This window comes from Papaver somniferum, chromosome 1 (genome assembly GCF_003573695.1).
Source record: "Papaver somniferum cultivar HN1 chromosome 1, ASM357369v1, whole genome shotgun sequence".
Taxonomy (NCBI): Eukaryota; Viridiplantae; Streptophyta; class Magnoliopsida; order Ranunculales; family Papaveraceae; genus Papaver; species Papaver somniferum.
This window is the reverse complement of record NC_039358.1, coordinates 247,007,855-247,079,943: the sequence shown is the minus strand read 5'-3', so window position 1 is coordinate 247,079,943 and position 72,089 is coordinate 247,007,855. Positions and strand designations below refer to the sequence as shown.

The window sequence follows — 72,089 nt, the reverse complement described above, 5'->3', positions numbered from 1 at the left end:
ATGGCATATTTGTCATTAAAAAATTTTGGTTAAGGGGCTTTCTGATTTTGTTATTTAACATCCCTTTTTGTCTTCACTTGGTATGTCTAGAAATTATTGGGTATGCCTAAAATCAGCCTTCTTATTTTTAAAATATACTACTCCCTCCGTTCTTTTTTAATAGGTCAGTTTCCTAATTGGGAAAGTCAAATGTTATTTTAATTTTTGGAACCACTTTTCTCTTAACTTCTTTGGATGACAAGTGTCATGTGGACCACTTCACTTTACTTCTTTTGCTAACAAGTGTCATGTGGACCATTTCATTTTACTTCTTTTATTGACAAGTGTCATGATGATCACTTCCAATGATTAGTTCTCTTAATTTCCTTAAATTTCGCTAAAACCAAAACTGGCCTATTAAAAAAGAACGGAGGGAATATGTATTTGTAATATTCAAGGCCCGTTCGTCCCTACCCCCGAGCCCAAATAACATAACAGGCTTGGGCAGGCCACAGTAATTTATATAGATAAGCCCTTCCCGCCCGGCCCTTTTAGTTTGTTGGGTAAGAGATGCATTTTCCTGCCCAATCCCGTCCCATTTAATAATTAGGCTGGATAAATAGGCCTCTAACTCGATTTTGATTAAACTTGCCTCAACAATTAAAAGATTTCCAACCTCAGTTTTTTTTTTCCAATAAATTTACGCAGTTACCATTATTTTTTTCAGCCTATCTACGAAAATGTCTAAGAGAAAAGAAACTGCGTCCTTTTTAAGGTGTATTTTCGAACTTTCATTAATGGACAGACACCAAATCCGATTTGTTTGTGTTAAATCGAAAAAAAGTCATGTCCAAATGTTGATACAAAGTCACCATGTATAAAGTTCTCCCTCGCTTCCATTGGTCAGCCTAATAAGAGTATGTATATTATATACTCTTTAATCAACATGCAGATCCTGTCTCAGTGGTTTGGATGTCTACTAGGGAGCTGATAGTCTTGGGATCGTACCTCAGTGCTTTCACTAAGAACGGAAACTCGGGCCTGATTATTCGAAAATTATTGACTGCTTAGATGAATTTACACTGACTATTAACTAGCTTAACTTAATGATTCAAATAATCATTAGACTGATCGTCTACTTAGACGAATTTAAGCTAATCATTAGACTAGTTTAATTATAAAGAACAATTTTGGTATCAAGATAAATATTTGGATAAAGAAGCGTGTCTTCCTGACCGGGCAAGAGCTAAAGTCACAAAAGGTGGACACCCTCCAACTAATTTAATTATAAAGGATAATTTTTGTATTAGGATAAATATTCATATAAGGTAATATGTTTTCCCTTTTCCTGGTTGGGCAAGAGCTGAAGTCCCAAATGCTTGACACCCTCCAACTTTCACCCCAATAATTAACAGCAATCCACGGCACACCTTAAATTTTTCCTTGGGTCCCATCCATGGGAAAAACAGGAGGGCCACCGGAGACGAGAGTCACGAGACACGCTGTTTAACCTTGGCCATGAGACGCTGATGAAAAATCAAAATGAAGACTGTTCAACCTTGGTCATCCCCACCCAAGACGAGCACCACACGTTGATGATAAGATAATAATCTATTTATAGGCCGAGTAGCAATCGAAGGAAATCACACTCCAGAGATTCTCCCTCTACATTCACGTTGCTTTACCTTTTGGTTGTGTAAAAGACTGTCGGAGAGTCTTTAACTTACATCGATAAAATGTTTTTTGATACAAAGCAACCAAAGATGAAAGGCGACGGTGGAGCATCCATTTCAATTAGAATTGCTTATTCTATGAAGAAAAAGCTTGAAATTTGTGCACCCCATTCGCGTAGTTCGGGAGGATGCTCTATTCATAGGGTTCCTGAAAGGTTTCACAAAATGAGAGAGCCTAGTGCATACAAGCCTGAGGCTGTCTCTATTGGTCCTTATCACCGTGCAAACCAAAGTTTAAAAGTAACAGAAGATTTGAAGTTGTTGTATGCACACAAATTACTTACCGCAAGAGCTGGAAGAGAAAGTTCTAACTTGTATCCGCGAACAAAGGAGGAAACTCGCACTATTAAGTTGGACTCATCGGGAACACTAGTTGCGACACAAGCGTGGTTTGCAATAGTAGATGAGTGTGTTTCATCTATTACAGAGATGGAAACAAAAATTCGTGACTGCTATTCAGAACCAGTTGACCTCGACAGTAAAGAATTTGTCGAAATGATGATAATCGATGGATTGTTCATAATTAAGATGTTAATAAGGTACTCTATGGGGATTTATAAAATTGCAGATGACCCGTTACTCGACAACGCCTGGCTCTTGATGATGGTCCAACAGGATATGTTCCTTCTTGAAAACCAAATTCCATTGTTTGTCCTTGACCGCTTGGCCAAAATCGTTTTAGAAGAGTTGAGGCATATGTCCCTGACCAAGGTTATTCATACTTTTATTATCACCAGAAACTTTCAGCAGATATTGCCAGCTAAAGGAATGATACTTCCTGAAGATCATCCGGATCCATGTGAACAAGCCAAGCATTTACTAGATTTTCTTAATATACTTATCCAACCTCCTGCTCATATATATTCGGCATCCTCATCATCATCCTCATGGAAAATAGTACAGGTTCTTACGAAGTTAAAAACCAACGCGGTAGTCAAGTTCACAAAGCTAAAACGTACTTTTATTACCGATGAGGAAAGGGAAAATCCTTCAGATACATCAATCGATTTTTTTTTACCAAGTGCCACAGAGCTTAGGCTTGCAGGAGTCAGGTTCAAGAAGGGGTCTGCACAAGGAAGTTTTTTGGATATTAAATTCAGTCGTACAGGCATTCTGGAAATTCCTCCATTACGTATCTTCGACGAAACTGATCCATTGCTTAGAAATCTCATCGCTAGTGAACAATCATGTGGTGGAGATTACTATATAACTTCATATGTTTGCATGATGGATTTTCTTATAAACTCTGCAGATGATGTAAAGCTTCTACGTAAACGAGGAATAATTTCTAATTATTTAGGCTGCGATGAAGACGTCTCTGATATGTTTAACAAGCTTTGCATTGGGATAATACATGGTGGTAATTATTATCAGAATTACATCAGTGACATAAACAACTTTTATAAGAAGCGCCGAAATATTTGGAAAGCAACTTTGAAGCGCGAGTATTTCAAGAGTCCATGGACGATTATCTCGTTCCTCGCAGCATTTCTACTTATTGCACTTACGATCATATCCACTGTATTTACGATCCTTTCATTTCTTATCCCCAAGTCGTGATCAAATGCTCTCTATGTATTAGTAGTTTTGGATGCAAGTACACGTTCAAATGAACGGTTCCTAGCTAGTTTATTGTGGTTGTTGCATGTCTTCGGTTCTATCCTTAGGCTTGTGTATCCGTAGGCGTGTGTTTGTTTACTCCTGACTCATCTGAGTCATCTATACCTGACTGGAATCACCTGACTTGAATCAGATTTGACTCAATATATTTGTTTGAATCAGATCTGACTCAACAGATTCAAAAAAATGTGATTCAGTGTTTTGATCCCATGAGTCAGGGATATTTTGTTACCTGACTTAAACGGATCCGAGTCAAAAATTAGGTCTGAGTTAGAGATCGAGTCAGATCTAACTTAAAATTGAAAACAAACGGTCTGACATCTGACTTACGACGAGTGAGAAATTGACTGGAATTCAGATCGCGAGTCATATGCAAAGGAACATGTTCTTAATGTTTCTTAATGAATCTGATCATCTTGTATGATATTTGAGATTCTTATAATATCAAAACAGGTGTTGTAATAAAAACGATTTAATTCGTGGACGATATCTCAGCGACGAAGGCGTTTGTGGACAGAAAATTTCCTTGGCAAGTGAAGATACACTGGATATGTTCTGTAACAACATTTTTCTAGGATAGTTGAACATTTAATGAGTGAGAAGTACAACAGTCTAGGATATGTCAGCAGGATCATCTCAACAGTCTACAACTAAGGGACAGCTCAACATTTTTCTTGGGTAGTTGACAAGATAAGAAATACCGTAATGTCCTATAATAATAATATATTAAAGTGGGTTTAGCCTAGTTGACTAGTGTTTGGTACATTTTTAAAATACATATTACTATTTGGTTTTAAAAAATATAGTTTGGTCCTAGGATGATGTCATGAATGATGTAATTATTATTTGGTGAAGATAAAAATATCCTTTTGGGACCATATATATAGGAAAAAAATCCTATAAAATATCTTATATTTCAAATTCACTTTCTCTCTCTCTTCTTTAGTTTTAGATATAGTTTATCTCCTTTTCTCTCTTTTTTCCATTTGTTTTCCTGCTAGTGGTGAAGAAGATGAAGATGATGATGAACGATTCTCTCTTCTGTCCATTTTTTTTCTACTAGTGATGAAGAAGATGAACGATGATGATGAATACGACGAAGTTTTGCAGGTTTTTTTTTGATGTTTCTTGTTGTTTTGATGATGAAGACGGTGATGTTAACGATTTTTCTGCTATTTATGATGATGATAAACCTTTATCATCTTCACATGCTTTGGGTAAGTTTCGGATCTACAAAGGAACCTTGAAATCTTTTGATTTCTTCATCTTTTTCTTTTTCTTTATCATCACTTTGATCTTCTGTTCTTGATTTTTGGATATGTTGTTGTTGTCGTTCGTGTTGCTGTTGAAGATAAAGATTAACCCTGTTGTTTCTCGTGTTGAAGATGAAGATGAACTATGTTGTTGTTGTTGTTGAAGATGAAGAATGATGAAGACGACTAAGTTCATCAAACAGAATGGACTCGTGTTTGATGAAGATGAACTTTATTGTAATCTAGGAAATAGAGAAGGAGACATAAAGTAGAGGGGAAGAAGAAAGAGAGAAATTCTTATTAATGTGTACAATAGAATAACATTAGATCCTCTATTTATAGGGATAGACACAAGGGCATCCCTGTAATAAACGGAATTTTCCCTAGATATTCTTAACATAATTACATGTTTATAACACTTCCCCGGATGACATTGTGTCTAAGCTAATTGTCTCGTTAAAACCTTGTCAGGAAATTCCAAAAGGACAAAACCTGATTGAAGGGAAAAGAGTACAATTGAGAAAACTTAGAAAAGATTTGGACACGCAAATGTTGCCTCATTAAAACCTTGACAAGGAAAACTCAATGGGAAAAACCTTGATGAAGAAAAAAGAGTACAACGTGATAGTCCAGTAAAATACCTTCTAATTTGATACTCCCCCTGATAAGTACGTCAGTTAAATCTTGGCTTGGAAAACTTCGAGTCGAGCCAATTTCGATAAACGAATTTCTTGAATGCTGGAGATAGCAATACTTTCGTGAGAAATTTCCTAGTTGATGAGCTCTTCTTTTCTGTTAGTCTTCTAATGGTAGTGTTCTCGAGTCTTCACGCTTCTTTAAATACATTGAGGACTTGCTTCTTGGATTACTAGCTTCTCGAAGATTATTTGTAGAAGTAGCTTATGTAATTAATTCAAAAAATTGCCAATACGCAATTACAGTACCATAGGTGTACGAATTGTGATATCCAAATTCATAGGAGGTGGTTATGTTGATGTGGTCTAATAAAATGACCTAGTTAATGGTGGGAATCCACCAAATAACCAAAATCCATAAAACTCCCCTTGGATGACCACCATGTTGAATTAATTTTCCTCACTGAAATCTTACCAGTAAAACCCAATGGGAAAAATTTTGGACGAAGGAAAAAAAGCACAAATATCAACATTTTGAAAGAAAATTAAACGTCAACAAGATGTTGCCTCGTTGAAACCTTATCGGGAAAACCACATTGGACAAAACCTGAAACGAAGGCAAAAGAGTACAACTTTTGACGTAAATATGGATGCTAACCCAACTATATCGGTTTTATAGAAGACATGCATCAAAATAATAACTCTTGTTTATCTTAAAAAAAAAAGTTTACGCTAGCATAATTCTAACTGCAGATTTAAGAAAAATAATATTTATGCTGCGAAAGCATGGATTTTTGTGTTTTGAATGACTCTTCAAGAGACCTATAACGTTGAAATCATCAACTAATTAATCCGGAGTTTTGGTTTTGCACCAAATTCCTAAAAACACATAAAGGATTGTTAAGCCTTATGTAAGCAAATAAGGTGGTTGCCGAAATATAATTTGAATCCTTCAAGGATTACAAATTTAATATGTTCTCCGACCACATTTCTTGTGTGAATGCGATATGAGTCCTTCAAAGACTACCATGCCAAGTTCATTGTATAAAGAGAACAATTAGTAAATCAATCTTAGGGTCTGAAAATAAATAAGACCATGAATCGTTTTTAAAAACATACAAATTTCTCGTATAACGACGCATTATGACTACACCAACCTTTAGGTAATAGGCTTGGAAATTTTAAAGTTGTTAAGTTTTGGATCCAAAAATGCATCATCCGAGAGATTAATCCATACTAATTTAGATTGCATCAACCAATCATATATGTCGATATTCCTATGCAGAGAGTTTAACAACCGTCATCTTTTATTATTTCAGTAGCTACTGCAAATTAATATTCGACAATGTTAGCTAACTATGATCCCACACAATTCTCAAGTATATGCATATCTTGAAAAATTCACAGAAATACTGGTATCAGCGCCTGTGGGCATTATAATCTCCCCATCTTCCAGTGAGGAGATATGAACTATGAGAATGTGGATCTTGTTTTGATAGACTCTATTGAAGTACTATATGTAGCTTATTCTAAAATGTTACTTTTTGCTATATGTGATTGGATTTTCCTTTCAAGAGGCAAAAGCTTATATAAAAGAAAAATGAGATATTTCACACCTATTGATAGTGACAACTTTTTTCGATTTCATCATGTTAGGAGAGAAATTAATATAACTTTTAAGTTAATTAACATAAGATTTTGATAGTGTATGCCCTCCCCTGATCATGGTTAAAATTTTCTTTTTATCTCGTAAAGTATTATCCAATTAATTCGAGACATATACTCATTATGAAATTTCTTTCGACATAAGGAAAAAAAAAAGTTTTCTTAATAGACATACATGTTTAACATCAACCATGGAGTGCATTTGGAACCCAAAATTAATTGGTAGAAAAGCATATAAAATATGTCAACTCTCCAAAAACAATAAAATTATGGACACTTATGTTAGCAAAATAAATTTATAGAAAGATCGATTAAGTCGCTTGAGGACTAATTATATAGGCTAACAATCCGGGTGCGCATCCTTTGATCTTTAGTGTCCAATTCGAACTACAAGTGGAAAAACTTCAAATTTTGGTGAATAATACAAGGAAGAGAACTAAATATTGCTAAATACCCCTCAGGAATGCAGCAATTCTCCATCTCATTGATGTTTGCAATTGTGAATACGCAATAACCAATCTCATCCTTTTAGGATCCATAAAGAAATCTAATTCCAATTGGTTTAAATGATTCTTTTGAGAAAAATAAAAATTATCGTATTCTTTGTAGATAAAAATCTACTTTTTGGTTGACTTAAAGAAATAGAAATCAATAACCAAAATTGGCTAAAAAAAATAATCTTAGAATGCCAACTTTTACAACTCATTATAGAGAGTTGTTGGAAAAAAACCAACATCAATCGGTTTGTACAATTAAAAAAAAATTGAATCGAAAAATTAAATTATTTTTTTTTGTCATTTTCAATATTGCATAGTCATCTTTGTAGATGATGGATGATTTCTTGCAAAATAAAATAAAATAAATAGAAATCATAAATTACATGATCTTTGTCTAATGGATAAAAGATACCAAACTTAATTGGCCGTAGGTTTTTCAACCATGCACGTGATTAGTTACCGTAAAGGTAATTAACTTGTGATAGCACCAATTTTTGGTGATTACAGTTTCATTAAAGGAATAGGAACTGTAAATCACCTTTCGATAATTTTTTCTTTACGAAAAAATAAGAGAAGAAATAAAACACCAATTTTTTTAACTTTTTTTGGTGATTACGGTTTCATTAGAGAAATAGAAAACAGTAAACCATCTTCCAATGAATTTTTTTTTCTTTCTTATAAAAAGAAATAGAGTAAAAGAAAAAGAAAATATTAAACTTATCCCTTAAATACACATAAAGGAGGGATTATATATATATATATATATGAATGTAACGAAATGAAAATCGAAACAGGGAAATATAGATCAGTTATTATAGCTTACCAATTAGGCAACTTTAGATAATCAAGACTAATATATGAGCCTGTTAATATATGACTATTGCATAGCCACTTAATTACTCCGTAAGTGCTTAGAGCACCGTCTACAGTTGCAGTGAGAGAGCGGTCATGAAAAGCACCTGAAGTATCCAAGCGAGATGAGCTATGTGGTACATGAAAATATAAAAAAATCAAAAACCAAAGTTAGGTTGACTTGTGTATATACTATATATATAGTAACTTTCAATTAACCGACGATTTTAAAAGTACAAGGAATTCGATCCCCTTTTAGCGCTACTATGAGCTATTTCAAAGAGGCACGACCAGTTCTTTTTATCAATCACTATGTTTCAGGCAAGTGAGGTGATTCTTCTTGTCTCTTAGACACGGTATATTTATATACACCAATTTTGGAGGAAACTGCCATGAAAGGAGCTTATTATAAATTAAAGGATATTGAGTTCATGTTATGTCGTGGCCAACTGGTAGATGCCATCCAAAATGCATACAATATACTTGTGCACCATGGCATTGACTATGAATGCCTATAAATAGAAACAGTTAATTATATCTCGATCAAACCAAATCATGGCTAAAGCAATGCACCTAAGTTTGTGTTTTATCATTGGATTTCTCTTCTTGGTTTTGGTTGTTGAAGCGTAAGTTGCCATTCATCTTGTTTTTTCTTTTCTTTTTAATCGATCTTGCTCTATTTAATGGATTTTTGAAACACTAATACGAGCATATGACATACACGTACAGGTACGACCCTGTTGAATTCGCAAGGTGCGATTGGAAGGATACAGTAGTTCCGACCGCGCAAGGATGTCATGAGTGTGATTCTAAATGTATAAACGCAAACTCATTTTTAGTCAGTCACACTGTATGCGACGATCGTTATTTTGAAGGTTTTGTCTACTGCATATGTTGCAAGGGAAGGATATAAACGTATGACTACATGGCTAGCGCTGTAGCAAGCTATAGGGTCGGTATGTTACCGATTATGCATCTTACTTTCTCGTTTCTTCGTAATAATAAGTTCCATGAACACGTTTTTGCTTAATTAATCATCAGTTTGATCATATCTTCCGCTACTGATCAATTGTTGATCTTTTATTCTATTTGTATCGTTGGTTCTTTTATCATCAAAATGTTTGCTTGTATCGCAAAATGTTTGTGTTGTTCGATTTTTAATTATCGAATTAATAATAGCTTTCGCAAGTGGCAACGGGTTAACCCTCCAAGATCGAAAATGCAACTGCAAAAATGCTAAAAAAACACATGATCAACCCTAGAAGTGTAAATTGGGTCGTGCCCCCATGAGAACAGCCCAACACATCATATTAAAATTTGAGCACAGCCTAGCACAACATGAGACTTGCCATAGCATGGCCCAACACGTTAGTTTCGTCGGTTGCGCTGGGCTAGCCTAATTGGCACAGTGGCACGGTACGACACGTTAAGAAAGCACGTCATAATATGCATAAAACACTACAAAATATATCAAATATTGTGTAAATTTCATAAGAGAGTCTTTATTTTAGCCAATTTTTGACATTAATCATTATACTGACTTATTTTTATAACAACACATAGAATAACTAAATATTTAGAAAATGTTTACTTTGAAAAACACAAAATAAATGTGCCTGACCCAGCACCGCATGACACAACAACTCTATCTTTCCGGCACAACAAAGCACAACACGTCATCCAACACAGAACATCACGGCACACCTTAATCCCGACGCAGCACAACACGTCACACAACATGCTAAACACGTGACTTCATGGACTGGGCCGGCACGTCCTACACCTCTGATCAACCCAAAAGTTAATAAGTATCGAGGAACTATAAAAGAAAACAGAATTGAGATAGAGACTTTAACGCGGTTGAGTTACTATCGACCTAGATCCATATATACAAACCCAGAAAGGTGAAACTATATTGATCTCAACAATTAGATGATATTGTGACGATTTTATAATTATATTTGCACACTTATTCATATAAATATCTTTGACTAGGTAAATATTTAGGAAACTATACACATTACGGGGAATGTTCTTAACTTGCAATCTTTAATTATCATCTCTATGAATATACTACACGGACGCCTCGCTTGTCTTCTACTCATGGTAATTAGGACTTTTGGTATATGTGCTGCATTCTAATATTGCTCATCATTTTGGACTTGGAAAAATCAGGTTCCTGTAAATGTGATATCTTTCCGAACGGATTCTACATCCTTGCATTAATGGATAAGGCCTATTGATACTTTTAAGAAGTTAGTTTTCAGCTTAAATTGAAAAGTTAGAAATTGGTTTGGGAACATAATATTAGAATAGTTACCTTTTAAGAAAAGGTTTCCTTAAGAAGCAACTTTTTCGTCTAAATTAATTTTAAAAGTCAGAAGTTAGGTTCTTATAGCATATTTAGGTAACACTTTAGAAATTATTTTTTGACTTCTTGAAGTAAAAAAAATAAGTCAAAAATTCGTTGGGAACATAGTTTCTTAATGGTTTCTATACACGGAAAAAAAAGTTAGGTTCTTGTGAAACAAATTGCTTTTGCTTCTGAAATCTGAGATAATTTCTGATATGTATTTAAACAAGCTATAAATATAATTGCATAACGAATTTTAGAAGCAAAAAATTACATATTTTGTGAAATAATACTTTTAACATTTACTTTAATTTATGGAAGAACTACACAAAGGAGTTTTTAGTCGGCAATTGAGCAACAAGCTGGGCACCAACTCCTTTTTGAATAGCAACACCCAATCTATGAAAATAAAACTACTTAGGCCACTGCCAACATCATTACTAACTAAGCAGTTCTTAAGACGTTTGAAAAAACAAACAAAATCCTCATTAAGCTCTCCTAAAGTAGTGAAAGCCAAAACAACTAATCCAAAACCATGCGAATCACATTTACTCAAGTATTTATTACGCTTGCGCGAAATTGCCTTCAAAATAGCCTGGCCTGGGACGAAGACACGAACTCCGTCGTCATTGAAAGGTGAAACACCTGTAATATCCATACACACGTCTTTGCCGTTTTCCCATTTGAGCACCAGGATATCAGCGGGGCGTAGATCCTTGTTATTCTCTGATACCAAGCCCAAAGAAACTTCTTTGCGCGCAGGAACACTAGCTTTGTAACAAATATCCGCAGTTATATCATGAACCAAGTCATGAAGAAACTTAAGTCCAACATCCTTGGCACAATGAAGCGCATGATCACCAAAAATATCCATAGGCCTATTGCAATAAGAGCAACGCCCGTCTTCGACAAACATAGGAATGCCAAGACAATAACAAACCACTGCTCTGAACTGTCAAGGACCAAGACATTGATCTAAGCCACTGATGGGAACAACCACAATATAATATTGAGCATGCTTAATATGGTTGCATTGCCACAGAATAGAATCTCTTGCAGATAATATAAATTTGACAGAGATTTGCTTCTTAACAGCATCAAAATAAGTGATTGCCAAGGAGTGCATAATAGCGGCGCGGGGGGGGGGGGATTGTCATCGACGCAATAAGGGGAAGGAAAACCACATACCTGAATGAATTTATGAAGAGCCAACTGATAGGCAACACCATTGTCTGTAGAGAATAAGCTACCAAGAATCAACCTTCGCACCGAATTAGTCTGACTCTGAGAGGAAAGATAACAGTATGTGCGAGTATCTGACATGGTTTATATACAAAGGCCAACATCTTTGATGGGAAGGGTATCTAATCTCTGTTTCAAAGGCCCAAAGCCAGCTCCATCTCCCGTAATTAAAATCCTCAAATACTTGAGTAAGTGATCGTCAAAGAGGTCAGAGTCATGTTGAAGGGAAGCAGGATTGGTGGTGCGCATAGCAAAATATATTCTAGATAGCCCGACACAGTTAAGAAGAAGAGACATATCACTTTGAGGGTCTTTGAGTTTTTTGATAGAGGTCATCAGCTGAATAGTATTGTTCATCCTACTCAACACCATATCACTCATGAAATCCAAATCCAAACTCACCGGGCCACCCAAAAGCTTAACTCCTTTGCTAGGCCTACCAATGTCCTTGGGGAAAACACCTTTAGCAACGCTACGTGGATCTAAAATAGGCCAAAATGCGTCAGTTTTCTTGATGTTTAGATGGAGGCCCCTACTCGCTCCTTTGGATTCAATAATACTCAAGGACTTGGCAACTTCCAGGGTGTTACCGATGATAGTACCATCATCAAGGTACCAAGCATGCAAATCGAGCTTACACCGAGAAGTAATGGACTTCACTAGAGGGTGAAGTGTCAAAGCAAAAAAAGGGGACTGAGAGGATCTCCTTGCTGAACACCAAGTGCTGAAGACAGGATGTACTGATCGTAGTAAAGTCTAGCAGGCCTAGCATAACAAAATTCAACCAAACGAGAAATACCTGGAAAATGAAGCCGGGCCTCTCTAATGAGATCAAACCAGCACACCAAATTAAAAGCATTCAAAAAGTCAATAAGCAACATTGACATCTTATCCGAGTGCCCTCTCATCTCTAGCAAACCGTTTATAACATGAATCATGCTTTCTCCTCCTACCCGCACGCCAACCCCAAATTGATGATCCCCTAAGTATGATGACATGGCCTTACCGACGGAGTAAGGCAGCCACCTTATAGACCAAACGACGCCAGATAGTACCAACAACAATAGGCCTAAGCCCACCACCAGGTTTGAGAAGCGGCGTAAGCGGTGAATTAGCAATAAGCTCTCCTAAGACCTTGGGGCACTTGCCTGCCAACCAAAGGTTAACCACCCATGTAAACGAAGCCAGCAAATCAACTGCGGCAGCTGCACCACTCATAGCGTCGACTAGATGTTGTGCACGCAAACCATCACGCCCACAAGAAGTACCTCTAGGGAAACTCTTGATTTCCCCAAAAACAGCCCTTGAATCAACAATTACAGGGTAACAAACGAAGTCCTCCTCCGGATGGAAGTTGGTGGTGATGCTTGATGCTTTGATTGTAGTTCAGTCAACATATCCTCGCTGCGAGGAGCAATCCCGTTCGAAGACAAGACACTAATCGTCGCAGCATAATGCCCAAAATCAATCTTCTTCCGGCAGGCACTTAAGTTTGCAACTTCCGGTTTTTTCTTGTTGTCCTGGTGGGATCGCTGATGGCATGGCTGATGAAGCCATTTAGAGATCAGCGTGTAACAACCCATAGGCTCCTTCAAGGCCAAAAGAGCATGCTGAATGGCAGCGATTTAGAGATGTTTTTTGTTGCTCGATCTTTCTTCTGCTGATCGTTTGGCTCTAAAACGCGTAAGTGTGCAAATGGGGAGACGAAGTAAACGAATCCAACCAACTAAGTCAGACGGTTTACGAAGAATATTGTCCAAGCAGTCCTTCAAGGTACGGGAGAAAACTAACCTGCACTGATATGAAATGTTGTTCATAGAGGAAAACTGCCTTTGGAAAACAGCATTAAGCAAGTCAGTGGACAGAGAAAAAGCCTCATCCTCACAGCTTGCTGTGAAAGCCTCCACTGTTGCTTCAACTGACACAATCGAAAACTGTGAGTCCTCCATGGCTGGCTTGTCCACTCCGTAAACTAGGAAATCTGCAGAGATGTCGTTGAAGGGACCAGCAATAGTATTGCCATGAACACCTTCCAGACCTTTACAAGAGGACCTCCAAGTATGTAGGTTCATGCATTTGCAGCACAACCACATACGCAGTTGTTGGAGCAAAACTTCCCAAGCACAGAAAACCTGCAAATCTTTAGCGATGATGTCTCTTCAACTGGCCTTGTTAAACTCCGAGAAAAAGTGTTTATCCTACAAATGACAGAGAATAGAGCCCCTAACATAACCTCTACCATTCACTCAATCGCGGAAACTGTCAAATTTTTTAAAATGGCAAAGACAATACCCTTTTTGTGAAACCCTAGCTCGAGAAAAAGCCGAAAGAAACAGCAACATGGAACCAATGCAAAGACAAAAGAAAAAAGGAAAAAGAAAGAGAAATCAAAACCAGGAAAAGCCGTGGATGAGACCAATTCATTGTAAAACTCTAGCTTTCAATCACAAGAGCTCTCCGCCGGAGCTCATCGCCAGAAAAATATAATAATAATAATAAATTATTTCTAACTTTTGGAAAACAACACTTCTTCGTGGAAAAGCATACGCACTTCTACTTTGATCGCCAAACAACCCAGAAACAAATTGTTTTTTCTTATAACTTTTGGATTTGAGTTATATAAAAATAAAAACATATTTGCTTCTAATTTGGAAGACACCCTCTTACAATTTTAATTTTTCAACTCATTTGGATCCACGTCAGCGGACAAACAATTGGTTGATAGTGGTCCATTTCTGCCAAGCAAGCGACATGACAGCTAATGGTTGTCGTGCCACTGCAATTGACATGACCTCTCGTGCTCAACCCTCTGGTGAAAATGTACATATCCAAGCCCGTTCTGGCACTGGGGCTAGTGGTCCATTACTGATTCACTGTCTTTCGCCACTATCACCAAAAGAACATAAAATAAAAAGGTGCATAGGAAACGGGATTGACCAGACCAGACCAGACCAGACCTTTAAAAGTCTAAAACCCTAATTGGTAATCAAATTGGATGGATATTCAAATTGTTTCTCTTAATCAGAGGAGCAATTGCTTAATTCGGAATCCCCAAATCTCTGGGTCCTTCTCAAAAGCTTCATCATTTCACTCTCTTCTCTGTTTCTCTGCGAGTAAGTAGTAATCTCTTTATAAAGTTTTGACTGTTAGCTACGAAATTAGTGTGTTTTTCTTGATGTAGTAGTGTTAATTTGTTTTTGATAAACAAGTTAGCTTAATTCAGTGTTCATATTAGGAGAAAAAGTGTAGATATTGACATTTCCATGAGATAGGAACTGATAGAGAAAGAACAATGTCTGAATTTTGAATATGCGTTCAAAGTGTTTGTTAATTTGTCCCACTGGTGGCAAACTTGTTTTTGTCATGTGGGTATTTGTTACATGTCTCACTTTGTTTGTTGACATTGTAGTGCTCAGTTCCTTTCTGAAAAACAGCTTAGCTTAACTCCAGTGTTCATGTTAGGGTAAAGAATGCAGATATTGACATTTACATGAGTTAGTGATTAATCATAGTGATAGAGATAGAACAATGTCTAAATTTTAATTGTGCGTTCAAGATGTTTGTAAATTTGTTTCGCTGGAAAAAGTTGTTTATTATGTGGATATTGACATTTCCATGAGATAGTGAGAGGTATACATAAAACAATGTCTAAATTTTAATAGCGCGTTCCAGGTGTTTGTTAGTTCGTCCCACTAGTGGCGAACTTGTTTTTGTCACGTGGGTATTTGGTGCATGTCTCATTTTGTTTGGTGATGTTGTGAAATGGGAATTTTTATGAACCTCTTAACATAATTAAGTTAACTAGGTTGTTCTTGTTGTGACAGAACCGAAGAATAATACTATAAGGTGTGCAATGAAGTCTTATAGGTTGTCAGAGTTGTCAAAGACTGAGGTTGATTGCCTTAAGGCTCGCCCTCGTATTGATTTCTCTTCCATTTTTAGTACGGTAAGGTTTTATAGTTAATTATTTTCCCATAAGTTTACTTTGCCTGAGAATTGAGTAATCACGTGCTTGATTTGTGGTGATTGTACTAGAATAGGTCCAACCCATTGTTGATGATGTACGGAATAGAGGCGATGCCGCTGTTACAGAGTTGGTGCTTCTATGATTCTTGGTTATATTGTGTGCTTTATCTCTCACTGGAAAGGCTATTGCAATTTCCTATTTATTTTCTTAAGCTGGAGTCTTGTATATGCCTAATCAGGATTTTATCTGGCTGTTTGTTCATTTTGTAGTTATACCTCGAGGTTTGACAAAGTTTCCCTTGATAAAATCATTGAACGAGTTGCTGATCTTCCTGATCCTCAGGTAGGCTGAATACCAATATTATTGTCGTCTGTGAATAACTAAGTGTAATACCAAAACATCTTGATTCAGCTGTATACAGCTAAACACTCTCCTTTGATGTGGCCACAGCTTGATCCAGCGGTTAAAGAGGCATTTGATGTTGCGTACGATAACATATATGCCTTTCATTATGCTCAAAAGGCTCCTCCAGTTGAAGTGGAGAACATGAAAGTAAGTAAAATATCACTCCGTTCCTTTTATTTTCTGTTCCACATTTTTCAGTATTATTGGCAATCAAATAATTGTTTTTCAAGCTAAATGAGGACTCTGAAATGATGGGTGGTCTGAAGTTCACAACCCCTCGTCCCTTTTTTAATCTCTTTCGCAAGCCTGGAATAGTTTACTCCAATTCAAAGAGCCCTGAAGACCCTCGTTCATGTATACACGCGGATGGACAGTAGGAAAATCAATAATGAGATGAACATGTTGTCCACTTTTTTCACTAATGGAGCTCATATCGTTAATTTGACCCTTTATTTGGTCAGGGTGTTAGATGCAAGCGAGTATCAAGGTGCATTACTTCTGTGGGTCTTTACGTTCCGGGGGGAACTGCAGTTTTACCTTCAACAGCTCTCATGCTTGCAGTGGTAATTTGTTTAATTTGCTGTTTAGAAGTGAAATTCCATATTTGTTACCCCATATGCTTTATGGTAAATTTTAATTTCGATAATTATTTGTTCTGCACCAGCCTGCACAGATTGCAGGATGCAAAATTGTTGTTCTGTCCACGCCCCCAGCAAAAGATGGCAGCATCTGCAAGGTTATTACTCACCGATATACTCTTGTGACTCTTAGCACTAATTACATTATAAGCTCAACAAATAACACTTTCAATTTCATTCTCTCTCTAGGAGGTGCTTTATTGTGCCAAAAAAGCAGGTGTGACTCATATTCTTAAAGCTGGGGGAGCTCAGGTAGTGTTTGTAATTTATCTGTAACCTTTATGATATCAATAGATCCTGTAATTTTGCAAAGACATACAGTTTCGGACAGAAAAACTAATATCAATCTTATCCATATATGCAGGCCATTTCAGCCATGGCGTGGGGGACTTCATCTTGTCCTAAGGTCCTAACGTTCTCCACCATTTTCATCAATTTGTTAGGAATTCATTTTGGTTGATGCATTGTTCCTCTGTTACAGCTAATCTGTATGGTCACTTTATTTTATTTGCAGGTGGAGAAAATTTTTGGACCTGGAAATCAGTATGTCACTGCTGCAAAAATGATTCTTCAGGTACTTTATATGATTTCTTCTATTTAAGCACTCATTACTTCCATTACCGTTTCTAGTTTTTTTTACCGCACCTTTTTGTTCTCACATTTTTAATGTTCTGTATCTATGTCAAGTTGCCTACCCAAACTTGTTTGGGACTAAAGGCTTACTTATTGTTGTTGGTGGTGGTGTATCTACGTCGAGTTCTTATGTTCTTGCTTGAAGCTTGATGTACTTATTCATTCTGATTTTTTACGATGCAGAACAGTGAAGCAATGGTTTCCATAGACATGCCAGCAGGCCCATCTGAAGTTCTGGTTATTGCTGATAAACATGCCAGCCCAGCTCATATAGCAGCTGATTTACTGTCTCAGGTGTTTATTCTTCATTTAGTTGACTGTGAACTACATGTACTGAATTATTTGGTATTTTCTTTTTCCTGCACAAACGATTCCTGTTCATTGAAGTATTCTATTTCTACTAGACCATGAATTGCATGTAAAAAATTAAATTATTCAGTATTTTCTTTGTCCTGCACGAATAATTCCTATTCATTGAAGTATTCTATTTCTACTAGGCCACTCAGTGTTGCTTGACCTTCTATTCGTTTGCATAAGCCTTATACTGTTTTTGGTGGATTCAGGCTGAGCATGGTCCTGACAGTCAGGTGGTGCTTGTAATTGCTGGAGATGGTGTAGATGTGGAGGCCATCGAGAAGGAAATCAGCTCGCAGTGTCAGAGTCTTCCTAGAGGAGATTTTGCTTCGAAGGCACTTGCCCATAGTTTCACTGTGTTCGCTCGTGATATGGTTGAGGTTAGCATTTGTTATCAGCTCTTTTTAGACCCTAACATACCCTAACGTAGAACAAATTGGACACATAATATTCGTATGAAAATTTAGCAGAGAAGCAGATATGTTATTTTCGCTGCAGAATATGAGATTTGCATTCTTCAATGTGTATGTTAATTTAGGACTGAAATCTCGGTTATGATAAACCTCCAGGCCATCTCCTTTTCAAATTTGTATGCCCCAGAGCATCTGATAATGAATGTCAAAGATGCAGAGAACTGGGAGGAATTCATCGAAAATGCAGGTAATTGTATGTATTCAAAAATAGGAGATACAATTGGTATTCAATTGTACTTCTATTTTTGCATGAAAAACTTTTTCTTAACAGGCAGAACCATGAAAATCCCAAATGCAGCTTGTGAAATTCTGTTGTTCGATATGAATTTCATAGAAGATCAGCTCAACTTCTGCCTAATATAACTTACTTCAACAACTTTCTGTATCTATAACTTACTTCAACAACTTTCTCTATCTATTGCAGGTTCAATATTTTTAGGGCCTTGGACTCCCGAGAGCATGGGAGATTATGCAAGTGGGACTAATCATGTTCTCCCAACCTATGGGTATTCAAGGATGTACAGCGGGGTGTCTCTAGACTCCTTCCTCAAGTTCATAACTGTCCAATCCTTAACAGAGGAAGGATTGAAACTGCTTGGGCCGCACGTGGTAAAGATGGCTGAAGTTGAAGGACTAGAAGCTCACAAGAGAGCTGTAACGCTTAGACTCCAAGATATTGAAGCCAGGGTCCCAGTATGAAAACATGGTAAATGTCACTAAGCCCTTATTTTCTCTGTAATTCTGTCTGCTATTATCCATGATACTGAAAATAGCATCATAGAATGTAACTTAGATATCAGACCTGTAAGTTGCAGGAGACACTCTTATAGCTGTAATTCTGTCAGCTACTATCCATGATACTGAAAATAGCATCATAGAATGTAACTTAGATATCAGACCTGTAAGTTGCAGGAGACACTCTTATAGAACGATAGATTGGTTCTTAGAGATCCTGAGTGCATCATAGAATGTAACTTAGATATCAGACCTGTAAGTTGCAGGAGACACTCTTATAGAACGATAGGTTGCTTCTTAGAGATCCTGACTAAAAAAAAAGTTGTGGTCATATCCAAAAAAGCCAATGGCAAATACCATGGGGTCTCTCTGGAGATCAGATGGAGCTAGCTAGCTAAGCTAATATAGTCTCATACTCTCTCTGGAGGTCAGATGGAGCTAGCTAGCTAATATAGTCTTATACTCCTCGTCCAAGGACAGACCTTCTCCTCAGACCTTCACCAACCAACTCTTTGCCATTGGCATTATCTACTCCGGCGCATATAAACCGATTTACCTTGATTTACTTTGTGGATGTGGGATTATTTTATTGTCTTAAATATGGTAATTAATGTAATAAACGTAGTTGGGCGAGAATCTGGTGCGGGCCATCTTTTAATTCTACATGCCCAGCTAACATAAATAGAACGAAGATAGGCCCATGTGTATTAGTTTTTACCTAACGGTTGATTTTTGGTTCAGGGTTTTTACTGCACAGCACACTGGGAGAACTGAAAAGCTCCAACTTTTTCAATTTCTTTTGGTGATAAAAGAAAAAACGAAGTCTGTTATTTTTTTTATTTTTTTTTGCTGTTTTTCAAATAGCCTGTTCTAAATTATTGTATCATTAGTTTTGGATCTGTGAGAATGTTTCAGTTCATCAGAACCTGTCCCTTCCTCCGGCTTTCAGTTCATGTGCTCTCCGGATTTCAGTTAAGAAGGAAGATTTTGATTTATATCAACGTAAGGCTAACTTCTAAGGGCAAGATTGAGCTGTTAGATTGGCCAAAAAAGTGTTGTAAATAAAAAAAAAGTGTGGTCTAAAAGTTAACACTAGTTCTCTCTCCTAATAAGTGCTCGCAGTTTAACTAACAGCCAGATTGAAACACTGAATCATTCAGTGCTGAAAAAGTAACCTTAGCTCTGAACAGTTCAGCGCTCACAAAGATCACACGGATCATGAAAATCACAAAATTTAATTATTTTTTTTCGAACTCAGGTCACTGGTATTATTACCCAATAACTTTACCATTGTACTACAGTGATATCGATGAAATTTAAAGCGCTCATCACAAAATTTGATCTGACGGCTGAAGTTTAAAGCGCTGAACCAAACAACGCTGGGCAGTGGTCCCATCTGACGTGGACTGCTAATCCAGCTGCTAGATTAACACTCACATATGACTTAGAAGATTATCCTAACTGACGTGGACTGCTAGATAAACTGATAGATTAGAAGATCATAAGACTTAATCCGAAACACCTTGAAAACATTAGACCTAAGAAAAAAGATAAAGAAAGATGAACCCATCCTGAATCAAATGCTTCTACAACCAGAGCAAGGATGAACAAAATTTATTTTTGACTCTAGTTAGATAAGAAATGTGCCTAACTCAAATCATGTATAGTTGTTTCAAATGTGACTCAAATAACTCTAGTTAGATAAGCAACTAGTGGATGTGGATCCGCATTTCAGTGATATATATTCATGTAATAAAAAGATATTAATACCAACCTTGAAATACAACAAACCAAATTATATAACTCCTGAAAAGATAAGGCTAGCTGACATAAGGCTGAGCTGCAGAGAACAACTGGTTGGCTTAAATATTGTGCTGTGACGATATCTCTGTCTTTACCAGCAGAAATTGTGGGTTTAACCAACAGATAACCACATGATATCCGGCCATTCTAACTCTGTTCTGTTTTTACGCAATGGCCGGACCAGGTCCCTATCCGAACCTAGCCAGTTAGACTGGTCTCATTGTCAGACCAGTACCGCTAAATCCATTGTACAACTAATCTATTTGTTATGGTGATAGAGATTGAACTTCCTCCTTATTAGAATCGATGGGATATCACTGAGTTCTACTTTTGGACCTAACTTTGTGTGAATCGAAAGAAAAACAAATTAATCAATAGACAATGTGCATGCAAGCTGGTACGTATTAATTAATGCCAAGTGACACTCTTAATTAATTAACATCCAGTGTGAAATTTAAAACAATTGAAAGACATAATCCACTTGAAAAACTTGAAAACCCAAACACCAAATACCAATATTTGGATATGTTAGTAAAATGCAAATTGCTAACTCTTTTTGATCCACTTCTCTAGTTAAATGCAAAATTACTGCCCAATTCTCTATGTGATGCTCCTACTATTTCTCCATTTATATCAACCGATTACGTTTCTCTTCTCCACTTCCACTTTTTAACACAACCGCTAGTACTACTTTTCCTTTCAATCGAAAGAGCTCCAATTAACTCCCAGTTTGCGTTGTTTGTTTTTTTCTCCTAGTCGAAAATGGCTTCCCCTCTCCATTTGTAAACCCATTTCTGCTTAGTTTCCTCCAAACTCCAAAGGCTTGATAAAAAGAAACAGAGTCGACACTGCACGCAAAAACTCCCGTGTTTGCAGCAAATGTACATTAATCTCGCCGCAGTATGATCCAGCAGTGGTTGTTAGTAAGCAACCTGGATACGTTCATTACCAACCTACTATTTGGGATTACACTTTTGTGGAGTCGCTTCAAAGCAATTACAAGGTAAACACTCAGTACGTACATCAGTATGTTATACCATATATAGTTTGAAAATTACTAAATATTCGTTGTGCAGAGCGGGAGATACATAAACCAAATTGTCAAGTTGAAGAAAGAGGCGACCGTTATCCTTGAAAAGGCTGTGACGCCCTTGGCACAGCTTGAGCTGATCAATGCCATTCAAAGGCTACGAATGAAGCATCTCTTTGAGGAAGGGATCAACAAAATGCTTGTAAATATATACCACGATAAACCGAATGATGGGGCGAAATATAACTTACATGCTAATGCTCTCAGATTTATGCTCCTCAGGCAGTATGGTTTTAGGGTCTCTCAAGGTAATACAACTTATATTATATTTTGTTAAGAATTTGATTTGTATTATTATTTCTCTAACTCTTTACAACGAATTATATATGATTCAATACTTGGGAAAGTAATAACTTCTTTCCTAATACGACTCTCTTCTAGACCGACCTTAAGAGTCCCAATTAAAACATCTTCCTAATCAGTCTCGGATCCTTAGATTTCTTACCGAGCTTAGAAGTCTCATTGGTTGAGACTTTCCTTAACAGACTCTACTATACGTGTTCTTACCGAGCTTAGAAGTCTCATTGATTAGACTTTCCTTAACAGACTCTAAGAGACGTGTATAACTGAGAGTTTCCTAATCAGTCTCAGATACACGTCTCTCAACACCGTGTCTCAATACCCCCTCAAGACGGAGCATGCAGGTCACAAATGCCCATCTTGGATAAAATAGCATGAAACTGAGCTCTTCCCAACGACTTTGTGAATATATCCGCCAACTGCATGGTGGTAGGAGTATAAGAAGGTAGAATAATCTTTTGTATTACCGCATCCCTGACTAGATGACAGTCCATTTCAATATGTTTCGTTCGTTCATGAAAAACAGGGTTCTTCGCAATATATAAAGCTGATTGACTATCGCAAAGAAGACTCATAGCTTGTGTATGGTAAACCCCCATATCACTGAGTAATTGTTTCAACCATTTTAATTCACATGGAGCTGCCGCCATGGAACGGTATTCCGCTTCAGCCGAGCTACGAGACACAGTTGGTTGCTTCTTAGTCTTCCAGGATATTGGCGAATCTGCAAAACAAACAAACCATCCCGTCAGTGAGCGCCTAGTTAAAGGACAACTTGCCCAATCTGAATCACACCAACCTTTCAAGGTTAAACTACTATCAGAGCGCAACAGAATTCCTTGTCCAGGATTCTTCTTTAAATATCTAACCACACGAAGTGCTGCTTCCCAATGCTCCATTCTAGGTCGTTGCATAAACTGAGATAAGATATGCACTGAGTAAGCAAGATCTGGTCTGGTGACAGATAAATAGATCAAACGCCCAACTATATTACCATTCATCTCAGTCTTAAATGGAAATTGTGTCTCATAGAATTTTACATCTCGAGACACCATAAATTTTCTTGTGTCTAGATCATAAACTTGCCATGCCTTCTTACCATATGGATAGCCAAGAAACACACACCTCCTTCCTCGACTAGCAAACTTATCTCCTTTACTATTTTGATCATGTACATAACACAAACACCCAAACACCTTCAATTGTTTATATATAGGTGGTTTTCCAAACAATACTTCATACGGTGTTTTATTATTTAGGATAGGTGTAGGCATACGATTTATCAAGTACGCTGCTGTCAATGCACACTCTCCCCAAAACCATTTTGGCAAGCTTGCTTGAAATCTTAAAGCCCTTGCTACATTCATTATATGTTGATTTTTTCTCTCTACTCTTCCATTTTGTTGAGGAGTACCTACACATGATGTCTCAAAGACTATTCCATTAGTCTTAAAATAACCACGTAATGCATTAAATTCCGTCCCATTATCACTTCTAACAATTTTAATATCTTTGTTAAATTGACGCTTCACAAGAGCAACAAATTCACGAAATATTGATTCAACCTCTGTTTTATTCCGAATTAAATAAATCCAAACACCTCTTGAAAAATCATCCACTATTGTCAGAAAATATTGAGCTCCACATGATGAATGGATCTTATAAGGACCCCATAAATCTATATGAACTAAATCAAAAATACAATTTGATTTACTCAAACTACTAGAAAAGCTGCTTCTACGATGCTTTGCTCGGGGGAAGATATCACAAGCATCATTATTCTTCTTAATTAATTTACTAACACCTTGCAACTTCTGCAAAACTTTCTCTGATGGATGTCCCATACGTTGATGCCACAACTCATATGTATCTTCACGCACAGCCATAACTTCAACATGCGGCACACCACAGAAAATATATAGTCCACCTTGTCTCTCAGCCACTCCAATCATCCTCCTCGTAGACCGGTCCTGTATAAGACATAATTTGTTAGTACACTGAATAATACAACTCATCTCATCAATAAGTTGTGTGACTGAAATTAGGTTACAGGTTATCTTTGGCACATAAAGTACGTTTTCAAGTTTCAATCCACCAGGAAGAATCACAGTTCCTATTTTCTCAGAGGATGCATACTTTCCATCAGGCAATCCAACCGAACATGCCCTAATATCTCTTACATTTATCATGTTAAGAAGTTCATACGTAACATGGTTTGTTGCTCCTGTGTCAACAATCCAAGAGGTTTCATTCTTTTTACCTTGTAGATGAGAACCCGATTTTCTTGAGTTTAAAAACTCCATCACCTGTTGAACCTGTGCTGCTGTAACTCCTACTAGAGACGTTTCATCAGCTGATGACGTACCAACACTATCTTTTGTTGCCGAAACATGCAGGTTATGAGCACGGACAGGATTACCTCCTTGTCCTCTACCTCCTCTTCCCGCACGTCCTCTTCCTCCAGTTCTTCCTCCTCTGCCATTCTTCGGCCTGTCTCCCCACCATTCTGGATATCCAATGATCTTAAAACTGCCATCATCAGAGTGTCCTTGTCTGCTGCAAGTTTTGCAGTACTTGGTGGGATCATAAGCACTATTAAGTAGTCGTTGATCAGCTTGCACCTTGAAGGCCATAACATTCTCCTACATCTCTGTAGGTACTGCTCCATCTCCAATCTTCAGGCGTTCTGAGTTCACAATGGTTTGATATGCAACGTCTACAGACGTCAATGGTTCCCTTGCAAGCAATTGTTCACGCAAAGAACTGTATACAGAATCCAACCCAATCAGAAAATAGTGCAAGAAATCTTCTTCTCTTAACATACTAACCTGAGATGCAATATTACATGTACACTGTCCACACTTGCATTGCGGTATCTTCATATAAGTCACCATCTCATCCCATATTTTGTTCAATCTTCCAAAATATATAGCAACTCCCTCTGTTTTCTTCTGTTTACAGTCACTTAAAGATGCTTTTAGTTGACATATTCTTGTCCCACTAACAACGCAAAATCTTCTCTTCAAGTGTGCCCATAATAGACTTGCATCCTCATAATCTCCCAGGGTTGATCTTACTGACAACTCCAACGTGTTAGCAATCCATGACACCAACGTTGATTGCACTGATATCCATTCTTCTAACTGATCTGGATCCTCAGGTCGCTTAATAGTTCCATCAATGAAGCCATATTTTCTCTTGGCTATCAGCGATCTTCTTATGGCTCTAGCCCATTCATCATAATTATTTCCTCTCATAACTATTGGCGTGATGATAGTTCCTGGTCCATCACTCGATCCTAGATGATGTACAGGATTCTTCTTCTGTGTATCATATTCCACCATCTTACTTTTTGATGATTCAATCTCATTGACCATCCTTCTTCTTCCTTTTTTTTTTCTTTTAGATTTCAAAACTGGCTCTCGATGCCATGTTAAGAATTTGATTTGTATTATTATTTCTCTAACTCTTTACAACGAATTATAAATGATTCAATACTTGGGAAAGTAATAACTTCTTTCCTAATACGACTCTCTTCTAGACCGACCTTAAGAGTCCCAATTAAACCATCTTCCTAATCAGTCTCGGATCCTTAGATTTCTTACCGAGCTTAGAAGTCTCATTGGTTGAGACTTTCCTTAACAGACTCTAAGATACGTGTTCTTACCGAGCTTAGAAGTCTCATTGATTAGACTTTCCTTAACAGACTCTAAGAGACGTGTATAACTGAGAGTTTCCTAATCAGTCTCAGATACACGTCTCTCAACACCGTGTCTCAATATATTTTGCAAATATTGATCGATATGGATTTTCATAATAAGTAACATTGTAATCTTTATTTTGCAGGCCTAGTTAACATTATATGGGAACCATGTTTTTAGGCATACCCAATAATTTCAGGGCATACCAAACACTAGTCATAACTAGGGGTGACCTGATAAGGGGTACCTACGGGTATTCAATTACCTAGTTGCCCTTAAATCTTTTAAATTACTAATCTATCCCTAACCTAATACAAAAACCTATAATCAATAACCTAAAATCAGTTTCCATTCCTCCATTCCTCCTTCATCGTTTTTTTTTCATCGCCTCATCGCCAAAATTCATCGTCCATTCGTGAGAAGTTAATCGACGATTAAACTCATCTATATAATGACTCGTTGTAAGCAAGTATATCGTTCTAACCAACCAATTGAACAACCCGTCTAAGAAGAAGAACACACTCAAAATCAATCGGAAGAAGATATTGAAGAAGAACCAACTCCCTTAATGAGAATAAGAAGGTTAGTTCTACAAACCCATCTCTTATTTGATGTTTTTGATGCTTTTTTGATTGGTATGATAGATTTTTTAGGTCAAAAACATGTGTGTGCGGCAGTTACAGTGTGTGGTTCGGCTTAAAAAAACCGTTAGATGTGCGCCGAAACGTTCTTGAAATTGAACCCTGAAAGTGTATATGAACGGTTCGGCTTACATCAAAAATCCGTTGTAAGCCAAACACAATGACGTACAAGCCTTATGCATGGTTCGTCTTACATAAAACCTTAGATGTGCACCGAACCGTTCTTGAAACTGAACCATGAAAGTGCATATTCACGGTTCGGCTTACAACTGAAATTCGTTGTGAGCCGAACTCAATGACATACTAGCCTTATATTTAGTATCGGCTTATTCAATGGTGTTAGTTTTGTGCCGAATATGTTTTGTGAATCTCAGAAATTTTACATGTGCTTAGGATCAGCTTGTATGGTTGTATTATTTTGCGTCGAATATTGTTGTTTGAATTTCATGAATTCTTCATGTGTAGGTTCGGCTTATTTGTATGATACCATTTTGCGCCGGATACATCATTCAATTCATAAGTCTAGATTCGGCTTATTCGATGGTATTAGGGTCGCGCCGAATGTTTAGGTTCGGCTCTTAACTATTTTGTAGTATGAGCCGACCCATTCTCTGTGTGAGAGAATGAAAATTCCAAGACCTGGTTGGGCTCGTAACTATTTTTTAGTATGAGCCGAACCATTCTATGTGTAAGAGAATGAAAATTTCAAGACCTGGTTCGGCTCGTAACTATTTTGTAGTATGAGCCGAACCATTCTCTGTGTAAGAGAATGAAAATTTCAAGACCTGGTTCGGCTCATATGTGTTATTGAGGGTAAGCCGAGCCTTCTTATTTGTTGACAAGTTTTTGGCATTTCAAATCCATATTTCATATAGTTTGTATCCCTTTGTTGTTCGAAACATACTTATAATTTTCATACTTGTGTCAGGACTAATGCAGCTAATAGAAGGAAGAAGATGGAGGTAACACCTTCTACTTCAAAAACTCTCGATCCTCGAGGAGGAGGTAAGAAAAGATTGGGAGCGAGAGGTAGAGGAGGCATTGTAGAAGAAGAAGCTGAACAAGTTAGAGTTGGAAGACAAGAAGAAGTTGATGATCATGAAGAAGAACATAAACAAGTTCATCAAGATGAAACACAACCCCAAGGAAATCCTAAGAAAGACAGGAAAGGTAAGAAGGTGGATGAACCCCAGAAAGATAAGGATGATGATGATCGACGGGTCACTGGTTTTCACATTCCTGCTGAAGATGACGTAATTACACCTCGATCAGATGGTTTGCCTCATGGTCTTCCGGAAGACGGAGGAAATGTTTTGGTTGGTTATGCCGAATCTTGGGCGAAGAGAATATACGAGACTCCTGATCACAACCGTGCAGTCCGAGTATTAAGACACCAGAGGGCATCAGAATGGAGTCTTCAATAAGAGGTTCCTAAGGTGATTTCTTACGTCCAAGCCAGTGCTTTATGGCCTGCCATAAAGCATGGACACAAGGAATATGATATTTTGTCGGCCTCTGCCTTTACCGATAGATTCTTTCCGCCTTCAATTTAATAAGAATCCTAGACGGTGGCAAGCGTGCTTGTGTCATTTTATCTACTTCTAGAATCTCGTTGGGTTTGAGTCGCGCTACTTTTGCATGTCCATGAAGATCACGTGGACATGGGTGGTTATGACGACAATCCATTTCTTTATTCATAACCCAATATTCATCATCTTCGTTCAAAGACTTATTCTTGTTCTTGAGGTTGAAAACAATCTTGAAAGGGCACCTTGTTTTCTTCGTCTTTGTCCTATTCTTTCTCCCGGTCTTCCCAACATATACAGAACCCTTTTTAACTTTGCTATCTCCAGTTCCACTTCGCTCAAAAATCAATTCAAACCGATTCCCTCGGTTTTGTCATCCTTTAACTAGTACGCAATTTATCTTCATCGCGTGTTCCTCAGCCCAATCCACTGCTTCGGGTTTAGTTTTCCATCTCTACATTCATTCAAACACAAATAATTAGTAAGAAAAACTTCGGAATATTCCAATAACATTAAGGTAAACACCAAGTTCTTACATACCAAATCATTTTGGAAGTGATCCTTGGTATCCTCGTGAATTATCTCTACTGGAACTGGTTGATTTTCCATGGTTACAGGTCCGACAAGAACGATCTACAAAGAATATCACAAGGTTAAACACTACAAAAGGAATATAATAGAAATGTTCGGCTCATTTGACAATCATATTCTATGCTGAACCATGAACATTTACAGGTTTCGGCTGATACGACATTCTCAATATGTGTCGAACCAAGAACAACATTTTAACCCAACAAAGAACAAATTAATGTTCGGCTCATACGATAATAATATTATGTGCCGAACCTGAGCATTAGGAGGTTTCGGCTTTTACGAAGTTCTCAATATATGCCGAACCAATAACATTACTTTAACCCAAAAATTTACATATTCATGTTCGGCTTATACGGTTTTGAATATATAAGCCGAACCTGTAATAATTTTTATTGCGGGCTGTTCAGGATGTTGTTCGGCTTATACGAAGTTCTCAATATATGCCGAACCAATAACATTACTTTAACCCAAAAATTTACAAATTCATGTTCGGCTTATACGGTTTTGAATATATAAGCCGAACCTGTAATAATTTTTATTCCGGGAAGTTCAGGATGTTGTTCGGCTTATACGAAGTTCTCAATATATGCCTAACCAATAACATTACTTTAACCTAAAAATTTACAAATTCATGTTCAGTTTATACGGTTTTGAATATATAAGCCGAACCTGTAATAATTGTTATTCCGAGATGTTCAGGATGTTGTTCGGCTCACTATGAAACTTTCATATAAGCCGAACCACTGGTTCGGCACATGCTGTAAACAGGTTCTGAGCCGAACCGTTCATCATTTAGGTTGAAAGTGGAAAATATCGGTTCGGCGCATGCTGTAACCACATTCGATGAGCCGAACCGTTCATCATTTGGGTGATTCGTCTCATAAATGTGTGCCGAACCTGATCCTGGTTCGCCGAACCATGAAGAAAAAATCCAAACTTTTGATAATTTGGAGCTATAGAAGTGAGATTCAGCATAAGATAGAAGTGTGCATGTGTATTAGAAGCATTGAGTTCCTCATATATGTACTCGTCAACTGGATTTGTCTCATAAAAATCATCACCTTGAGTTTGTTCTTGAGTTTGAGTTTGTGTAAAATCATTCTCATAATCTAAGAAATAAGCCATTTGGAAATCATTGTTGTAGTTGATGTGTATTTTCCTAGGTTTTTTTGGTGAAGATTGACCCTCCTCATCCATTGAATCAAAATACAAGTTTTTTTCTCACTGTCCCCTTCCCCTCCAAAAAAAACCCAAACTTTTTTTTTCTTCCTCAAAAGTTTTCATCTACTCAAACATATATAACTAAATTATCTTAATCACTAATCATTAATCATTACTCATTAATCAGAATTATTATAACTAATCATTAATTAACACTAATCCTAAAAGGGCATATTTGCCATTACAAAAAATATTTGACTAAGGGGTTATTGAATTTGATATTTACATCCCTACTTTGTCTTCATTCAGTATGCCCTATAAGATTTATGTATGCCTAAAAACATGGTTCTTATATGGCCGGGATATGTCCATGGGAACTTTTTTGGATTTGTTTTTGGATAAGTCTTCACAGACCACCCAAGTAAACACCTCAAGAGGAAGATTAGAGCTTTAAACAGCTTTTGTTAATTACTCATTGGTGAAAATCCTTCGAGTACACAATGAAAGCACTTCAAAATTGAGCAGTGTCATTCTTGGCATCCAAGAGGAGAGACTAGTCCTCTCCGTTCTTGGCTTCCAAAAAGATAATGTTATAATCTACCAATGACAACTGAAATGGTGAAAACACCTTAGGTCATTTAATCTACCCATGACAAAGACGCAGTCTCAGAAGTTGCACTTAGATCCACATATCCAGAGCTGCACATTAGCAGTTTTTAATGAGTTTATCTGAAAAGAAAAAGAAAAGGCTCTGCCCAAGATTAGAAATAAGGCTCCAAAGTTTATTTTTGACTATAGTCAAATATGTGTTTAATGAATCATGTAGAGTTTTTACGAATCTGACTCAAATATACCTCCGTCCTTGATTCTGTACAATTACGCAATCTGACTCAAATACCTTCGTCCGTGTTAGATGGATGGGCCGAGTAAGTTGCGAGACACCGAGTCAGAGTCAGACTCAATTATGGAAAAAACAAATGACCTAATGTCTGACTTAGGCTAACTCTGATTTAGACGGTGAGTCAGATCATGCTATGAGGTGAGTGAGCGAGTGAGTGGAGACAGTTTTTTTTTAGTAGTTTAGTTTTAGAGATCTCCGCAACACAAAGTTCCTATTTTTCTGAAACAAAGTCGGGCTGCTTTTTTAGATGGAGCAGTAAACCCCCTTATGTGGCTCCGTTTCCCATTTGGTTTTGCTATATGTATGTTTTGTCGATAGCTACAAGTATCATTGACACTTGCTTTGGTGGAGAAGTAAGTCTGAAATTTGGAAGATATTACCATTGATGAATATATTTTGCATTAGTGACTCCTAAAAGTAAAAAAATTAACTTTTTATGTACCCAATGAATCATTTACAACTTTGAATCTGACTCAAGTACCTCTTCAACGTATGAGCCGATTAACGAGTGAGATGCGAGATAGCACTAAAATGAAAAAAATAAAATAAAGAATGACCTTACATCTGACTTGGGCTGATTAAGATTTGATGCCGAGTCAGATCATCTCTGTCAGGTGCATATAGGTGAGTTTTGTTAATGCAGGTAGTTGTGTTTGTTTTAGAGATCTCCCCAGTGATAGAGATAGGACAATGTGTATACTGAAACTTTCCCTCAAAGGTGTTTGTCAATTTGACCCACTGGTGGCAAACCTGTTTTTTAATGCTGGGAAATTTCAAATTTGGAAGTTTGACGTCTCATTAAATATCTCGTTGGTTATTGTTACAGAATCGAAAGATAAAACAATAAGGTGTGCAATGAAATCTTATAATTGTCGGAGTTGTCAAAAGCTGAGGTTGAAAGTTTAGGCTCACCATCGTGTTGATTTCTCTTTCATTTTTCGTATGGTAAGGTTCTATGTTTTCTTTTAGCTTCCATTTTAATGAATGAATGTGATATATAGTTTAACACATTTTTCTGTAGGTGGAGAAATTTTTGGACCTGGAAATCAATATGTCACCACTGTGAATTTGCATTACCGTTTTAGTGCTGCTTCTTTTTTTTATACCAAAAAAAACTTTCTTGTCTTCACGTTTTAAATAATCTGTATCTATGTCCAGTTCGTATTTTTGTCGCTTGAAGGTTAGATGCACCTTTCACATTGTTATTTTCGTCGATGCAGAACAGTGAAGCAATGGTTTCGATAGACAGCCTGCAGGGCCATCAGAAGTTCTGTTTATCGCTGATAAACATGCCAGCCATGTTTATATAGCAGCTGATTTACTCTCTCAGGTATTTATTGATAAGTTCAGTTTCGAATTTCTCATTTAGTTGGTGCTGCGAACTTAATGTTTTGCCAACTTAATTTTCTCATTGTCCTTATTAGGAGATACGTAGTGTTTGGACTCAAGACTGTGTCTTGAGCCCTACGTATTCGGTCTGGATTCTGAGACCAACTTGGATAGTCCATGTAGATGGTCTGTTTACGTAAGTAGCAAACTTGAGACCCAAATAATCGGTCTCAAGTCGGTAGGTCTAGGGTTTGTGTCTTGTAACCCAAGTTTGGTCTTGTATAAGTAAAGACGTGATGAATGAATGAAAAAACAGAGAATTACCAAAACTTAACATGGCATCACGAGCCGGTTAAGAACCCTAAAAAAAAGAAAAAGAAAACGATGGATGGTGAAACAGAGTCAAGGGAAAAATATAGAGTGTGATATGCAGAAGAAGAATCCAGTCTACCATCTAGGATCGAGTGATGGTCCAGGTATCATCATCACACTGGTTGTTTTAAAGGGGACTAACTATGATGAATGGGCTAGAGCCATAAGACGATCATTGATAGCTAAAAGGAAGTTTGGTTTTGTTGATGGAACAAGCACAAAACCTGAAGATAGTGACCAGTTGGAAGAGTGGATTGTTGTCCAGTCAATGCTTGTTTCATGGATTAGCAACACGTTAGATTCATCAATTAGATCGAGCTTGGGAGACTATGATGATGCAAACTTGTTGTGGACACAGTTGAAGAGAAGATATTGTGTTGTAAGCGGAACAAGAATCTGTCAGCTGAAAGCTTCGTTATGTGAGTGCAAACATTAGAAAGCAGAAGGTGTAGCTGAGTACTTTGGGAGATTGAACAAGATATGGGATGAGATGGTAACATACATGAAGGTACCTCAGTGCAAGTGTGGTAAGTGCACTTGTAATATCGCATCACAAGTAAGTATGTTGAGAGAAGAAGACTTTCTGCATTATTTTTTGATTAGATTAGACTCTGTGTATAGTTCCGTGCGTGAACAACTGTTGGCTAGAGACCCGTTACCATCAACAGATGTAGCATACCAGACAATGGTGAATTCGGAGCGTCTGCGTATAGGAGAAGTAGCTATGTCTACGGAGGTACATGACAATGTGATGGCATTCAGAGTACAATCTGATCAACGTCAACTCAACAATACGTATGATCCTAACAAGCATTGCAAGTACTGTACCAGAGATGGACACTCAGAGGACGGGTGTTTTCAACGTACTGGATACCCAGAATGGTGGGGAGACAGACCTAAAGGCGGAAGAGGATCTGGTCAAGGAGGCAGAACCAATGGTAGAGGGCGTGGTGGCACTAACTTTACCGGTGGTAGAGGTGGTCGAGGACAAGGTGCAGGCAACCAGGTTCGAGCACACAACCTTAATATATCAGACACAAGGCAGTCAGGTGGAGCGCCCTCATCAGAAGCGTCAGGTTTGACCGGAGTCACAGCAACACAGCTTCAACAGGTGCTTGAGTTTTTAAACTCAAGAAAATCCACGCCTCAGCTCCAAGGTAAGAAGAATAAAACTGTTTGGATTGTAGACACGGGAGCTACAAATCATGTCACATAAAAAAGGGATGACATGATAGAGATAAAAGATATTAAGGCATGCACTATTGGACTTCCAGATGGGAAGTATGCACTTTCTGAGAAGATAGGAACTGTTATCCTTCTTGGGGGTTTGAGACTAGAGAATGTGATTTATGTGCCTCAGATAACTTGTAACTTAATTTCGGTTACACAACTTATTGATGAGAAAAGATGTATTATCCAATGTACTAACAGTTTATGTCTTATACAGGACCGGTTGACGAGGAGGATGATTGGAGTGGCTGAGAGACAAGGTGGACTGTATATTTTTTGTGGTGTGCCTCAAGTTGAAGTTATGGATGTTAGTGGAGATACGTATGAGCTATGGCATCGGCGTATGGGACATCCTTCAGAAAATTTTTGCAGAAGTTACAAGGAGTGAGTAGATTAACAAAGAAGAATAATGATGCTTGTGATATTTGTCCACGAGCAAAACATCATAGGAGTAGTTTTGCTATTAGTCTCAGTAAATCCAGTTGTATTTTTGAGTTGGTTCATATAGATTTTATGGGGTCCGTATAAGACTCAATCATCGTGTGGAGCACATTATTTTTTGACAATAGTAGATGATTTTTCAAGAGGTGTGTGGATTTATTTGCTTCGAAACAAAACTGAAATTGAACAGACATTTCTTAACTTCATTGCTCTTGTGAAGCGTCAGTTTAATAAAGAAATCAAAATTGTTAGAAGTGATAATGGAACTGAGTTCAATATATTGCGTGGATACTTTCGAACTAATGGGATAGTGTTTGAGACATCCTGTGTAGGTACACCACAACATAATGGAAGAGTTGAGAGAAAATATCAACATATAATGAATGTGGCAAGGGCTTTGATATTTCAAGCCAATTTGCCAATAAGGTTTTGGGGGGAATGCGCATTGATGGCTGCGTATTTAATCAATCGTACGCCTACACCTATTTTAGATCATAAAACTCCATATGAACTTTTTTTTGGAAAACAACCTCCATATCATCAGTTGAAGGTATTCGGATGCCTGTGCTATGTGCATGATCAAAGTAGTAAAGGGGATAAGTTTGCGAGTAGAGGAAGAAGGTGTGTCTTCCTTGGTTATCCGTTTGGTAAAAAGGCATGGCAAGTATATGATTTAGACACGAAACAATTTCGGGTGTCAAGAGATGTCAAGTTTTTTGAACATCAATTTCCGTTTAAGACTGATGGTGTATCGAGTAATATGGCGACTGAGATGATGCAGTCGATATTTAACGCTTCATCTGCGACTGATATGCAAGGTGTATCGGCTGAGAGGGTTCAGTCCAGTCCTGATGAGTACTGGAGTGAGGATGAAAACGGAGAAGAAGTAGTATTATCTCCTCAAGGTGGAGTTTCAACTGAGACAGACATATGGTTTGCCAAACTATCAACAGCATTGAAGAAATATGGTTTTCGGCAAGCATACTCAGACTACTCTCTTTTTACTATGACCAAGGGAGACATGCAGCTTAATGTCTTGGTCTATGTAGATGATTTGATTGTTGCAGGGAATAATCTAGTGGAGATTCATAAATTTAAATCATACTTGGGACAATGTTTCAAGATGAAAGATTAGGGAAAATTGAAATACTTTCTCGGCTTGGAGATAGCTCGTAGTAAAAAGGGTATTTATATATGCCAGCGGAAATATGCATTGGATATTATCATGGAAACGGGTTTATTAGGAGTTAAACCTGCTGAGTTTCCAATGGAGACTAATCATCGTCTTGCTTTGGCGCAGGGAGATTTGTTTGATGATGTGGAGAAATATAGAAGACTAATTGGTAGACTGATTTATTTGGCAGTGACTAGACCTGATCTTACATACTCGGTGCATACGCTGTCTCAGTTTATGCAAAAACCGAAAATAGAACATTGGGAAGCTGCACTTCGAGTGGTTAGATACTTGAAAAAGAATCCTGGGCAAGGCATTTTGTTGCGCTCTGATAGTACTCTAAGTTTGCAAGGGTGGTGTGACTCAGATTGGGCAAGTTGTCCTTTGACTAGACGTTCATTGACAGGATGGTTTGTTCGTCTTGGGAATTCACCGGTGTCTTGGAAGACAAAGAAGCAACCAACTGTTTCTCGGAGCTCAGCTGAAGCCGAATACAGATCCATGGCGGCAGCAACATGTGAGTTGAAGTGGTTGAAACAATTACTTGGTGATTTGGGGGTTCGTCATACGCATGGATGAAGCTCCTGTGTGATAGTCAATCAGCATTATACATTGCTCAGAATCCAGTCTTTCATGAACGAACAAAACATATAGAGGTGGACTTTCATGTTGTTAGAGATGCTATTGTGAAGAAGATTATATCACCTTCTTACACTCCTACGGCGGTGCAATTGGAAGATATCTTCACCAAATCCTTAGGGAAAGCTCAATTTCAAGGTCTTTTGTCCAAGATGGGAATTTGTGACCTAGATGCTCCGTCTTGAGGGAGGTATTAGGATATACGTAGCGTTTGGACTCAAGACTGTGTATTGAGCCCTACGTATTCGGTCTGGATTCTGAGACCAGTTTGGATAGTCCATGTAGATGGTCTGTTTACATAAGTAGCAAACTTGAGACCCAAGTAATCGGTCTCAAGTCGGTAGGTCTAGGGTTTGTGTCTTGTAACCCAAGTTTGGTCTTGTATAAGTAAAGACGTGATGAATGAATGAAAAAACAGAGAATTACCAAAACTTAACAGTCCTGCTCAATCAGTACTGTCCAACAGTAATCTATTTATATTAAGCAGTTTAGTTTTGCTTGATCTTGTTATTATTCATTTATTTGTGTAGGCCTTATATTGTTTTTGGTCGTTTCAGGCAGAGCATGGTCCTGACCGTCGTCAGGTTGTGCTTGTTATTGCCGGAGATGGTGTAGATGCGGAGGCCATCGAGAAAGAACTGAGTACCCAATGTCAGAGCCTCCCAAGGGAGATTTTGTTTCAAAAGCACTTGTCCGTAGTTTCACTGCGTTTGCTCGTGATATGGTTAAGGTTAGCATTTATTATCTGCTCGTGTTAGATTGTAAGTAGAACAAACTGAGATTTGCAGTCTTCAATGTGTATGTTATTTTAAGACTAAAATCTCGGTTATATTAAACCTCCAGGCCATTCCTTTTCCAATTTGTATGCCTCAGAGCATCTGATAATGAATGTCAAAGATGCAGAGAACTGGGATGCATTTTTGATGATGCACGCATCAGAGGGGAGCAGTTTATATTGTGTGCGTCTCTCTCATTTGTAGAGGCTAATTGCTATTTCCTTTTTCTTTGCTTAAGCTGGAGTCTAACATGTGTAATCAGGAATTTATCAGGCTATTTGTTCATTTTGTAGCTATACAACGCGGTTTGACAAAGTATCCCTGGATTGAATGGGTTGCTGATCCCCCAGGTAGGCCAAATATCTAGTTTAGATTGTCAGCAAGTTACTTTATCTAAATAATAAGACTACGGTTAACCTTTTTCTTTTGGTGCTCAAAAAAGGTTACAGTCAGTTTCAAAAAAAAAAAACACATCGGGTCTCTATGGAGATCAGAGCTAATCTCATACTCGATGTAGACACCGAGCTTCCCCTCAGACCCACCAACCAACTCATCGCCATTGGCACCATGTACCCTAGCCGGAATTCCTTATAAGCCGATTGAACGGTATTTACTTTCCCGAAGTGGGATTATTAATATATGATAACTAATCAATTTTAATCGTACTTATCTATTCGTTCCATATTTTGGTACGGGCCTTGTATACATGGCCCTCTCTTATTTAATTTATGGGCCCGGTTAACATTATGGGCCCGGATATTGGTTCCTCTTTTCTGATACAAGGTTTTTTGAAAGCTCTCGACTAAGTTCATAACTCCACAGTCCACAGATCGTCTAATGTATATCCGACTCTTAACATGTTTTACATCCGGCTCAGAAATTATTGAATAGTAGGAGTAGGATGTAGTATTAAAATTTTGGCCCTAGTTAAGTACAAAATTAGGCAACCCAAATACAATGTGAGCCAAGTGAACACAAGGTCCATATCAGAAAAGGAAAATGAGAAAGCGATCAGACTCGGATTTAGAGTGTGTTTGTTTTCTCCTAACTCATCTCAATCTGACTCGCCTAGATCTAACCGAAATCACCTGACTCATCTGGATCTGATTCAATATGTTTGTTTTTTAGTCAAATCTGACTTAAAAATATGAGTCAATGGTATTTTATTACCTGACTCAAACGGGCCAGAGTCAGGGGTTAGTTCAGACTCAGATCGCGAGTCAGATCTGACTCAAAATAAAAAACAAACGGTCTGACATCTGACTCGAATCGAGTTAGATCCAGATCCCGAATTAGCAAAAAAAAAAAAACACACTCTTAGCCGGATGCTGAGTCAGATCCGCATAAGGGGAAAAAAAATAAATGAATCTATCTTCAACTCAGACGTTGCTGGAGTAAATTATTTTCCAAAGCATTACGTCTGATTCAAAAAATTATTAAATAGCACTATCTTCGTTTCTAAAAAAGTGTTACTTTCACCTTTTTAATTTAGGTCAAATTGATGAAAGAAAATGGAAAAGTGAAAAATACTAGAATCACCCAACTAAATGGGTTCTATATTTTCAAGCCCCACCAAATGGATTCATTACTATAAACTTCATAATTAAACTTTTTGATATTTCTAGGCCCAGAACTTTAGATTTCAGGGCTTGGTAATAAAGTTTAGGGTTTGGAAAAAATTAGTAATACCAAAAATACCCTTGACTATATATACCTAATAAAATAGGCTATGAGTTTCATTTCCAGATTCATTTCCTGTTTCACTTTCTCTCTCTCGGCAAAAGATCTCTCGGCAAAATTGTATCTGCATCTTCCTTTCACTAGATTTTCTCTTCATGATATTAAATCTTCGGAATTCGAATTGTTTCTTCACAAAATCGTTGCATTGAAGAACAACAAACAAGTGCGTTGATTTTTGATTCGCTGTATTGAAGACGAGAGGAAGAACAACACATATTTCCTAGAAAATCGTTGAATTGATTTAGTTGTTTTCAGATCTGACGAGAGGAAGACGCTGCATTGAAGAACAACAAATAGGTTTGTATCAATTTTTATTTTCTGTTTGTATAAAATAGGTTTGATTCACTAGTTTTTTCTGATCTATTTTTTAATTTCGATTTTCTACTGATTATCGTTTTTTTTGCTTGGATTTTGCTGAGTCTGAGAAGAGGAAGAAAACAGGTTGGAATAGAGAAATCAACATAGTGTGTTTTCGATCTAGTTTTGAATTCCATTGATTTCGATTTTTATGATTTGGATCTTTCTTATTTTGTTTTTATATTTTTTGATTTGGTTGATACTGAGAACAAGAAGAGAAATAATATTGTTTCAGAAGAAGGAAAACAACAAATCTAGGTACGAATTTTATTTGGCTTGATTTCAAAACTTTTTTCATTTTTTTTTCGATTATTTGTTGTTCTTGCATGTCCGATCCGAGAATTTTTTGTGAATTTGTTGTTTATATTTTGTTGATACTGAGAGGAGGATGAAGAAACAATTTTGTTTCAGAAGGACAACTTCAAATTGATGTAGACATGCTGTTTTTTGTTACAGTATGTGTAACTTGAGGTTACACATATGTATCTTGTTGTATTTTTAGCATGAAATTTGTATTTTTCTGTTGTTTTTTGTGAATTTGTTGTGAGTTTTTTATTTGATACTGAGAAGAGGATGAAGAAACAATGTTGTTTCAGAAGAACAACTTCAAATTGATGATGTAGACATGCTGTTTTTTTATAAGTATGTGTAACATAAGGTTACACATGTATATCATGTTGTATATTTAGCATGGAATTTGTATATATATCTTTTTGTTGTTTTTGTTTTTTGTGAATTTCTTGTGAGTTTTTGTTTGATACTGAGAAGAGGATGAAGAAACAATGTTGTTGCAGAAGAACAACTTCAAATTGATGATGTAGACATGCTGTTTTTGTTATACAGTATGTGGAACATATGTATCATGTTGTATCTTTAGCATGGAATTTGTATTTTCTGTTGTTTTTTGTTTTTTGTGAATTGTTGTGAATTTTTTGTTTGACCAAATGAAGTTTCAGAAAAATAAGGTTCTTAATGACTCTATACATTTTTTACGTGTATGTATGGATTGCAGGGAGTGGTGGAGTTGATATTGATACCACAAAAGTGGTTAAGCAGATGAGGATGGTGTTGTCGAGTGAGCTTCAGGTAAACATGACTCATAAAATTTGATTGTGATTTTCACATTTCTAGGTATCCATATATGTTGGCATATGGATGTCTAACTGCTAGTTATCTGAAACCTGTAACTAGCAGGATGTGTAACTGCTAGTTACACATCCTAGGATATAAAGTTTATGTTCTATATTTGCAGGTTCTTATGAAAAGGTATATCATGAATATTGGAATGACTAGATAACATTGGTTGTAAGTTGTTTTATGGCCATCTTGTTCTTAGTAAAGGGCCATCATTCAGTTTGGATGATGATCTAGCAGTAACTAGCAGGATGTGTAACTAGCAGTTACACATCCTGGGATATAAAGTTTATGTTCTATATATTGAAGGTTCTTATGAAAAGGGATATCATAAGAAACTAAGTGGATGCGTAACTTCTAATTACACAAGCTATATAGATAAGATAATTGTTGCTTACCTTCTAGGTACACAAACTAAGTGGATGCATAAATTCTAGTTACACAAGCTAAATAGATGTGTAATTTCTAGTTACACATCCTAGGATATAAAGTTTATGTTCTATATTTGCAGGTTCTTATGAAAAGGTATATCAATCATATTGGAATTACTAGATAACATTGGTTGGAAGTTTCTTTATGGCCAGCTTGTTCTCAGTAAAGGGCCATCATTCAGTTTGGAGATGATCTAACAGTAGCAGGATGTGTAACTAGCAGTTACACATCCTGGGATATAAAGTTTATGTTCTATATATTGAAGGTTCTTATGAAAAGGGATATCATAAGAAACTAAGTGGATGTGTAACTTCTAGTTACACAAGCTACATAGATAGGATAATTGTTGCTTACCTTCTAGGTACACAAACTAAGTGGATGTGTAACTTCTAGTTACCCAAGCTAAATAGATGTGTAATTTCTAGTTACACATGCTAATTAGATGTGGGATTTCGAGCTACACATGCTAATTAGATGTGTAACTTTTACTTACACATACTGATTTTGGGTACAGATACTAATATGAATGTGTAACTCCTAATTACACATGTTATATGCATGTGTAACTGCTAGCTACACTAGTCAGATGTTTGTGAAACGAATATACATTGTTGTATTTATACGGAAGTTGTATTTATACGTACCTGAGAAGTGTTCTAGCTTCTTGATTACTTACGACTAGCTACTTCTTTTTCTTGAAAGGTAGTATATGGATATAGGTCTGGAATGGTTTCACTTAACTCATACATCTGTTTAACTGCACATCACACAAGCCATATGCATGACAATTTGCACGTTTAACTAGCATTGGCAGACTATGGATGTGTAACTAGTAGTTACACATGCTAATTAAATATGTAACTTCTAGGTACACAAGCCACATAAATGTGTATCTAGTTACACATGCAAATTAGATGTGTAACTTATAGTTACACATGCTAATTTGATGGGATATGCATATGTAACTTATAGTTACACATGCTAATTTGATGGGATATGCATATGTAACTTTTACTTACACATACTGATTTTGGGTACACATATCAATATGTATGTGTAACTCCTAGTTACACTAGTCATATGCATGTGTAACTGCTAGCTACACTAGCCAGGTGAATGTGTATCTCCTAGTTACACATGTTATATGCATGTGTAACTCTCAGTTACACAATTCAGATGCATGTGTAACCGCTAGCTACACTAGTCAGATGCTTGTGAAACTGAAATATACATTGTTTTATGTACTGTTCATTTTAATCGTATAAATACTGATTGCTTGTTGTTATATTTCAGGTTTTAGATAACTTCATAAAAGCTAATTGCTTAAACGTGGTAATGGTCTCGCTGGAACTGGAGTTGACGCTGAATACACAAGTCAGATGCATGTGTAACTCTCAGTTACACTAGATAGACACATATGTAACTCTCAATTACACTAAACAGATGCGTGTGTAACTTCTAGTTACACATGCTAAGAAATTATTGTAAATGAATATTAAAGTAATAACTTTTTTTTTGTGTTTTTTTTTTGATGTCTATTTATTTGCATATATATACAAGTGTAACTTTGCATTACACATATCATAAGGATGTGTAACTTCTGGTTACACATGCCATATGCATGTGTAACTTCTGTTTACACCTTCACACTGTATTTTAATAATTTCGGGCTTAGATTTAATAATTTTGGGCCTAGATTTAAATTTTATTTAATTATGGGCTTGACAATATGCATAAGGGTATCAAGGTCTTTTAAAAACTCGGGGCCTAGATTTAAACTTTTTTTAATTAAGGGCCTCATATTATGGGTTATCCATGGGTTGGGCCTGAGCCTAATTTCTCCAATGGAAAATAACATTTTTTCTAAAAACGGGAGAGTAGATATAAAAAAGAAGGATCCGACTTCCTCCAGTCAGACATCGAGTCAGAAGCCAGCACGAGTCAGATTAAATCTACATCAAAGTGCAATCCACGTCAGGTGCAAATAAGGTGTGCGAGTGTGGAAAGTTGATAACATTAATGCAAGTAGTTTGGTTTTATCCGGTGCAGATAAATAAAACAACCTAAATTCAGCAACTTTATTTAGAGATCTCCGCAATCATTCCATCTGACGGTTGTAAAATGCAAATCTACTTGATTCATTAAATAAAGCGAAACCCAAAGTGAAGCTTTTTCCATGGAACCTTGAACTAAAAAGTACTAAGAATACCAAACCCAGACCTAGACTTGAAAGAAAGAATAACATCATCATCATTTAAGTAGATTAGGAGATGAATCTGAAGCTATTATTCAATCCAACAAGACCCATGTCTCAGATTTTAAGGTTAGTGGTGAAATCTTTTCTTTCTTATTGATTTTAAGTGGTTCTTGAAAATGTTTGGATCTTTATTATTCTTGTTATTATCAATTTTCAAATGTTGATTATTAAGTATGATGAGATTGGTGATAATTAATCAGATTACAACATGGGTTTGTTCTTAATTGGCAATCTTAAGTTTCTACTTTCGATTTAAAGAAAGAAGAATGTTATGTTTTTGTTTCTGAATTTGAGCCCATGGATATTGTGTTTGTATTTTCGATTTTCCTAAGTGTATCCATGGCTTCTGTGTTTGTCTTAGACTAGTGTTGATGGTAATTAATCAGATTACGACCTGGGTTTTTTTAATCTTAATTCAGAATCATACAAGGATTTAGAAATGTTATAAATGGCAAGAAAACTCTTGTGTTTTTGTTTCTGAGTTTGAGCTGGGATTGTTGTTTCTATTTTTGATTTTCCTGAGGCAAAGTAAGAGTGTGAATGGCTGTAACTCTGTGGTGCATTAGACTTCATAGATTAATTCAGCTTCATTACAAGCTTTATGTTAAAATCGCGTGCGTTTATGTTAATGTTATTGGAGACGTGTAAGTTCAATGTAAGCCAAGGATTAACTATATCTATTAGTTGCTCTAGAAGATAATATGCGGGATTTATTTGGTTTAAGGAAGTTGAAATCTTTGCTTATGATTGGAATTTGGTTCCTAGTTGTTTTTGGGGAGGCGACTCTTGTTTGAGAACTTGGTTGTATTTTTAAGTTAATTCCTTAGCCTTTGAAGATCGTAAACACTTGTGTTTATGATAGTTCTATCTAGGAATGTCGCAGAACTGGAGGAAATGCTATGCAGAAGTTGTGCAACATTCTCTCCTGGATAGAAATGGATTCTATCAGTTTATATGAACTTTGCTCGAGCATCGAGTATCAGTGTTCCTTGCTTGTTGTGGTTAGTTGGTTGTATAGATTGATATGCGCATATTTGATATGTTCGTTGCATAATTGAAACCTTTATGAATCTCTGCAGATGATCGAGGCTAACATGGATTCCCATGGAACAAAAGATGCCGGTGGCTTTTGTTTCTGACCATCCGATTCGCACATACCTAAAGAGTGTTTTCACATGGCTGGACGAACTCCCCGCTTCACAGCAAGACGGCCTCCCTCCAAGTCTCTCTTGATTCTAGTCCTTTTTCTACTTATCCCTGTGTGTGTCATCACAATCTTTAATCATGGACAGAAGATTTCATACTTTTTTCGGCCACTTTGGGATGTTGCTCCAGCCCCATTCAACCATATCCCTCATTACTATGCTGAGAACGTGTCAATGTACCAGCTCTGCGCCCTCCATGGCTGGTCTCTTCGTTCTGAACCTCGTCGAGTTTTTGATGCAGTAATCTTCAGTCATGAGCTTGATTTATTGGAACTGAGATGGCACGAACTCGACCCTTACATCACTAAATTCGTCATTCTCGAGGCAAACACCACCTTCACTGGAATTCCGAAACCTCTATTCTTTACCCAAAACCTTGAGAGGTTCAAGTTTGCTGAGGAAAAGATCGTTCATAATGTCTTCTCCGGTCGAAGAGCCGTTCGTGGGGTTTATGAAGATCCATTTGTTCTGGAATCTGAGCAACGTGTAGCCATGAACAGATTAATACAGCGTTCAGGGATCTCCATCGGCGACATTCTTATAATGTCAGATACAGATGAGATTCCGAGCCCTAACACAATAAAACTGTTACAGTGGTGTGATGGTATACCGGCGGTGATGCACCTGCAACTTAAAAACTTCATGTACTCCTTTGAGTTCCCAGTGGATTTCAGCAGTTGGCGTGCCACAGCTCATGTGTATGGGCCAAGAACGCGTTACCGTCATTCTCGCCAGTCGGATGACCTTCTCTCTGACGCAGGCTGGCATTGCAGTTTTTGCTTTCGCAGGCTTCAAGATTTTGTGTTCAAGATGACTGGGTATAGTCATGCAGATCGCGTCCGGAAACAAGACTTTCTCAACTATTCGAGAATTCAGAAGATTATTTGCCAGGGGAACGATCTGTTTGATATGTTACCAGAAGAGTATAGCTTCAAGGAGTTGATTAAGAAGATGGGTTCAATACCAAAGTCAGGTTCTGCAGTTCACCTCCCTGCTTACTTGTTGAAGAATGCTGACAAGTTCAAGTTCTTTCTCCCAGGAGGTTGTTTGCGGCCCGAGTAAATGCTGACAAGTTCAAGTTCTTTCTGAACAAACTACAAAGAAGCTCTTTTTCTGTGACAAGCCATGACAATAACAATCCCAGCTGTGGCTGTGATCCACAATAAGTGGTGGTGAGGGAAGAAGCAGCATCATTTATTGTCTTTTTGATATTCTTTCATTCAATTTTCGAACAAAAAACAACAAACCATACCGACCATGAAGCTTAAAGGAAGGAACCGACCAACACAAAAAAAAGAAAGGAAGGAAGGAAAAACATTCACTCACAATCTCAACAACATAAACCATCACTCACCCAGCAGAGACTTGTTTTGACTCTAAATATTATGCACTCATCCTACTCCAACTACTACGACTCCTAGATTGGACTTGTAGTTGCTCAGGTATTAAATGATCTCATCTTCTTCATCTGTCTTTCTCACTGATGATTCAATCTCTATCTATCTAGTTTGTTTTCTTCTATTGATCAATCAACTTCTCAGTTTTTATCAGGACTACTACTACTACTACTACTACTACAGCATAAGACACTTCATTAAACTTGAGATTTGGAGACTGCAACTATCAGTTCATAATCTTTAAGGTTGGTGATACTATTAATTTCTTTCATTAAATTTCCAATTAATTCATATCACAACTGTGTCAGTTTCTTTGTATTCATTTCTTACCATTAGATCAACCCAATTTCATAACTCCGTCCATCTAGTTTTTGATCTCAGACCATAAATAAAATTTCGATCTGGTTTTTCCCTTTTCTGGTTTACAGAATTCAAGAAAAAGATTCATCTGGTCTAGTGCCAGTCAACTAGTGTTTGGTGGTGGTGGTGGTGGTGGTAGATATACCTGCCTTAGCCGTTACCGTTACTCACGTGTAACTGTTTTTTTTTTTTTTTTTTTTTTTTGTCATTCTTACACTTAATCCTGGTTCCATCACTAGTCCCAAATACCAACCCACTAACTCATCTTCTTTAGTTACAGGAAAAGAAGAAAACAAAGAGTACTCGGAAAATAAGCCAGTCAAAACTGTGCAGCATTCATGTCTTCTTCTACAACCACTATTACTCCAACAAATTCATCATCTCTTCCCCAACAAAGGTATTCTTCAAAAAACTATCACTCATTTCTTGATCACAACTTTCTCTTGTTTATATGTTTTCCCGAATTGGTGTATACTCAGAATTGAGATGTGGGGAATTTTGTCAGGTTATTCGGGAAGGTGGCTATTGTAACTGGTGGTGCTTCAGGCATAGGTGAGGCAATTGTCCGCCTCTTCCACCAACATGGAGCAAAAATCTGCGTTGTCGATGTTCAAGACCAACTTGGCAATTGCCTATCCCAACCTCTCAGCGATGAAGATAATGTATGTTTCTTCCATGGGGATGTCACAATCGAGGATCAGATATCTAAAGCTATTGATTTCACAGTAGCCAAATTGGGGCGCTCGATATTATGGTCAATAATGCAGGAATAAAAGGTACTCCTGCTTGCGATATTCGCGAGGTTGACTTAGCAGAATTTGAAAAGGTTTTTGATGTGAATGTTAAGGATGTTTTCATCGGAATGAAGCATGCGGCACGCGCAATGATCCCAAGGGCCAAGGGATCGATTGTGTCTCTGTGTAGTATTGCAAGCAATGTTGCAGGTGTAGGTCCACATGCATATACTGGGTCCAAACACGCAGTCGTGGGGATAACTAAGAATGTTGCCGCCGAGCTGGGTGGGCACGGGATACGCGTCAATTGCGTGTCTCCTTACGCAGTGGCTACGAATCTGGCATTGACGCATTTGCCAGCAGAAGAGAGAACAGAGGAAGCCTTTGACGGATTCCGCGCTTTTGTGGGTAAGAATGCTAATTTGAAAGGGGTGGAGTTAACCGTCAATGATGTAGCTGATGCTGTTCTTTACCTGGGAAGCGACGAGTCTAGGTATATCAGTGGGGTTAATTTGATTGTTGATGGAGGTTTTTCGTGTGCGAATCATTCACTGGGTGTATTCAGATAATAAAAATAATAATAGGTTCTGTAAAACATTGTTTACAGGGTGAATTAGGCGGGGAGGTGTTGTAATTTCTATAAATTGGTGTTGGCCTGGGAATGAACTTGGATTGCTGCAGTTCTGAATTAGGCGGGGAGTTGTTGTAATTTATTTCTCATTTGATTTGGAGCTTTTAGCATAATTCATTTTTAAGTTGGACGCAGAAAGATATCAGTCAGTACAGTTAGTATCAGTCTGTTTCAGATTTTGCCCGAGGACTTCCTTCCATGGCGCAGGGGCGTGCAGGGGGCGCCTGGCTAATAAAGCACCCAGAGTGACAAAAACATGAGCCATTATCTTTTTTATTATGTTTTTCTGGTCGCTTTGGCATGCCTAGGCGAGGCGAAGGGCTGGGTGCCTTGCCTAGCGCAAAAGTTTCAGAGAATCCAGAAGACCAAAATTTTCATTCTTGCAGAAATAATTTCACATTTTTGTGATTCCTCCCCAAATAATCAAATACAATTGTTATATACAGAGAAACAGGAATACAAATGAGACTTTTACCTCAAATGTTGAGGAAATAAACTTGAATCAAATATGTGTTCAGTGATGAATTGTTACTCGGGCGGCCGTAAACAACCACCTGGTAAAAGAAATCTAAACTTATCTGCATTATTCAACAGGTAACCAGGAAGATGAACAGCCGAATTCGACTTTGGAATTGAACCCATCTTCTTAATCAATTCATGAAAAGTATATTCTTCTGGTAACATATCAAACAAATCATTTCCCTGACAAATAATCTTCTGAATTCTATCAAAATCAAGAAAATCCGGCCGCCTTACACGGTCCGCATGACTGTATGCAGTCATCTTAAAAACAAATTCTGAAATTCGCCGAAAACAAAAACTACAATGCCAACCTGCATCTGAGAGTATAACGTCTGCCTGACGTGAATGGCGGTAATGTGTTCCTGGTCCGTATACATGAGCTGTGGCACGCCAACTGCTGAAATCAACAGGGAACTCGAACGAGTACATGAAGTGCTTCAACTCCAGGTGCATAACAGGTGGTATACCATCACACCATTGCAATAATTTCATGGTATGTGCACTTGGAATCTCGTCTGTATCCGCCATTATAAGTAGATCACCGTCAGAAATCCCTGCATTTTGCAACAAATAATTCATAGCTCCACGTTGTGCGGATTCTAATACAAATGGGTCTTCACGTACCCCAGGAACAGCTTTCGGACCCATGAAAACACTATGAACAATCTTTTTCCTGGCGAATTTAAATCTATCTAAATTTTCAGCAAAGAAGAGAGGTTTAGGAATTCCAGTGACAGTAGTATTAGATTCAAGAATGACGAATTTGGTGACATACGGGTAGAGCTCTTTCCATCTCAGTTCTAACAAGTCAAGTTCATGACTAAAGATTATAGCATCAAAGATACGACGAGGTTTGGAACGAATAGACCAACCATGGAGTCTGCAGAGCTGGTTTATTGATACATCCTCAGCGTAGTAATGAGGCATATGAGTAAATGGAGGAGGCGGGTTATCCCAAAGCGGGCGAAGGAAGTAAGAAATGTTTTGGCCATGAGTATAGATTGTGAGCACACAAATGGGTGTAACAATGAGAAGGAAGAGAATAAAGAGAAACTTAGTAGGAGGCGCTCGTCTTAACCGGGGCCTGGAGCATCGTCCAGCTGCCATTTATGCGAACTCTTCACAGTTCCTTGAGCAAAATGATTAGCAATCGGCAAGCCCGGTTTCAGCCAAGCTCACCTCTTCCCTCTTGCTCATCTGCAATTAAGATTCAATTTTAGTGTACTAAAATTTTTGCTAGGACAAGCTTGGCAGTTACAGCCCTATGTTGGCACAATGGCTAATCTTAGTTTGGACCTCACATTTTCATTATCTATTCTCACACCTCATGTACACTTATTCCTGCTGGATTAGATATCATAAAACCCTAAAAAGCTAAACTTTTATCTTTGATTTGCTCATCATCTAACAACAATCATTGTCAAATCAATCTATAAAAAGAACATTAATTAATCTAAAAGATTCTAAAATTTTACTGCACTTAGCTACAATTAGCCCCTCTAAACAGTGCAAAAAAAGTCTAAGATTCTTGATTAGATCCAGAGGTTTCAATTGCATCATAACCAAAACCCCAGATGCTCAAAAATCTAGAGTTACCAGTTGCAGAAAATGGGTCCATGATTCTTGAGATAATTAGATTTTTGAAGAACCCAATCAAAAACAAATGAAAAAGAGTCAACTTTGATTGAAATCTTGATCAAATTTCAGGTACAGAGATGAGAAAAACTGACCTTTTTTTATGTTGAGATAGTGCAAGAATGAAGAAGATCAAAGGAGATCCAAGTATGATTAAGTAATCATAGCCCAATTAGCAGCTCTATGAATCATCATCTTCACCCTTCATTTCTGATTTTTTGTGTGCTGTAAGTTTGAACATTTCTCAGCTGCTTGACAGAGACCAAGGAGCTTAGGAAATTTCCCAGGGAGGAGGAGGAGGAAATGAAAATCTGGATATGGATTCAGGAGTGAAGAAATTAAGAACAAGTCTTCTTCTTGTGTCATGATGAAGACTAGTCGTAATAAGTAGCTTGTGATTGATTAGTAAGACAAATAAAAAAACAAGTTGTAATAATAATGATATAGATAGAAATCCAGATCCGGGCACATTCTCATGATATTGACTGAGATTCCAATTAGTCGTAATAAGTAGCTTCATATAGCTCCAATTCTCGCTACAAAAATCTTCCCGGATCACACTAGTGGTACTAGTGGCTGGGGAAATAGCACTTAGCAGTTAGGAGATAGTGACTAAAAATCTCATATTATACGGCTTCAATATGAATAATAGTCAAGATCATTGACGGTATAGCTCATTTCATTGTGCAAAATCTTATTCCTTAATTTAAGTAAGGTTGGTTTGTTATAACGTCATGAGATATTTTACCTGGCCAAATTGGGATATATCCAGATTAATCGGTATTTTGTTCTCATTCAAGGCAGCGGGCTAAGGTGTGTCTAATATATGTAAAGTTACTCAATTATCCTTTGAGCCAGTGACGGAAGACAAATGGGTCCGTAGACCCCACTTGTTTTCGGACTTTGGTGTAAATAAGCTTATTTTTCTTGTAATTTGAAACATTTGTGGGGGAAAATTAGGTAAGAGGGCGTTGAAAATGTAGGTTTCCCTAATTTTTACCCCGGGAGGAATAAACCTTGGCTCCGTCACTAACCCTTTCCCTAATAATTAAAACTACTGTTTTTTGGTTTTAGACCAAAACCTGATCTTTTTTCCTTCTCCATCATCATCGATCTAATGATCAATTCCTTTCTCCTTCTCTATATTTCATCGTTTTTAAATGAATTTTTTTTGTCGATTATACTTTCTTTATTGTCGATTAAGTCTTTCAAACTCTTTCTAATAGTTTGTTTTGTTATTTGAATGACACATTAGATCAGAAAATTTGAAATTGTTGAATTGCAGTTACAAAGTCATCATGGTATTTTTTTGGTCGAACATGACGACTTTTCATATTTATTTTTACTAGTGTGAGGGCTTACAAGAGGTATACCCACAAAACCTACTCTAATCTATTGCCTTGGAAGAACCACTAAGGATAGACACAAAGTAGTAAGACAAATAATTAGCTTGCATATGTCTTTTAGCTGCAAACATCCCACATATATTCCAATCATCACACATAAGCAATTAAATTGCGTGTGTCATTCAACCTGATTGCAAAACTCTTCTAAGATAGTCATCGTACTTGTCACAATGTTTGTCACAACACTCGCATACTGAAATCACATGGATAGATAAGAGAATGGAAATAGAAAAGTGAAGTGTGCAAATGTTGACTAAAGTGAAAGATGTTACCCACAATACTTGTATGAATGTCGTCAAAGGAGATTTATTTATATCGCAATAGTTGAGAGAAGCACCCATTTAACTCGACCACATGATTAGATACTCTAAGCGCATGTTCTTTTTCAGCAAGTTAGTGATAGTTGCCTTGGATCCTGCGTTCCACACTTGTTTATGCGACGGAGACAAGGACAACATTTCACACATACTGCTATCAAAGTGTCAAGAACCTCATCAATAGTCATTTTGACTTGCTGTAATATGATTATATGGTTTCTGTCTCATCGACTACATGATTAGTCTGAAATTCCGGACCTATAATTTATTAATGTCGATAAATGAAGATGAGCCTTATATATATGTTTTTGTTTTTTTTTTGTTTTTTTTGTATTTTTTTTCGGCTCACTCTTTACGAGTGTAAGATAATTGTCTATGGGGCTTTCAAATACTCAACCAATTATTACCTTGCTACAACATCCATGGCAGTATCAGGATCCCACCAAATCACTTTAGAGAAACATAAAACTGCAAAAATAAAAAGAAAGTGATTCAGTAATGATTAATTGCGAGGATGAATCTTTCAAACGACTACCATAAATGAGTTTCGCATTCAATTATGAACATATATATTTAAGAATTGTGGAACAATAAAGTGGAACTCAATCTATAGCTGAAAAAACCGTTTCAACCTTAAAAAGGTGTATAACCCAACAAGTATGACTAATATTTATATTTAATGGCTGGATGAACATATAGATTGATATTTTCTCTTCACCCCTTTCACAACACAATTCTTTGTACAATGACCAAAAGAAGAGCAAAGCTCGTATTTTGGAGGTTTCCATTGGTATTCGACGGGTAAATTCATTACAAAAGTACCATCAATGTATAAGGGTATTTGACTTGGATAAGAGCAATCCAAACTAATTTCAATACATACTCTTGCATAAGCAAGCCTTGATTTGTTCAAAGTGTGTTCATCCATATACAAGGGTTTTCCAACGAAACTTGTAATTAAACTCAATCCTATCTTGTTCCAAAAATTAAGTGGAACATTAAAGATCCTTAACCAAATAGAGACATTCAACGATCGATTTCTCAATGAGAGGTATCTAAGGCCTAACAATGAATATTTTTTTTGCAATGTAAAAATCTCCCTGATTTAAGGCCTATTTTCTATCGTCGTCATTTAAAAAAATTGAAAACAAAGAAATTATCACAGTATAGAGAAAATTTTACCTCGACTTTTGTTTTTCATATCTTTGAAACTGCCTTTTGAACCGTAGAGAATGAAATCCTTGGACCTACGAATGACCCAATAAACAATTTTTCACACTCCTTGATGCCTTCTTTAAGGTTCTATGAAGAAACATCAACCACTGTATTCCCTTCAATCAATGATAGTGGTTTTTGAACCATAAACCAGTCTTCATTAATAGCCTTCTTTGGAAACAAAGATACCCACTCAATATTTTCAGCACCATTTTTTAGAGGCAAAATTGAACTAGGGTTTTCTTTTGAATGCCCATTTTCCGCTGTAACATCACTCAATCACCACCAACTGATCTCTTTTGTCCTTTATTAACGCTGTTAGAAGCATTCAAAAGAGGAAACTTAGTCAATTCCAAACTTGAATCAGCTTCATTCATGGTTGATTTGGAGAAGCAAATTAAACTCCTCTAAAATTGAACAAAAACTCAAAAAATATACCTCATACTTGTAGTTGTAGAGAACAAGAAGAGGAAGAAAACATACATAAAATCAAGAGATTTGGTCGGAAAATGATAAAGAAATCTGAGAAGAAAAAAAATGATTCCAGGTTTGGATTTTTCTCCCGCAAGGTTTTTCTCTCTCTTGGCTTGTGATGTTTAAAACTTGTTCTATATAGTTGTTGAATCCTTTAAATATAAGAAATGTTTTGACCCTCATGAATCTTACCTGACAACCAATTAAATATTTCGTACTTCTGTATGACTGGAAAAATATCACTTTTGTTGCAAAGATAAGGTTCACCAACACGAAAGTAAGTATACCATCAATACTGATAATAATAGCACTAACATATTTTAGTACATCACCATTTATAAAATCAAAATAAATGATGCAAATGAATTGTGGTTTTTACCTCCAACATTCCCCAAAAATTGTTCAGGATTGGTTTGGATCCCAAGCATTAACCGAGGATTATGTACATTTCGACTAAAATTGCAGACCCCCAATCATATATAGTTATTGGTGCTATCTTTAAATCTGCCAACGGTTCGAGAAAACCAAGTAATGTCACTGAGCTAGCATTTGGGATGTCCTACTACATAAAACAAAAACACTCATTCCAGCTTACTGAAATGGTCAGGGAGCAAATATTTCCTGTTCGCTTGTTTTTTTTTCTTCAGCGCTTTAAAAAAATGTTCAACACAAACACCTTTATTATGCGGTCTTTTACTCGTGTGTGGTTTGGGTTTCCTTTTTCACCAACACAGTATAATGAAGTCGCTCTTTCAGTTTTCCTTCCGGCTTACTTTTTGATTGGTTAAGTGGAAGTAAATCTCCCTCACATGACATTAATTCCCATCAACATATATATAATATATATCTAATAGTATTAGTTTTATAAAAATACATGTTCATAGTTGGTCTTCAATCATTATAAGTACCTTCACAAATGAATGTAGGAAAAATATTTGAATGCTCGCTCAGGTTAACGGGGGATCTACTAGACATGCATTACACCCTTTGATGGGAATATAGGCAAGAGGATTCTAGAAAACTCGTGTTTTCTGAGTTATATGAAGCCAGTAAGCAAAACAACGAATCTGTGGGTCTGTGGGTATTACCCGAGTATCCGGGAAAAAACAGAATAATTGATAGAAGAATGAGAAATCCTTTAATAGATTTACTTGTTGTTAATATGTCGGTAAAAGTATTATTTCAATAGATAAATATTCTAATAGAGTTTATAATATCTGAACTCATCAGTTTCCCCCCTCTATTGGAATGATCGGTCTCAATTCAGCAGAAATGACTGGTAGTAAGCGCAAAACCATTGGAGAAATATAGGTTTATGTGATAGAACTTGAAGAAGAAATATAAAGAAGGTGTGAAGAAATAAGAGGAATATGTGTGTATTTATAGGAAGTAGTGGATCGACTATTGGAGATAGAAATCCATCTGTTGGAGACAAAGCAACGACAAAGACATTCTCACTGGCGACAGAGATCCTGCCGTTTGAATCATTTCCCATGGTAGCGCAACGAGGTTTCCATGCCACCTGAAATAGGAAATATCAAAAAATTATCCATGATGCACGGGAATCGGCCTTATTGACACTTTATTCATGTAAGTCACTGCTACATGAAAAAATAAATAAAGACAAAAAATTTCACCTAAAATTGATTTGCGATCCCTAATGTGGCAATGTCTGATCTAACTGTTCTAAATTCTAGGTGGCATGCCTGTTGTGACACCAACACCTCTACACGATATTTCATTTCACATGATTTCCTTATTTAGCTTATTCTTAATGAAGTAGTTATAGTTATTGTTAGAAGTCGGCTACATTCCTTAGCATTCTTGTTTAGGAAGTTACAACAATTATATATATATTTGAGTCTTGTAAACATTCATTCATGTAATATATAATTATCTTCTTTAATCTTCTTCTTATGACTTCTTCTCTTCTTTCTTAATCTTCTTATTCTCTTGTTTTCATTCAAAGTCTACTGTTTCATTCAAACTTTAAGTTCAAAACCCTTGACAAGGTATAAGATCATAACATCTGTCATCAGAGCAGGTTCGGTTATTCCCAAAATTCCGCAATTTTTTTTCTTCTATATCATGAAGTTTCCGACTTTTGATGGAGTTGATCCTGAAGGATGGATCTTTCAAGATGATCAATATTTCAGCTTACATGGTACAAAAAGTAATAAAATGCTAAGGGCCAATGCTTATCTTAAAGGTGATGGCATTGATTTGTATGAATCGGTAAAACAGTCTATTACTAAGCTAACATCGGAAGAATTTTGTTCTGAAATTCGTTCTCGATTCGGATATCACAAGCATATGGATTCATGTAACACTACTGTTGCTCGTCTCAGAGATATTCTTGCTCAACATAAAAGAATCCAAGCTACACTTACTGCGTTACCAAATCCGCTGGAAGAACTCTTATTCGAGCAAGAAGAAACCGAAGATAACGCCAAAAAGATTGCTGAACAAAGTATTGCTGAGCAGAATGTCGAACACATTTCTAAGAAGTTAGAATCCGTTAATCCGTTACTCTCATTGAAAGCACCATTAATCTTACACTTGGTCGAAAGTTCGGAGGTGTCAACAACTGTTCCAGTTCAAAGAGGAGCTGAGGTTACAGAAGCGACGATTCAGGAGATAGCAGATATCAGTCAAGACTCTTCCATTATATCAGCAAAAGCACATGATGACTATTTCGATTATGATTTGATCATTCCTTTATTATTCGTTAATGAAAAGATGAATTTGTTGAAGGGCGCGAGATCTTGTTGGATTAACTTCAACATAAAAGTCACTAACAAGTTGGTTAGGACAAGATTAGGAAATTGATGTAATCCTAAGGGAATTAGAAGTCATCTAGTTCTAAGAAAATTAAAGACATGTAATAAGGTAATAGGACTAGGAAAAGGAATTCATAGTTCTATATATATATGAGCACCAAAGTTGTGGTTGATCATATGAGCAAGATTAGAGCTTGTGTTTAGTTTTGAGAGATTTTCTAAACATCAATAAAGAAAGTTGTCTTTATATAAGCTAAGTTTCATCTTGCAGTTGCCATTAATTGGTATCAGAGCTTGTCTATACCGAGCCATGGGAGACGAGAGCACCATCATACGTACAAGATTTTTCACAAGCACAGTTGAAGCTTAAGGGGGAGAATGTTGGATTAACTTCAACATAGAAGTCACTAACAAGTTGGTTAGGACAAGATTAGGAAATTGATGTAATCCTTAGGGAATTAGAAGTCATCTAGTTCTAAGAAAATTAAAGACATGTAATAAGGTAATAGGACTAGGAGAAGGAATTCATAGTTCTATATATATATGAGCACCAAAGTTGTGGTTGATCATATGAGCAAGATTAGAGCTTGTGTTTAGTTTTGAGAGATTTTCTAAACATCAATAAAGAAAGTTGTCTTTATATAAGCTAAGTTTCATCTTGCAGTTGCCATTAATTGGTATCAGAGCTTGTCTACACCGAGCCATGGGAGACGAGAGCACCATCATACGTACAAGATTTTTCACAAGCACAGTTGAAGCTTAAGGGGGAGAATGTTGGATTAACTTCAACATAGAAGTCACTAACAAGTTGGTTAGGACAAGATTAGGAAATTGATGTAATCCTAAGGGAATTAGAAGTCATCTAGTTCTAAGAAAAGGAAAGACATGTAATAAGGTAATATGACTAGGAAAAGGAAAAGGAATTCATAGTTCTATATATATATATGATCACCAAAATTGTGGTTGATTATATGAGCAAGATTAGAGCTTGTGTTTAGTTTTGAGAGATTTTCTAAACATCAATAAAGAAAGTTGACTTTATATAAGCTAAGTTTCATCTTGCAGTTGCCATTAGATCTCGATTCAAAACTGTTGCAAAAACTGATGTTATTGGCTTCACCAGGATAAGTCTGATAAAAAACGATCATGTGAATGATTTTGGTGGGAAGAACGACATCATGTTGAGTGAGGAGGGTTACAAGAAACTTGTAAGCTTGCAGGTATCATCAACCCCAACTAATAAAATACTGATTGGTGAATATTTTACCATCAATCTCAATTCTTCTCGTAGCATATTCGATCGTGGGAAAGAGTTTAAACTTATTATAAGGAATTCTGGTTTTGCTTTGAGTGATTCCGTGTTTGGGTATTTTGTTAGACGTGATTTACACGAAAAGAACTTTAAATTCAAATTCTTCGGCTAACTCTGATACTGGTGATGGTCAAGCATCCAGGGGAGAGTCCAGGATTTGCAGTTTTGATGTATTTATGAGAGAAGAGTTGGAGTATAATTTTCGGAATATCATTGAACACTCTTCGTGGAATGTGTCATCTTTGGCGCAAGAGAGACCACCTCGAATTGTTTTGTGGCTAACGCCATTTAACAATATTAAGATTTTGAAAGAGTTGACTGCATCATACATTGACTCCGACAAGATTAAATTATTTACAACATCTCCATTAGAGTATCCAGTTTTATTATTTTGTGATCTGGATTCAGATTGGGGGAATATACGTAAAGTTGGTGGTTTACAGAAATGTATATGTGACATGACATGGAAATTCTATGGTCATAGGCGTTTAAAATTAAAGTATATGTATGCTGTTCAAATGGGAAGCAGAATTATGAAGGCTTTCCGTAAAATAACCTCATTGTTTGTGCCATATTGTTGTGTTAGTCGAGGAGATACAATTATTAGAACTGGTGATAGCATGAAAGAATACTTTCCAATGTTTTTCAAGTTCTTCAATCTCTCTTCCTAGTGCATGCTGCGAAAATTCAACTCTTCTTCATGATTAAAATATGGTATTTCTTCCTGGAGTTGTTGTGTACATACCAAACTTGGAAGAAAAATTACATGAATGAGCGGGTGGAAACAAACAAGGATGGTCGTGGACACCTGGTGGACATGAATTTAATAATCTATTTTACACTTTGGACAAACGATAACAAAGATATTTGTAGAGTTTTTCTTGCTTGGATTGACAAGTTTTATAAGATTCGAAAGCTCAAGACATGGAACAACAAATATTCTTACAATTCTTGCTAGTAACATGGACGTCTACGAGGTGGCATTCACAGGCTGAACTTCCACTGGACAAACAATACTTGGATTACCAACAAATAACGATGTTACATACATTAATTGGGAGCCTGGAGGAAAATTTATATTTATTGTGTTGGATAAAGATGTTGTCAGTCAAGAGCCTAAGGAAATTGACATTTTGCTGCTAAAGAAGTTGGCGCATTTTAATACTTTTCACTGCCGCGGTTGGATACATGTCATCATGACAGAAGAGTTCATCTGTGCTAAACGTGATTTGTGGACTGGTACTGTTTCCTTGGATACATCACATAACTACATGGATGAGAACACCATCTTAGAGAAAGGTGCACAAGATGTCTACGGGACTTTTCATTTACTGTTGAAGAGGAACCCCGGAGAAAATTACTTCACACACACGTTTCTTGATGCAGATCATTTGAGAAGTAGTTTTACAAATTACCAAGTTTGCTTTCCGGGTCCAAATGACAACAAAATTTCACATCCAGAACCGCCGTTTCGCTTGAAATTTCCGAAGGCCTTGAAAATTAGTACTCCTACACTTCCGGGGAATAGGGAATTAGCTGCACGGAATGATGTGCATATGGTGGGTACATGCTCTGACATTGAAAAGCATTTTGTTGATGTTGAAAATTTTATAGTAGGCAATCCTGAAGCTTACAAGCCCTTTAAGACAAAATTTGAAGACTGTAATGAGAAGTCACAGCATAGTGTTTTGTTTCCAAAATTCGGAAGCAAGCAAACATCTCCTCTAGATTTTGCTTTTCCGGATAATTTTGGTAACTAATACGAGAGAGGTAAGGTAGTCTCAACAACAACGGAGCAATCTGACATGAGAATAAAATTTAAAGATCAGTTTTCTGCTGCTGCATCATCGTTGGTCGAGATATTTCAAGATATTTTTACTGATGCTATTCGTTATGTCGAAATTAGAAGACTTGGTTGGTGGATTTTATTTCAAAACAGAAATGTAGATAATGAACCCAAGGGGTTATTCCATTTCTTGGACCAGCAGAGGAAAGAGTCAATTGGTTGTGCATTCAAAGGTATAGCTCAGCAGTTAGGAGATACACATGATGTACTCGTTGGCATGGTTTTCATTACCACCACTCATGAAGTGACTTTTGTGTTTGATCGTGGTAAGATGTTGGACGTCGAATCTGAAATTCCCAGGAAGGAAAAGAACTCTTGTTCTGTGAACGAGTCAGGCACAACAAGATTACGGCATCCACCTTGGTTAGATGTTGTAAAGATGGATGATATTTCCGTGATGAGTTATGGCGATCACCTTGAGGATAAGTTGCATTTCAAGGAGCTGGGAATGTCAGGATGCCTATTCAATTTTTCGTCTAGATATATTTTAGTAATTCACTTATCTATGTTTAGTCTTATGATTCAACTTGAGGACAAGTTGTGTCTCAAAGAGCTGGGGATTTTTTGACACCAACACCTCTGCACGTTATTTCCTTTCATATGATTTCCTTATTTAGCTTATTCTTAATGAAGTAGTTATAGTTATTGTTAGAAGTCGGCTACATGCCTTAGCATTCCTTTTTAGGAAGTTACAACAACTATATATATATCTGAGTCCTGTAAACATTCAGGCAAGCAATATATAATTATCTTCTTCAATCTTCTTCTTATGACTTGTTATCTTCTTTCTTAATCTTCTTCTTATCTCTTGTTTTCATTCAAAGTCTACTGTTTCATTCAAACTTTAAGTTCAAAACCCTTGACAAGGTATAAGATCATAACAATGCCATTATAAGATTTGACCCTCGCATTGGAGATACTTTTACATGAGTAAAAAACAGTTTTATTTCTATTCTAGTTGGCACACCTCGTACAAGTTTTTCAAGGACTTAATCTGAATGCCTAATCCCATTGACGAATGTCATCTACCATGTAATCTACCGGAAACTGTTAATGGGAATACTAATACCGGAAAGGGTACGAAAAATTCATGTAAGACAATCACAAGCCATGGTGAAAAAAAGAAGAAAATAAATTAAGACAACCGCATAACATAGGTGTTGAACACCCACATTATACAAGGAAAGTCCTCTTCTGGGACCCACTTAGATTCCCTGGTGGGACCCACCAATGTCTACCTTTTTCCTTTAAAGAAGAGAGAAAATAAAAGCCCGTTTCAGTAGTCACACACATCCACACTGTCCGAAGAACTGAGCGGAGGAAGCGAGAAGAAACCAGAAAGAAATTGAGGTAAAACCCCTAAATCCCCAACTTGAAATTCCAAGAATTTTTCAATCTTTTGGTAAAATTTTGAAGAAATCTTAAAACCCCTAAATTTGGTTTAGGGTTTAAGTAAGGTTTTAGGGGTTTAACATTTTTGAATTTTGATTGTTTTTCTTTGACATGCAAGATGGTTTCTTTAAGGTTAACAATCCTTGCTTGTTATAACGACCAAAGATTACGATCTTTTCATGCTTTCAGCCAATTCAAGTAGATTTCTTTTTCGTCTTCTCTTTTAAAAACTAGGGTTTGATTATGATTTAGTAGTATTGATGTATAGAGCTCAGATCTTTGTGTTGTTTCTTTAACCTGCAAGATGATGGTGGTTACTATTGGTGGTGGTTGTAGTTGTGGGTGGTGGTGGTGATGGTGATGGTGATGGGTGATAGTTGGGCCTGTATGGACCACCACTACTCACCACCAAAACCCATCAACACTCGCCACCACTTACCACCAAAACCCATCAACACTCAGCACCACCACCAATACTCACCCACCAGCACCACCACCAACAACAACATCAAAATTGTGGGTAAATTGAGGTGTTACTTGTTTGACTATGAGGCGATTTTCTTTCTTCACACTTCTAGCCCTAAATTATAATGGTGGTGGTGGGTATTCATAGCAAGTGACCTACATTGATAGTGCTGGTGGATATTGGTGGTGGGTGGTGGTGGTCCATGCAGACCCAACTATCACGCATCACCACCACCCACCATGAGGAAACGAGATAATAGTTTTGTGTAGAAATGGTGTTTTGAACCAATGCTTGAGAGTACCAAACCAATGTAGGTCACTTGCTTTTCCCGTCTTAGTAATTGATAAAAGTAAAACTAGGGTTTGAGTAGAAATCTTTATCATAAAGGAAGGATGAGATCTTTTTGTTGTTTTTCTGGAATGGCCTAATGGGTTATAGTTTTGACTGATTTTAGTTTCCTCTAACAGGTAATGGAGGTGGTATTTTGATTTTGTGGTTATAAGCATTTAAATACGTTGAAGAAGACTAATGGGAACTGAATCGGTTGTGCCCAATAAGGCACCACTACCTACTCCTAAAGCTATTATACACCAAAAATTTGGTACCAAGGCGGTTTACAAGACAGAAGAAGTGAAAGAATCTGCTCAAAATGTTTGCCCGGGGTTAGCCATTCCACAACAAGGTCCTTCTTTGTTTCGCTGCACTTTGGAGCTTCCTGATGTGGCTGTTACTTCAGATGTCTGCAAAAGAAAGAAAGATGCTGAGCAGTCTGCTGCACAGATTGCTATTGAAAAGGTATATATATATTTTTTATTTGATCCTTTAATGTTTTAATTTGAGTGTTATTTGTAGTCGGAAAGATTGTTTTGTAATTCTTTTTATGTTTCTGGTATTATGCAGCTTGGTATCAAGACAGGGATAAATGAACTGACTGTAAAAGAACTATGTGATGAATTAGTCACTCGTGTGTCTTATGTATTTTCAGACGAGGTTTGTGATGTTTGCCTTTCTTTTTTGGTTTAGTATTCTAAATGGGAACCATGTTGTTTAGCATAATTCTCATTCTGATTTCATCTATTCTGTTTTTTGAATTATGTGGTACAGTTTCTTCCATCGCCCCATCCGCTGACTGGCCACTTAAGAGCTGCATTAACGAGAAGAGGTCATCTCAAGGGTTTGGTTCATGCGTCTATTCTTGCTGCATGTGACCAGAAGGTTAATAATTTATGCAAATCCATCAATCGCAAAGTGGAAACTGATCACTTGCTAAGTATCCCGCTTATCATGAAGGCTGCTACATTATCTGGTTCTGTAGCCACCGATGAGGGAAAGCTCTGGATCCGGAAGCAGAACCAGTACTCCCCCGAGACTATTGAGGCTGTAACTAATGGGAATCCTTCAGCAGAAAACATTTGTGTTCAAGCCATACGCATACCTTGCTCACTTGAGAAGCCTGTCCAGCCGCTGTCTCTTAATATTTCTTCCAAGGAATATTACGTTGATGTCATTGCAGAAAAATTAGGTGTTGCAGATGCTTCTCATGTTCTTCTCTCCAGGTGGGTTGAACAAATAAACTACAGAAGCATTTTGTGGTTGGTTTACATTTATCTAACTATTGGTGGACCCCAACTTTTTGAGCATTGTTGACCCATCACCGCTAAACCCAGCTTGCTGTATTGTTTTTCTTCAAGTTTTGTAGTAGTTGGGTCTATATCCCGGGAGATGCTGATGTTTTGTTGGGTCTATATGTATAGGTCAGGGAGGATAGAATCTTGTCCTTGATCTTCTAACCACGTCGCACTTCCATTAACACTAATTTTCTTTTGCAGAACTATTGGAAAAATCTTCATTGGAGATGAGAGTGTATTTTTCTCCGTTGGGACTTCCACTGAAAACTGATTCGACACTGGAAGATCTTTCATACGAAACAGAAACTCTCAATTTAAGGGCATCCTATTTTTCTGGTCAAAATATTCATGGAGAAGCAATCTTGGCAACTTTTGGATACACGTGGAAATGTACAGATCTTTTTCATGAAGACGTAACACTATGTACCTATTACAGGTATGTATTCCTCTGCTTTCCACTATTTTCCCACCAATTTTATCATAGTCTCCTATTATTGCATTTAGGATCTCATGTAATTTCATTTAGGATGTGGGAATATCATGTACATGGCGTTCATCATTTTCTTCCATTTTCTTGAAACTTGCTTGAATGGTTTTAATTATTATTTTGTTTCTTTGGAAAAAAGGATGTGGATTTTAGCTAAATGACTTCATGTATCAGACTTTACGACTGTTTTATATTTATTTCCTAAAATGTTTCCAGCTTTTCGTCATTGTTTATTCTTGATGAAACTGTTTATCCAGGATGCTTGTTGATAGGCTACCTGATGGGGGTTACAAGTTATCTAGAGACGCAGTAATTGCAGCAGACTTACCCACAGCATTTACTACACGTACAAACTGGAGAGGTTCCTATCCTAGGGATCTCCTATCTACATTCTGCCGTCTGCATTGGCTACCTGAACCTGAATTCTCTACAACTTGTGTTAATGATGCTAATCAATCTCCCACAAAAAAACAAAAAATAGAAGAGACTGCAAATGGAGGTGCTGTAGAGGCTCACAGCAGGGAGGTGATAATGGGTTCTGGATCCACCTTTAAGTGTGATGTGAAGATAGTATCCACAAGCCATGATGTGATTCTGGAGTGCTCACCTGGAGATTGTTATAAAAGGCAGGGGGATGCAGTACAGAGCACTTCTTTAAAAGTCCTTTTGTGGCTGAACAAGTATTTTAAACAACTGGACGTTCCTATGGAGAAGTGGTCACCATCTGAAAATAATGCACTTGGGGTCCGTGTTTATCCAAAGAACTTTTTGAAGGCATTTGCTATCTGTGCATCCATCCATACTGTTCAGCATGCTAGCATTCTTTCGAAGGATTCAATGGGTCTCCCGAATCGTGTGGAGGAGCTCGTTGAGATGAATAGGCATTATAACATAGTTTCCCCACCAAAAATAGAAGGTCTTGATTCTGGAGTCTCTCCATCAAATGGGTCCCTGGTCTGCATTAGCTATGACATCTCATTGGTTAGAGAAGGAGTAGAAGACGTGAAAGAAACTCTTGAAAGTTGTGAAGAATTCGAGTTTGAAATTGGAAGCGGTTTTGTGGTTCCTCAAATTGAAACATGTTTTACACAAATGTCCGCAGGTCAATCTGCTTTCTTCATCACTGAGTTGCCACATCAGCTCTTGGTTCTGAGTTCAGCTGGTGGTTGTGCAAAATCTTTAACATCGTTATCATTAAGTGAGTTTCTTTTTTCTTTCGTGTCTCCATTGTTATTAGTTTCTCTATGCTCTTCTCTTTATCCTGACAAACCTGATCTCTCTTTCTCAGAAGACTGTGTATTGAAGTACTCTATCAATTTGTTGCGGGTACAAGAACCTTTGGAGGATCGTATGGAGCAGGCATTGTTTAGTCCTCCTCTTTCGAAGCAACGGGTTGAATATGCAGTGAAACACATCAATGAGTCCTGTGCTGCAACATTGGTATGTTTTTCATACCGTTTGTATTTTGTAATACTGTCCCGATTTCGTGCCTGCTAATTTTCTGTTTTTCTTTTAGAGTCGTGGCACATAGTGAAGATTTTTGCTTTTGTTTCACAGGTTGATTTTGGGTGCGGATCAGGTGCTCTTTTGGATTCTCTATTGGATTATCCAATAACCCTTGAGAAAATCGTTGGTGTGGATATTTCTCGTAAAAGCCTTACTCGTGCTGCGAAGGTGTGAATTGCTGACGAGTTATTTGATTTAACATTTGAAAGTTGTTTGTCTGTTAACGTACTATTCTTTACTAAACCTTTCAATTAATTGCTCTGTAACTGCGTTTATAATTGCAGGTTCTCCACTCTATAAACTAAGTGCAGTGCACGGCAAAGATTCACCATTGTCAAGCATCAAGGCTGCTCTGCTGTACGATGGTTCCATCACCACTTTTGACACTAGGCTGTATGGATTCGATATTGGAACTTGCTTAGAGGTATTCAATGTTCTATTTCCTTGCTCTGCACCTAAATTTAAAACCTTAGCGAATTTGGTTCTACAATGGAGAGAAGATCTAGCGAGACTTCTTTTTCTGTTATATTAGAATGCCACTCTGGTTTATGTATTAACAACCTAGGTTCTCATAATCTTTAGAAATACTTTGTTGGTTGCGGGAACACACGCTTGACGAATGAGATGGTTAAGTTCCATCTTTATATTTATTTCGTTGAGTACTTTCTGTCCTAAAATATTGTTTTGAATATGTGTGCAGGTGATTGAGCATATGCAGGAGGATGAAGCATGTGCGTTTGGCAACATTGCGTTGAGTACTTTCTGTCCTAAAATTTTGATCGTCTCAACTCCAAATTACGAATACAACCCAATATTACAGAAGAATTCTCGAGATGATGAAGCAGATGAGAAGAACTCCTCTCTTCCCTGCAAATTCCGCAACCATGACCACAAATTTGAGTGGACTCGAGAGCAGTTCAGCTCTTGGGCTTCCGACCTAGCCAGTAGACACAACTACAGCGTCGAATTCCGCGGAGTTGGTGGGATAGGTGATGTGGAACCAGGGTTCGCCTCTCAGATTGCTGTTTTCAGGAGGAAGAGCCAATTACCAAATCCCGGAGACTTGGCAGCCCAACATTACGAAGTTCCATACGAGTGGAGTAAAAATTAAGTCCACAGAATATAATACTGATCATTTTGTGCTATAAACCTTAACCGGTAGATGTCAGCGCGATACATAATATTTCTGGAGCTAATTTGAGGTTAGAATTAGCAGGCTCTTTACAATGTAAAAATCTAACTACATATATGTAGTTGTAAGTAAAACTGGTATGACAAAAACCTTATGGTAGTTTTGGGCATGGTTTTCTAAGCCGACTCAAAAGATGGATATGGATTTAACTGCTACCAAGTAGTATGCTCCCTCCGTTTTTTAAAATGAGATATTTTAACTTTTTCAATTTAACCTGTTTCTAGGTTACAATGAAATGAAAAAAATGAAAGTACCTTTTTTTGGAAAAACAGAGGGAGTATTAGCTAGCTTAAGGCGACCTTGGGTGTACTTTCTTGATATTGCAGTGTTTTTTTCTCTTGTTTATTTTAGAATCCTATTAATGGGGCTGCACCCATTTGGTTTTTTTGGGGCTTTGCTAGAGGATAACCTAATCAGATTTACTCTTTAGTTATTTTTATTACCTAAAATTAACAAATTTTTTTTTCGTGGATTCGTACGGTGGTTAGTTATGATCCCTAAATTCTACATAAATTCAAAACTTAATGCATCATAACGGGACGAAACCCTCCGTGCACACCAAATCAAAACAAAAAATGCCCACTTGATCATCATCACGGGACAAACCCCCGCACTTACCAAAAGTCAAAAGAAAAAATGCCCCGTGCGCAATACGGGCTCAAATCTGGTATACATATATAATCCCGGCTGCCGTATTGATACTGACAACTTGGTAGGTGTTGCGCTAAATTAACAAGTAGTGATCAAACATGTTGTTTAAAAGTTTTCCTTTCATTAAAAATCTCAATATGTACGTATGAACAGTGTAGTCAATTTCATTCATCTCGGTTAATTTGAAGAATCGCAAAGAGGTGTATGCGTTTTCGGTTAAGTTTTCGCGAGAATTGTATCCTACATTTCTGAACATTTTTCAACTTAATTTAATTTAACTTTTCAACTGTATCCAGTTTTAGAAATTGCTTTATATCTTTTTACAAAGAAATATGATTTTTTGAACTTCTCTTTGTTTTACAATTTCGCTTTATAAACTACAAATCGGACTCTGTATCATTATGACGGAACTAAATTGGTACAAAATTTAGTTTTGCATTAAATTTTTTCGATCGGTAGTCGTATCGTGATAGAGGTCATCTAATTGGATAATATTCTCTGATTATGACGCCCAAACTGTTTGAATAACATTTACGTTTTTCCCTTTCTTTGTGTTTTAAATTCCGTTCTTTTTTGCATACATTCTCTAATTTGAACCCAAGGTTAAATTGATAGAAAATATTTACAAGCCGTTAAGACTAAAACAGCTCAAAGGAGTGCAATTACAAAAGTTTTTCCATTCGATTATTTGTCAGCTAAAGGAAAAATTTTGGGAGGTGTAAAGCATTTTCGATATTTCTTGTATCCTGGTTGATTATTATAAACAACTTCTTATGATAAAACTGTATAAAAACCAAATCAAAAACAATTCTACTCATTTCAACTCTTCTTCTTCCAGTTTCCTATTATCTTCCGATTGTGGAAGAAAAAAAAAATTCCGCTCCAAAGTCAAATGGCCCCAATTAGGTAAGAATCTATCATTTTCGGGGTTTATTTCGCTTTAATTCGACGAATCGAGAAAAAATAATTCTAGGGTTTTCGGTTATTTATCCAGATTCGGGCAATATTCATGCTCATTTACTTCCGAATGTAGTCGTGTTCTTCATTTCTCAAGAACATCGACAGTATTCGGGAGAAATATTTGATGGTTATCGGCCGAATATTGTTGGTCATATCTTCCTGGATTCAAACTGGTAATAATCGGTAGTTTAATGAATTTTTTGGCTTTCGAATATATTTAAGTAGATACACAGTATTCAGAAATACACTCACTACCGAATATATATATATATATATATATATATATATATATATTGAAAAAATCTCAAAATTTCTGATATAGGAAAAATCCCATTTTGGGGCCAGTATTTATTCGGAAGACAATATAACGATATATACTTCCGATTATTTCAATTTCAAAATTTGAAAAGTATAAGTTTTTCCCAAATTCCGATTTTTGGGCCATCGTACATTCGGGACTTTACAAAACAATTATCCTCCGAATATAGCAAGTTCAAAACAAACCACGCCTTGGCTCTAGGTGGTTCCAAGGGGCAATATAGAATGTTAGACAGCCCATATTCGGAAGTTTGGGTAACTAATTATACTTCCGATTATTTCAATTTCAAAATGTGAAAAGTATAAGTTTTTCCCAAATTCCGATTTTTGGGCCATCGCACATTCGGGACTTTACAAAACAATTATCCTCTGAATATAGCAAGTTCAAAACAAACCACGCCTTGGCTCTAGGTGGTTCCAAGGGCCAATATAAAATGTTAGACAACCCATATTCGGAAGTTTGGGTAACTAATTATACTTCCGATTATTTCAATTTCAAAATGTGAAAAGTATAAGTTTTTCCCAAATTCCGATTTTTGGGCCATCGCACATTCGGGACGTTACAAAACAATTATCCTCCGAATATAGAAAGTTCAAAACAAACCACGCCTTGGCTCTAGGTGGTTCCAAGGGCCAATATAGAATGTTAGACAGCCCATATTCGGAAGTTTGGGTAACTAATTATACTTCCGATTATTTCAATTTCAAAATGTGAAAAGTATAAGTTTTTCCCAAATTCCGATTTTTGGGCGATCGTACATTCGGGACTTTACAAAACAATTATCCTCTGAATATAGCAAGTTCAAAACAAACCACGCCTTGGCTCTAGGTGGTTCCAAGGGGCAATATAGAATGTTAGACAGCCCATATTCGGAAGTTTGGTTAACTAATTATACTTCCGATTATTTCAATTTCAAAATGTGAAAAGTATAAGTTTTTCCCAAATTCCGATTTTTGGGCCATCGCACATTCGGGACTTTACAAAACAATTATCCTCCGAATATAGCAAGTTCAAAACAAACCACTCCTTGGCTCTAGGTGGTTCCAAGGGCCAATAAAAATGTTAGACAACCCATATTCGGAAGTTTGGGTAACTAATTATACTTCCGATTATTTCAATTTCAAAATTTGAAAAGTATAAGTTTTTCCCAAATTCTGATTTTTGGGCCATCGTACATTCGGACTTTACAAAACAATTATCCTCCGAATATAGCAAGTTCAAAACAAACCACGCCTTGGCTCTAGGTGGTTCCAAGGGCCAATATAGAATGTTAGACAACCCATATTCGGAAGTTTGGGTAACTAATTATACTTCCGATTATTTCAATTTCAAAATTTGAAAAGTATAAGTTTTTCCCAAATTCTGATTTTTGGGCCATCGTACATTCGGGACTTTACAAAACAATTATCCTCCGAATATAGCAAGTTCAAAACAAACCACGCCTTGGCTCTAGGTGGTTCCAAGGGCCAATATAGAATGTTAGACAGCCCATATTCGGAAGTTTGGGTAACTAATTATACTTCCGATTATTTCAATTTCAAAATTTGAAAAGTATAAGTTTTTCCCAAATTCTGATTTTTGGGCCATCGTACATTCGGACTTTACAAAACAATTATCCTCCGAATATAGCAAGTTCAAAACAAACCACGCCTTGGCTCTAGGTGGTTCCAAGGGCCAATATAGAATGTTAGACAGCCCATATTCGGAAGTTTGGGTAACTAATTATACTTCCAATTATTTCAATTTCAAAATGTGAAAAGTATAAGTTTTTCCCAATTTCCGATTTTTGGGCCATCGCACATTCGGGACTTTACAAAACAATTATCCTCCGAATATAGCAAGTTCAAAACAAACCACGCCTTGGCTCTAGGTGGTTCCAAGGGCCTGTTGTAGTATTTTTCAAGAGGTAAGTAAAAGTTCGTTGCTCGGACTTGAATAGATTTTAAAATGAAAATATATGTACAAATTTGTCACAAGATGTTCGAGAGGTATTGGGACTAAGGACTTGGCCAATTCTTCATGCATGTGGTATATTTTATTTATTCTTAACAATTACTTCTCAAAACATAAATATATGGACTCTTATTTTGCCAAAATAGATTCTCAGAATATTAGTTATAAATCGTAAGCATGGGACATCATCACATTTAAGCAAGCATGCCGCATCAAATAAAATGATAACTAATTAATTAAAATCATTTTTCAATTTTTAATCAGTGCAAAAGTCATAAAAGAATAAATTAAATTTACCACAATGACGAAAAAGACTCCCTCCGTCGTCCCAATGTTGGGTTTAGCTCCTCATATTAATCATAATCTCAAAATGTTTTTATTGCTCCAAAGTTGATTACAATTGAGTAAACAATGCAACAGAGAAATCGCAACAGCAGTTCCTGTTGCGAAGACGATGTTGGACTGTTACAGAGAAACAAGTGGTGACGGAAAATTAAATGCTGTGGTTTACTTCTCTGTTGCAAAATATGATGAAGAAACTGTTGCGATGAAGATAAACGTTGCACAGCAGTTGAAGAAACTGTTGCGATGAAGATAAACGTTGCAGAGCAGTTGAAGAAACAGTTGCAAATGGATGAAGGAACCGTGGCCGATTCCTTGTTCTTCACGGGCAGCAGCAGCAGCAGCAACAGAGTTCTGAAAACTCTGATTTCTGCTCCTCTGGCCCTCCTTTCGACTCCCAACTCTCGACAGCCTCTTCCAATGACCGATACTTGTATTTATAGTGTTTTGGAGCAAGAAATCCGACCATTGATTGCGTATATTTTCTATTTAATTCGATTATTCTTTGCTGCCCATATTTAACAATAATTTCCATTTTTGGCTTCCACACACGTTAGATTTGATCCTGCACGCTCTAGTTAGCCTTCTCCACGTCTCAACACTCTTTCAACGCTAGTAGAACTCCTCCATGCACACAAGAACTTCAATTTTGCTCGTGTTACAGTACACGTGCTCTGTTTTGGGTGTGTGAATCATCACGAATTTTCCAGCCAATTCCGATCGAATTCGATGCCCAAAATGTGTTCCTTAAGCTATATCACATCTTCCTACCAAGTTTGAGCCATTGAATCGCACCACAACACCTTCATTTTGTCGATTGAAATTCTGACAGTTGATGAACCAATTTTCCCGCCAAAAAGTTTATTTGAATTTGAGAAGAAGGTGTCCTGGTGGTGCCCCTTAGTAATTAGGTTACCCCTTATCCAAAAGCGAGAGTCCGAATAACACTTGTCCTCCGGGTGCCAAAATCAACTTTTCGAGCCAAATTTTCCAAAAATGTTATTTCCTAAAAATACATAAAAACACAATATTAGTACAAAAATAGAGTTCCAACAATACTGACATTGAGGACAAATTAGACACAAAAATGTGTCTATCAAATACCCCCAAACTTATTATTTGCTAGTCCTCGAGCAAATTTATTCTTGAAAAGTGACCGAGTTAATCTCGGGTGGGTTTATCAGAGGTGTACCCACAAAAACCAATACTCCATACCCTAGCTATCTACGCAGAACCTTGGAAAGCACTAAAGAACCTCCTTGGTTGGCATACTTATTAATTACAGGAGGAAGTACCCTGACGCGAAATTCCAATTGCTGTATACGAGTTTGCACTCAAGCATACTAAAATTCATATAAGTGACAGAGCTCTACTAAGATAGTTTCACGATGGACATCATACTCGGAGTCAGACTAATCACATGAAAAGATTAAGAAGATGGAAAAAGAAAAATGTAGATGGTTGAAAAGTGAACGGTGTTTCCCATATCTGTCTGAAGGCCTCTGCCAAGATGAACCTAACCTAAATAACTGAGATACCGGTCTGACTAATATTAACACACTGGCATATACAAGGGAACCAGTGGTCAATAACTTAAATCTAGATCAACAAACTGGCAAATACAAGGGAACCAGCAGTTGACTACACATAACAATAACCATTTTTTTTTCTTTTTTTTTTAACTTATCGGCATGAATAGATCTTTTTGATCCAAGCGCATGCTTCTTGTCAGCAGATTACACGATAGTTCCCACGGGTCCTGCATTCCACGCTTGCTTAGGCGACGGAAACAGGGAGAACACACGCATATTGCTATCCAAGTGTTAGTACTTATTCCGATTGGTCTAACTGGTCCGGTCTATTTTTTTTTTTTTTTTTTTTTTTTTTTTTTTTTTTGGAAAAGGTAACTCAGTCACTCTATTTCACCCTAGCAAAGGTAACAACTTGAATCGTGTGCCCCACCAAATCACTTGAAATAAAAGAAAAAATAGAACGTGAAAAGGACTCGACGAGATATGGCGAAACTATCATGTTATTTCTAACACCTGAGCTCTGTGCTTTTATGAATAGACTCTATAGATGTTTCCATCTAGTCAGATTGGTTCCTCAACTCCTAAAACAAAAATGTTTCCATCCACTTAGATTGGTTAGTGCTATCCTTAATAGGCATAAATTTCTAGGCTCTGGAGTTTATTTATTGCAACTAAAAAGTTTCTCCCATACCCCCAAACTTAAATCTAACATTGTCCTCAATGTTCTAAAGATGAAACTAAAAGCATGAACAAGGAGAAACTGTTACCACTTGAAGCAAAAGAGATAAGGAAGGATATTACCGTGTCGCAAGAATATTGGGTTACCTCCCAAGAAGTGCTAAGTTTAAAGTCTTCAGCCAGACTTAGGAAAGGATTAGTCAACTCGAACCATAAAGTAACAGTCGAAATAACTGTGGGTCTTTAAAACGAAAAAGAGCTGACCAAAGGAAACTACAATAACCCAAGAAAGTGAACAAGAATAACATGCCCTTATCTAGTTTTAAGATATTTATCTAATTGTGGTTCAGGTTCAGGTTCTATGAAAGGGTCTAAATAAAATATTTTCCTCGGATGCATTTCCTCATAGGTTGGATCCAAATTATTAGGTCCTAGAGTCTGGAAAAACTCAAATAAGAACTTGGAATCACAAAGTAATAACCTAAATAATTGCGGATCCTCTAAGTCAATCAGATAT

General features: G+C 37.0%; 4 protein-coding genes, 1 long non-coding RNA gene and 2 pseudogenes across 5 annotated transcripts; 6 read left to right on the top strand and 1 right to left on the bottom strand.

Annotated features, from left to right (window-relative positions):
* Positions 1–1,641: 1,641 nt before the first annotated feature.
* Positions 1,642–3,339, top strand: LOC113324152 (UPF0481 protein At3g47200-like). The gene has a single exon (XM_026572482.1). It carries the CDS (start codon positions 1,716–1,718, stop codon positions 3,270–3,272), a length of 1,557 nt encoding a protein of 518 aa, XP_026428267.1. The 5' UTR covers positions 1,642–1,715; the 3' UTR covers positions 3,273–3,339.
* A 5,350-nt stretch (positions 3,340–8,689) lies between these two features.
* LOC113340180 lies at positions 8,690–9,195 on the top strand. Its single transcript, XR_003355357.1, has 2 exons — positions 8,690–8,860; positions 8,964–9,195. It is a non-coding gene; the product is annotated as an uncharacterized LOC113340180 (long non-coding RNA).
* Positions 9,196–14,755: 5,560 nt separating this feature from the next.
* LOC113324145 (histidinol dehydrogenase, chloroplastic-like) lies at positions 14,756–20,124 on the top strand. Its single transcript, XM_026572475.1, has 15 exons — positions 14,756–14,942; positions 15,654–15,775; positions 15,870–15,922; positions 16,066–16,138; positions 16,247–16,348; positions 16,663–16,764; positions 16,866–16,937; positions 17,029–17,091; positions 17,204–17,245; positions 17,354–17,413; positions 17,656–17,766; positions 18,036–18,206; positions 18,396–18,486; positions 18,724–19,005; positions 19,776–20,124. Exons 1-14 carry the CDS (start codon positions 14,825–14,827, stop codon positions 18,996–18,998), a joined length of 1,455 nt encoding a protein of 484 aa, XP_026428260.1. The 5' UTR covers positions 14,756–14,824; the 3' UTR covers positions 18,999–19,005; positions 19,776–20,124.
* Positions 20,125–42,489: 22,365 nt separating this feature from the next.
* LOC113324128 (beta-1,4-mannosyl-glycoprotein 4-beta-N-acetylglucosaminyltransferase-like) lies at positions 42,490–45,480 on the top strand. Its single transcript, XM_026572465.1, has 3 exons — positions 42,490–42,698; positions 43,712–45,279; positions 45,379–45,480. The coding sequence occupies exon 2, from the start codon at positions 43,808–43,810 to the stop codon at positions 44,897–44,899; it is 1,092 nt and encodes a 363-aa protein (XP_026428250.1). The 5' UTR covers positions 42,490–42,698; positions 43,712–43,807; the 3' UTR covers positions 44,900–45,279; positions 45,379–45,480.
* A 394-nt stretch (positions 45,481–45,874) lies between these two features.
* LOC113324136 lies at positions 45,875–47,123 on the top strand (annotated as a pseudogene).
* Positions 47,124–47,319: 196 nt separating this feature from the next.
* Positions 47,320–49,540, bottom strand: LOC113324122 (beta-1,4-mannosyl-glycoprotein 4-beta-N-acetylglucosaminyltransferase-like). Its single transcript, XM_026572459.1, has 2 exons — positions 49,212–49,540; positions 47,320–48,678 (listed from the first exon to the last, which is right to left on the bottom strand). Exon 2 carries the CDS (start codon positions 48,586–48,588, stop codon positions 47,488–47,490), a length of 1,101 nt encoding a protein of 366 aa, XP_026428244.1. The 5' UTR covers positions 48,589–48,678; positions 49,212–49,540; the 3' UTR covers positions 47,320–47,487.
* Positions 49,541–59,759: 10,219 nt separating this feature from the next.
* LOC113324117 lies at positions 59,760–65,254 on the top strand (annotated as a pseudogene).
* Positions 65,255–72,089: the final 6,835 nt, after the last annotated feature.

Excerpts from the sequence above, each read along its gene's own strand:
- LOC113324152 (XM_026572482.1), top strand. The coding sequence starts at position 1,716 with ATGTTTTTTGATACAAAGCAACCAAAGATGAAAGGCGACGGTGGAGCA.
- LOC113324145 (XM_026572475.1), top strand. The coding sequence starts at position 14,825 with ATGGATATTCAAATTGTTTCTCTTAATCAGAGGAGCAATTGCTTAATT. Across the intron at positions 15,923-16,065 it reads GGCGATGCCGCTGTTACAGA|TTATACCTCGAGGTTTGACA; the intron begins GTTGGTGCTTCT and ends TTCATTTTGTAG. Across the intron at positions 18,487-18,723 it reads GGAATTCATCGAAAATGCAG|GTTCAATATTTTTAGGGCCT; the intron begins GTAATTGTATGT and ends TATCTATTGCAG.
- LOC113324128 (XM_026572465.1), top strand. The coding sequence starts at position 43,808 with ATGGCTGGACGAACTCCCCGCTTCACAGCAAGACGGCCTCCCTCCAAG.
- LOC113324122 (XM_026572459.1), bottom strand. The coding sequence starts at position 48,588 with ATGGCAGCTGGACGATGCTCCAGGCCCCGGTTAAGACGAGCGCCTCCT.